The sequence below is a fragment of the Protopterus annectens genome, chromosome 9.part0 (genome assembly GCF_019279795.1).
Source record: "Protopterus annectens isolate FY-2018-M chromosome 9.part0, PAN1.0, whole genome shotgun sequence".
Classification (NCBI taxonomy): domain Eukaryota; kingdom Metazoa; phylum Chordata; order Ceratodontiformes; family Protopteridae; genus Protopterus; species Protopterus annectens.
The window spans coordinates 715,878,224-715,950,312 of record NC_056743.1 but is presented as its reverse complement, the minus strand read 5'-3'; positions in this window follow the sequence as shown (position 1 = coordinate 715,950,312).

Here is a 72,089-nt window from a genome sequence, read left to right as displayed (position 1 = left end):
GGATCAAAGCAATACCATAAAATAAACAGTTTCTCAGTAAGCTATCCCACAGATACATATCTTTGACGTATTCACAAACATATTGACCATTACATTCAGTCAACAGTACAGAGAATCTATTGCAACAAGTAGATGTAGGTGTGTATGAGTGTGTATATATATATATATATATATATATATATATATATATATATATATACACATATACACATCCATTTGTCTACATATACTCACACACACACACACACATATATATATATATATATATATATATATATATATATATATATATATATATATATATATATAGGCACATATACAATTCACCTTTCATAGTGAGAATATCAATTATACAAAGGATGTAAGGTGTACAGTAATGTAATAACATCACACAGTCTTGGGATAAATGCATTGAAGGTGTTCACAGCCCAGGTAGCTTTATCAGGCCTTACTAGCTTCAACATTGCAAACTGAATGAACCACCCACAGTGTTTAACCACCACATGTCATATACCAACACTGTATGCTGTCTTGTTTGTCACACACTAAAACCTACATTCAAATATGCGCATACTAACCTTCACCAACATATATATCCCCCCTTCACAAACAGTTGCAATATATCCCCTGCTCTATGCACATATACAGATGTGAATATATATGACACATATATATTTCTCTGTATGTGTGTGGCATACACACACATGGTCCACACTGTTGTAAGTCCCTGGACCTCACAGCTGAACTGTTGGGCCTTGCTGCAACACTAACAGGTGTCACATATGAACACAGACTAACATTGGGGGGGTATATATGGCAACAGATGCTAGATAAGCATACTAGACTGCTACAGCACTTGCCAATGCTAACCTCACTTTAATATGACTATCATGCATGTGTTGTTCTGTCACACCCATGTTTATATAATGTCAGCGCTAATCTTCCCAGCAGCCATTGGCCACACTACTGTACAGAACACAGATAACATGGATCAGATCTTTGACATTTAATGCTGAGCTACACATTTCACAGGTATGTCCCACTGCCCACAGGTGCACATAGCAGTAGTTAAGCAGAACATCTGTGCAGAAAGAAGTACTGCTGCCACATATAAATGTTTCACATTATGTAGACTATTCTTCAATAACATCTACTACATGCCAGTAAATACATATGCGTCACATACCATTCCTTTGTATAATTTGGTAATATTTCTTTTTCCTTTTCTCTCTCTCTCTGTCAGTCTCTGCAATAGAGTGATTGAGTTTGTCGGCACAGATTGCAGCCTGCTTTTGTAGGAATTGCACATGAGCATATGATGGCCTCTGCACCAATTAGTGCCCACCATTTGCTAATTGCATGCAGCCTGCTGTGTAGTAATCAAAGTAATCACTGTCATAACAACCCAGTAATATAAATTGCTGACTCATCTATGCATGGCCCTTTCAGCTTTCCAAGATGGAGATCATCCTTGTTTGGTGTGGACATCATTGTTTAAGACAGAAGGTTGGAATAGTTCTTATATCAGAAGCCAGGGGTGTAGCCAGAGATTTACATTTTGTACTCAGACCTAATGTTGCTGCTTCCAGTACCCACTTGTCAGTGTAAAAATGTACTCAACCCTCACAATGCTACCACAAGATACATGGAAAGATGTACTTTCTTTTCAACTGTTACAATTAACTGCCATACAAAGCTAGTTATAGAGATGTATTCCTTTGGCACAAGAATTGTTTGTGAACTGCTATACTGTGAATATTCATTTACACAGTTCTAAACATTTTGTACATTTTTAGTGTTGACATTAGCACAAGCTGCTCAGAAGAACTGGACTCATTACAGTACAGTGAGTATGCTTACCTACATCCTTTTAGACCCTGCACACACAGGTAAATTCTACATTTGGGTAGGGTTGCAGAAGTACAGAGAGCATAAGTAGTATTGTCTGCATTTTATCTAGCTGGACTTACCGGGTTGCTGTGTACATGTTACTTTATCAAGGAATGTAGTCTGTCTGCGTAACTCCCAACTGTGGACCTATCCACATGATAGCCAGAGAATAGCCTGTTATTTTTTGTCTGTGCACCACACAGGTCTTTTCACCAATAGAGCAATTGCATTCTTACAGTTGGTTGCTACCAGTACATGGCTACATCCATTTGTATTTCAGTGTTTTATTCTTACATAAAGGTATGTTTCCAATACTCCTTCCAAAGCTATTTGCACAGTGTGTAACAGCAGAAAGGCTAATGTGCCTCTGTGTTTCTGCCTCGCCCTCTGCCCTAAACAGATATGCCAGTGTTTGTCCTGCTGTGATACTGTGTGGGGTTGTAAGGTGATGTTGTAAACATTATTTCCTGCTAGAATGGCTGCTTCTCTTATCACAGTCATGTAATGTAATCCCACAATAACTGTTGGTCAACATCCACAGAACAAGTTGTGTGGTATGGTATTCTGAATTTTCCTTTACTTTCACTCATTCTGATGCATGATATAATTATTTAAGCACCAACTTAATGTATATCTACTGTGGCTTAGTGGTACATCATGTTGTGTAGTGTGTGCAAGGTCCAGAGTTCGAGACTTACAGAGGTGTTTAATTTTGTTCCTGAGCAGAACAAGGGCCCCTCAAATACAGACTGACTAAGACACTGTTAAGCAGTTGTGACTGGGTTTGCGCAATGCCTCGCATTGCTTAGCCAAGCGCAAACTCACGCAAACTCGCTCACTACTGCTTAATAGTGCTTATGCCTGCTCACCCCCCACGCTAATTTCTTTGAAAGAAAAGAAAAATGGGGAGATAGGAAAGTGGTGAAAAAGGGGCACAAAGAGGGAAAGACAATATGGAAAATAGCTTGGGATGTACAGAATGGGTGTAGGGAAAGTCCATAGCTACCCATTTCTTCAACAGCTGTGCATATGCAATAAATTTGTAGGTAGATATGAACCCTTCAACCCCTGAGAGAGGGGTGAGGACCGCAAAGTATGTTGTAATGCCAATTAAACAACATTTCATGTGTCCAGTGGACATGTGTGCAAAATGGGCAGCTATGTATGGGGCATAATTTTTTTTTGGGAACAGACTGCACTTTTTTTTTTTTTTCAGGTGAGAGTGGAATGTGGGGTAGGGAAAGTAGGTATATTTGGGGAGGTAGGTTGGGGAGGTAAACAGACAAGACAAACAAGAAGCATACAGGGGTGGTATATGACACATGTGGTGGTGAACACCTTTGATGGGGAGGGATGTTTGGAAATTGCAAGCCCATGAGCCCCCAGATGGAAACAGTGAGACTGAGGTCCCCACCCATGGGCAGTCACCACTGCACCTTCATGGCCCAGAGGGTGGCTGTGCTGGGGGCTGTGTAGGAGGGGCAGGCTGACCCGTGAGTTGTGCCACTCGGGCCTCAAGCTGGCGTAGAGGATTTGCAACAGAACGTTCAATCTCTCTATGCACCACAGCCCGGAACGTACGAAGGGTGATAGGTGCCTCTCCACCTACACTTGCATGGGGGCCAAGCCCCATCCCCTGCAGTGCTTCCACCTGAAGGTGGCACAGGGCTGATGAAGGAGGAGGTCCCAGGCTGGGCACCAGATCTGCTGGTGCCAGGTGCCATGGCCAGCTGAGGTGGGACAGGTGGGCCCGCTGGGACCGGCCTTCCCATACAAACTATGTTTTGGAGAGTTTAATAAAGATATGGGTTAGTAACAGTCAACAGCATTCACAATTAGTTATATCAGCATGCAGAAGTATTCCCATTAACCCAACACACCAGATTTTCAACAGTTGAAAAGCAAGCATAGCACATGCATATATAGAACAATAGTGGACATTAAAACAGCATGCAGGTTTAATTGATGGCAACAGGCCACCAATATTGTGGTATTTTAACAGGGCACATGCATAGAAATAAATGCAAATATTTATAAACCAATAGGACATATGTCCCAACAAATGTTTTGAGATTAGACATACCGATTGAAGTGTGGAATTGCATTTTTTATGCACATACAGTAGGGTGGAAAAAGCTCAATTAACAACGTATATATCCTTCTAGTTTTCACTACATTCCTATTAACTGCAGTTATATGTCCCATACATGTATTATTACACTACCCAATGTCCTTATATTGTGCAATTGGATTTTGCTAGATCATTATATACATGAGCTGTATCTTACATACAAACTGTCCAAGATGCAGATGTTACTGCAACATATTTTGAGAATTGCTCACACATACTACTGCTAAGATAGTACATTGACAGCTCTACTTTCATATAATTATCTAGATATGTTCGGGTGAAAGTATCAGTTATATGTTAACAGCTCCCTACATTTCTGGCAGCACACTGACATTTCTGGGGAACACAATACCAAGCTACTCATGTGCCAGATTAACCTGTACATGCTGGGCATGAACCAACAGTTGAGGGCTGTAAATATGCATAAAAGCTACTGGCACTCCCTTCATCCATGTTATATGGGCCTACCCAAGTGTGGGTTGACACTGCTTAATACAACACTACTATTTGTAGAATGCAACAGTACAACATATCAAAGAAAATGACACAGACGCACTCCAGGAATTATACATTTATTAAAGGATTATTACACCTTTATTTATTGGGTTAAAACACTTTTTGAAGGCTCTCTCATTTATTTTATATAACAGTACATGCAGAATAATTACTAACCTGCCTCATGCGTGAAGGTAATCAGCAGTAGCGTATGGTGAACCTGTGTTACTTCTCCTTAGCATAGCGCAGCTACGTGCAAATGTATTTAAATATGCTTAATGCTGGTAACATGTAGTTAGCAGTGCTTTATATTGCTTAAAATAAGGTACTCATGCCTCAGAATGCATAAAATTTCACCTTCATATATATAATTCATGCACTACTAAATTTAACATTTCAATGCTTTTTACAAAACTTAATCATAACAAAATGTCAGGAAATGTTTTTGTATACAGATTTCCCACAGAAAATGGAACGTGCAGTAGTGGGACTAGAACCGGGAATGACTCCTTTTTGTGTGAAAGCTCTAACTACTACGCTATTGCTATGTTGCTTAATTTGCATATTTTTTTCTTGTTATCCTCTTCTGGTGTCTTAGCTGCTGTAACTGTAGCTAAGCAATGGGCAAACCCGGCCAAACCCATGCAACTACGCGCAGCTATATTGGAAGATAAAAAAAAAAATATTTTTATTTTTTATTCTGTTAGTTGTTTAACATATGGGGGAGTGTAGTGCGAGCGAACTCGCTCATTTAAATGTGAAGTTGCGGCATTTCTTCATTGCAGGGGCGTGGATATTTGGACTGCTCGGCAGTCCGACGCGTCCCCTAAACTCGTCCACGATCCATGTAAGCTTTAGAGTTGAGGCAGCACACCCTCATTAACATGCATGGCGCGCTGCCATCATACTCTTACACTGGTGCTTCCATGCAAGACTAACCTAGTCTTACATGGAAGATTAGTAAATCCGGGGGAGTGTCTTTTTTCAAGTTTGTACAAAGTAGATTGAGCTGTTAATGCAAGATAGCATGTAATGATGACCTCTTTTAAACAGTGTCCAACACACAGGAATAGCTCCTTTATATCCTGCAATAATCAATTTAATGTTTTATTTGTTGTGCATGTAGTACAGTGATTATGCCCCAATAATGTTTAAATTGCATACTAGTTTATGGCTGTCCTAGTGTTTGACCAGACCTTAACAACACTTTGAAGGATGCTTAACAATTGTTGATCACCACATACATGCTGTTAACATTGAGACTGGCATTAAAAGCTAACAGCACCAGCTAGTAAATAGTGCAGCAGGACATAAAATGGCTTTGCTTCATCTCCAGTTTCTGTCTGCTGTTTTACACCCACTATTTTGATCCAAACTCTTCCATTTCAGAGGGAATACATAAGGACATCAACCACTTACTCTATGCTTTACTGCCACAAGGCATCACATTTTTTTTTTATTTTTATTTTTCTTTAACTATGAGTACATGGAGCAGACAAATCTCCATGCACTATAAAAGAACATCACTCTCAACATGAATTTTTGGGCATCCAATATCTCAAACACATAATAAGCTGGTTATGATCATAGACTCAATCATAATTCTCTATATTATGCTTAACTGTTTAATCCCACTCATTACAGTTTCTTCCTTCAAGTAGAGAATCTAGGACCATTGCCTGATTAAGTGACTTGCTCAGAATCATACAGTCAACAAATGAGGTTTGAGTGAATCAAACCCAGGACTACAGGATGACTCTAGGTAGCAACTTGTAGTCCTTAGCTCTACCTTAGCATAGTCTACCTTCCTTCCTACCCCCACTGAGGTACCTCAAGGATCCATACTTGGTCCAATGCTATTCAACATCTTTATTAATGACTTTCACAAAGCCTTACCAAACACCAAAGTTGTGCAATACGCAGACAATTTTACTTTAATCTGCTGTGCCTCTAACCTTCCAGAGCTCCAAACAGTGACACAAACTGCTTTCTCCACCACTGAAAATCAGATGCTCCAAAACTACCTCTCACTAAATGCCAACAAATCCAAAATACTTCTATTCTCTCCTGCTAAAGCATCCCCTATTGGTAAAAAACTCATTCCAAATCATTAGCCAAAACAACTCTACTATAGAGGTTGTTCACTTTGCAAAACTTCTTGGAGTTACCATAGATGAACACCTAAAATCCGATACTCACATCCAGCAAAACATTAAGAAAACCCATATAAAACTTGGTTTGCTATACAGAAACAATCACATCCTCGCTCCTTCCACCAGACTAACTCTTGCCAATACCTATCTACTCCCCTCACTATGTATGGGGCTCCTCTTCTAACAAACTTATCTGCCTCCCTTTCCTCCAAACTGGAAATCTGTTACAATAAAATTTCCAAATTTGCAACCAAAGCCAAATTCTCCTCCCACTATTGTCTTCCCCTGCATTTGTTAAATTGGCTTGAACTCTCCAACCACCTAGACTATCTCCAAATCATCACAGCCCACAGACTAATATTTCATCCTTCTAAGTGCCCTGCACTAACCAACATCCTTCAGCCTTATACCCCTCACAGAACTCTCAGATCTACTCACCAAAACCTAACCTCTGTCCGCAAACCCAACCACCATGCAGGTCAGCTTCTGCTATCATTCTCCTTAGCTAAAAAATGGAATTCTCTTCCTTCTTTAAGGAGTTGCAAAAACTTTGAAACCTTTAAAACACAGCTACATTCCTATCTTTACTCTAACAGGAAATGCAACTGCACTCTCCCCTTACCTAATAATCACTTCTAGCCTTTTAACACCTGACTACCTCTGTCTTCAAGCTAGCCTGTCACAAATGTAAATATTGTAAATAACAAAATTGTACAATGTATCCACAATCGTATGTCTGTTCCTCTTGCATGAAATTAAATTGTAAAGGCTTTTTCTTTTTTTTTCCACAATTGTACCTGTAACTAATGTATGTAAAGCAAACATTTTTGTAACTAAGCTTTGTAATGTGGAGCTTATCTCCCTGGGTCTCCACTGAAAATGGGCACCCTGAGCCCAGTGGACCTCCCCGGTCATCAAATTGAAAATAAATAAATAAATAAATAGCTTTGATGCTCTACACTAAACTGCAAAAAAATTAATGAAATGATGGTCTAAAAACTAACACCCAGATGGTTTGACTTCACTCAGCTATGTGCACCTAAAAACTCTTTCATGAAGAACCAGGTATATCTGGCTTTTATATAATTCAAATACATCAGGCCATTAATGTAAATGAGATGAGAAGATAAAGAAAGAATAATTATGGATCTTTTTTACTTCAGCTTGGAACGAAATAGAAAATTTTCAAAATATCTGGCTGCATATTATAGGTAAGACTGCAGTCCTACACCTGGGAATGTTTTCAGCCTTTGGCTACATGATATAGGTAAGACTGCAATCCTGTGTGCAAGAATGTTTTCAACCCCTGGCTACATATTATAGGCAATACTGCAATAATGTACATGCAGTGTTTTCAGAGATGAAAAATGTCATAATAACTAGAGGATATGGTATGTGCATTTATTGCTGCAGGGCAGCAAAGTCATACTACTAATATGTTGGTGCAAAGAAGATCAAGGCCTCCTTTGACATAAACTTTACAAAATGTCTTCACTTACAGTTAATTCATTGCTGTGACTAAATGACATTATGGAAGGAGTTATAGACTAGATAAAACATGAACTTATGCTGTGGCCTGTTGATTCCTTGGTAGAACTGCTCTATTCGGTATGTAAATGATCAGCACAACTCCAGCAAAACTAGGGCTCACACATGTATAGTGAGAGAAGTAAATGCAGGGTATCTCATAGAGGGTGATGTCATTGCAAGTGAAGCACCCATTTTTGTGGTGCAAATCATTTAGCAGGAGTTACTTCATCTGGCCTTATTGGAAAAATAATTGTTTTTCTTCTTAATTGTCTGCATCTGACAGACAGCCTGCCCCACTCTTAGGAATCAGCAGCTGACCTACAGTATATATAAATAAGCCTTCAGCTTTATTTTAATTCCTATTTAGATTATGTAGCCGCGGTGGTGCAGCAGTTAGCTTTGTCACCTCACAGCAAGATGCTCTCCAGTTCACTTCTCGGCTGGAGCGCCTTCTGTGTGGAGTCTGCATGTCCTCCACGTGGTCGAGTGAACTTTAAAGACATGCAAATAGGTGCAGGCTGGAGTGGGTGTGCCTTCTTTGAAGATCGGGCATTGGGCTGGCAATCCGACACTGTAAAAAAAAAATCCACTGTCAATCATAAGTGGACCGGTGATCTGCTATGAAAAAGCCAAAAGACATCAAAAGATAATTTGTTTTTCCTATTTGGATATAATTGACCACAGCATCTGTGTGTGCTGGCAGGTGCATGTGTGTATAAGAGGACGTATTCCTGTGAGTTCATGTGTGTGTGTCTATATGTATGTACATATATATATATATATATATATATATATATATATATATATATATATATATATATATATATATATATATATATATATATATATATATATATATATATATATATATATATATTCTATGTATACACACACACATATATATATATGTATATATATATAAAGAAAACCTGTCTGTAATTTTCCTGCAATCTATTCCAGTCATCTGCCCCTGACTTTTCCGTAACATAAGACAGTGTGTAAGAATGTCTTTCGGACAGCAATTGCTAAGTGCTTTATGGCTTTGAAAGCCAGCAAAACACTTCATACTTTTTCTTTTTTTCTGTAGCCTGTAGTTCATGGAGCAGATAAAGCTCCATGCATTACAAATAAGTAATCAGGTCTCTGATCATAACCTTGATTATGTATTCTTGACATGGATGCCAAAATTTACCTCTCAAGCTTTGCTCTCGAAGTGAACTCCTTAGCATTCATCTCTTGAACACATAATAAGCTGGTCATGATTGATGACCTGATCATAATCCTATATATTATCGATGGCTCCCTACTATGCTGTCACAGATGCAGGTTGTCGAATGAGTCTTTGTCGAACTGAAAAGCGCGAAAAGGCAAAATGATGAAGCAGCTTTTAAGTGAATTCTTTCTCTGGGAAAGAATTTGTTTGTCTGCTGTCACTACTTTGCCTTTTTGGCACTGTAGTGCGATCTCGGAGTTGGTATATTTAAGTAGGGGGGTGCCGCCCCAACATTATGTAATGTTTTATAGTTTTTTTTCTTGGAACAGCAATTTTTTCCCTTGGAAAAAAATCGCCGTTCTGAGGTTTAGATGTTGCAAGCTTTCACTTACATGGGGTACATTATGTGTCGTTCGCTCTTCTGAGCGTGCAATATCATAATATAGACCAATTATCTATGATTATAATAATTTGCTTCATGTGTACTACCATTTGGCTTGGTTCTTGTAAAAATCTGCAGACTGACCGAAAACTTTATTTTGCTTCTGATATGCCTGCCTTTCTATCTGTCATTATTTCTGCTTGTCTGTCTTTATGTCTCTAGTGGCGATTCTGTGTGAGTGAATTGTAAACTTGTGTGATGTTCAACATTATTTTCAGATTTCATTATCCTAGGAAATTCATATACAATCATAAACAGTAAATTCAGAGATTAACACAAGTCTAACACATTATATTGTTCATTTAATGTACTGTTTTTGGCTGTAACACAAAAGCATACTTAACAATGAATGTCTAATAAGACTTGCAGCTTAATCTTTCTATCCACTTAAGTGACTAAGCCTCAGACCTGGCATAGCAGTTATAGGACCTATATGTTAATCAGCCAGGTTTATATGCATTAGCTAGGAAACTCTGGTAATATGTAAATCCATACTGCAAAAATGAATGAGCAGTTACATGCCATGATGTTTATCTGTTTTAGCAGTAAGCCTGCTATAATGTATTATAATTTATTTTAGCTAGAGAGTGTAATGGCTATGTTCAAGATACCAACCTGTTAGGAAAATGTTCATATGTGCACATTTTTATTTTTGCTTATTTAAATAATGTTAATCAAGAGAAAAGGATAACCAAATGCTTGCTTGGTGTGGGAAGGTAAACTGAGCACAGAAACTAGAATAATAAATTATGCAGTTAGAAATAAAGACAGATAATGACAACCAACATATAAACAATGATAGTTACTCAAGCAGAGTAGGAATGAAAAACAGAAGGGTAATACAATTAAATGTCAACAGAAAAATCTAGATTTTGATGACTGCAACAGAGTATGGAGCAAGGCGTCCACTGAATAGCAAATAAATGAATAATGATAGGCCTTTCTCTGTACACAGTTCAGGCTTTAAAATTAAAGCATGCCACTTCTGTTTCCTTTTCATTACAGATTTACAAGAAGAATGTGTCTACCAGTTTTAAATGCTGTTTACTTCGTTTTAAAGCTGCACACGTATAATCATATGACTCTTAAGGCTCATTATTATAAAATGCATGCTCTTTTTTCACATAAGAAAATAGTACTGAACTCAGCTCTGTGCAGATGTCACTTGCCTAGGGTTTATTGTTTTATCTGATTTACAAGGGAAAATTAGTTTATTCTCTGTTTTGAGAGTCTGCTTTTCTTAAATGTTGACTTGCAGCTGTGATCAGACATTAACTCCCTTGGAAAAAAAATGAAATTAATTGTGCCATTTGGAGAATTATGTACTTATTGTTAAATGTGAATTAATCTTGTAAGGATGACAACACTGACTTCTGAACTAAGAATTGTGACAGGGTCTCATACAACAGATGACTGTATACTGAAAAAAGGGAAATGGGCATTCAACCTGCTAAACTTTGAAAGAATATTTGAAAATATCTGAAAAGTTTGACATAGTTGCTACATATGGCAACTAGAAATTTCAGTTTGAAATTACAGCTAATAACCAATTCTGAAGTGTTGAGAATCAAGTTTTAAGCATAAATGAGGTTTGGGAACAAACCAGTTTGTCCAGGACCTCTTCAATGTTTTAGGAGTTATGCTGAGATGACAAGAGGGGGGGTTAGGGTTGGCAGAAAGGGGATGGGGGGGTGGGAGAGTGATATTAAAGCCAGGATGAAAGGGAAGGAGTTGAGGTAGAGCAGTGGGAAGAGAAGGGTTAGTTTAATGAGGGAAAGTTGGGAAGAAGCGAGGTAGGTGTAGGGTGGGGCTTAGAGGTTTTTATGTGAGTGAAGCTGGGAAAGGGATCACATTTAGGTGTGATCCTTTCAAGTGCAAGTACTGAGATGACCAGTAGGTACTTCTGGAACAGGTAGGCTTCAGGTTAACAATGGTTTGTATGGTGGAGTAATTTAGTTGATTACATATTTTTTTTCTTGGGTGTTTTCTGCTTGTTATTGTGTTCTTAAAGTGTGTGGGAATACATGCTGGTATGGGGTTAATTGCAGGATAATACTAAGGGGAGCCGAATAGATTTTACTGGGATTGTAATAGCATGCTCTGCTTCAGATACAGTTCAGGACGTAAAGGGGAGCTTTCAGGCTTAACTGTCCAGTGACCTCCTAAAGTCTTTTCATCCAACTGTAGTGTTAGCTGTTCAGTTCTCTGAATTTATTCGGGCAGTTGTGGGTGGTTGATGTATAAGGGATTCATTTGGTGATGGTTCATAGGTTTTTGGTGCTGGCATGCTTGCTGTCACATTTACTTTGTACTGTGGCAGTTTCTTTTCTTTCGGCCTTTGTTGTGAGTTATGGTTATTAGCTCTTAGGCGCCTTGGATAATGCCTTTGGTCAAATGTGTATGCATGATGGTTTGTAGGGTCCATTACTTTGGCATGGTTGTGGCTTCAAAAATGTATGTGGCAGTACACACTAGTGATGGTGGAGAAGCGATGGTGGCGTCTTGCAACAGATGGTAGATACATGTTTTCATGGGCTACAGTATTGCTTCAAGTAATGGTTGGTGGCTATGTATGCACATTATAGCTTTAACAGCTGCAATGGGGTGGGGGAGGTTTTTTGCAAACTCATGATTTTTGCATTCAAATCATGATGGGGCAGTAAGACAATTATATATCTGGTTTACTATCAAAATTGTGAACGGCAAAGGAAATGCCGTTTGCAACTCTGGAGCAAAACAACGAAAACAAAATCACTACCACAGTACAATGTGGAATCAGCTGATTGAAGTATGGGGCAGTCTTTCTGACCCCTCACATACCATCCTCAGTTAAGGAAAAGATCTGGAAGGGGGAGTATGTTGATATCTTTGGATTACTTGATATGGGAGGGGTAGAGCACTTGTTGGAATCAGAAACTGCAAATGGCAAAGATCTTCTGGTGGCTTTAGTGACCTTGGGCAGAGAAGAGTAGGTAGGCTGTGACCAAGAACAAGGGAAAATCGGGTGTTAGGATTTGTGTATTACATGGCAGTTTGGTTAGTGAAAGATATCACCTTGGCCTTGACACTCTTGGCGTATTTTCTCCTGATCCATGAGGCTCAATGTCTATGGGTTAACACTCGGTTATGGTATGATCAGAGGTTTTGTAAGTAGAAAGCATCCTGACATATGGCTAGCCATTATGATCGATAGCTTTGATGCTGTTAGCAGAGGGGTAAGTTAGGAGGGAAAGCAGTGGGGGGGGGGTGTTGGGCCTTTAATGTGAGGCATTGCTCATGGGTGGCATGCAGGGTCTTGCACACTTCTTCAAAATTGTGCAAGAATACATCCAGCTGTGCAGTGTGGCCATCAGGAAGGTAAAGCTGTCAGTACAAGTTCAATTTCAACTGATTTGGGTGGTTTATCTTCTTCATTTCAGGGATTTCAGAGCTTGAATGGTAGGGGGAATTTTCATGTCCAGAGAGGGAGGTGTCCTTTCAGGGGACAAGGAGAAGAGCACAGGACATATTCTGCCAGTAAAGTGCAGGTATTGTAGCTTAGGCTCAAGCAATTTCCTGATTTGGCAGTTGTAGAGGGATTCATTAATGGATTTTCTCAGGGATTTTCTAGTAAATCAATGGTTGACGAGAATGGAGTAGTCTGTAAAAATGTGCATTCAATGTGGGGGAAGGAAGATATTTTGGAAGGTTTGGTGGAGAAGGAATGGTGGGTGGGTAGGTTATTGGGCCCTTTTGAGAGGACCCCTTTTGGCAGTTTTAAGGTCTTGCTATTAGGTCTGGTTCCTAAGAAGCTGGCCAGTGAGTTTCAGTTGATTCAACATTTGTCTTACTCTGAAGGGAACTCTGTTAATTATTTTATTTTGGTAGAGGATGCCAAGGCAAGTTATTTATCTTTGGATGATGTGATGCAGGTTATTCACGGGTTTATGGATCTGTGATTGGTGAAGGTGGATATTGAATCCACTTTTCAACCTCTGCCAGTAATGGAGGAAGATTGGCTGTTGTTAGGTATGGTGGCTGGAAACAAGTTTTATTTTGATAAGGCTATGCCGATGGGATACTCATTAGCCTGTGCTACTTTTGAGAAGTTTAGCATTGCACTCCATTGAATTTGGTAGCAGTCGGTGGGCACTCAGAGGGCAGTACATTACCTATAAGATTTCTTAATAGTAGGCAAGGGATTTGGTGGAGCTTTGCAAGGTGTGTGAGAGTTTTTGGGAATGTGTGAAGAACTGGGTGTTCCATTGGCTAGGCAGAAGCTGGAAGGCTTGGCTAAGGCATTGGATTTCTTGGACTTGCTTGTGGATGTGAAACATGACTGTTTTTTCTACTGGTTGAGAAGATAACACATTTGAAGGAAAAGATTGGATGGGTGAATTTCAAAGACAAGGTGCGGCTTAAGGATGTCGTGGATTTTTTAGGGCTTCTCAATTTTGCATGTTGGACAGTTTACCCAAGTCATACTTTTTTTATGTCCATGGCCTTTTTGTTAAAAGTGGGGGAAGCAGACATTATTGAGTAAGGATTGATAAGTTGGCACAGGTGGATTTAGCGTTTTGGTTGTCCTTCTTGGAGCAGTTTATTGGTGTCTCCTTCTGGGAGATGGATTGGGTTGGTCAAGGGGAATTGTAATTGTTTACAGACACAGCAGGGGGTATTGGAATGGGAGCCTTTTTTGGCAGTGAATAGTTTGTGGCTCATTGGCTGTCAGATTGGAAGGATGAGTGGAAGAAGGATACTTACTTTAATGAGTTAATACCAATTTGCATGGCATCTGTGGTTTGGCAGAAGAAGTTGAGGGGAAAGAGGGTTATTTTTCATTCAGACAATATTGCAGTGGTGCAAGTTTTACAGCAAAGTCTGAATAACTATTGTTAGTATTATGTAAGTTGGTTTCACAGAGCTTGTTGATTAATTTTTCTTTCACATATGTGCATGTAGCAAGTGATATCAATGGGATTGCTGACAGTTTGTCTCATTTTCAGTTTTCCAGGTTTCATCAGTTAACTCCAAAGGCAGTGGGTGAGTCAAGGGTGTTGCCAGATGGTGTGTGGCAAATGGGCTGAAGTATTCAGACAGTTGTGTAGCAGTCTTGGGCATTGTCTACCAGAGAGGTGTGTGGTAGGGCATTACATGATATTGATAAATTTGTTTTACAGTTGTCTGAGGAGGAGGGAGTTTGGTCAGAAGAACTATTATTGCAATACTTGTCTCGGGCTTGAGTGCAAGGTAAGGCAGTTTAGTCAGTCAAGGTGGACCTGGTCACAATCAGTATATTTGCACAGGTGGCAGGATTGCATGATTTCACTAAGTCCTGGAGAGTTGCTTGTATGTTGAAGGGATGGGGTAGAGTGGCTGGTGTGAATATGGATAAACAATAGTCGTTAACAAGACAGGTTTTGAAAGTATTGTTGCAGGGTTTACCTTTGGTGCAGGTGATTCAGGGGATCATACTTAGTGAATGACCTTGTGCTTATAGATGTATCATGGAGCATTTAGGGTGGCAGAGTTCTTAGGGTCACTAGTTTGGTTGGGTGTCGTGGTATTTTCTTTGGCAGTGCACATTTAGTTGCATAAATCTAAAATAGATCAATTAGGGAAGGGCATGCTTGGAAAGATAGGAATGATTGGATGTGTCCAGTGGGTTTGGCTAGGAGATTACGGTGGACCCATGCAGGGAGACCTCAAGACTTGTTTTTCTGGTTGAGAGGGGGTAAGGTGATAAAGAGTAATCAGTCTGTATATGTGATGAGGAGGGCTTCTCATTGTATGGGTTTTTCGGGAGAGAGTTTTTTCACTCATTCCTTTCACATAGGTAGGGTCCCAATTTTGTGAGAAAAGGCAGATCAGTGGGGTCATTAAGAGGGTGGGCCATTGGTCTTCAAATGTCTTTTTTGTCTATATTAGATAATTGGCTAAAGTGGTTAGATTTTTTTTTATTAGGAAAGGGTGGAGAGTCATATGGCATGGTATTTGAGGCCTCAGGTGAAGTCAGCTCAAGAAGGATGAGTTTGCATTTATACAGTCAGGGATGGGGATCCCTCGAGTACTGGTAGTACATTTTGCAGGTTATGATTTGGGAATAATTCAAAAGCAGCAATTGGTATGTAAGATAAGAGAGGATCTGGTTACTTTGAAGAGGTTATATCTGGGTATGTGCATTGTGTGGTCAGAAATAGCACCATGTTTATTTTGGTGGAATGCTGCTACTTGTATGGCTGCAAATCAGGCTTGGCAGTTTGTTAATTGTAGGCTGGTGAAGCAACTAGTTACTTTGGGTATTTAGAAGATAGAGCATAAGGACTTTGATGACAGGGACCCAGTTTGTTTCAGAGAAGATGGAGTGCACCTGAATGAATCTGGTTTAGATCTGTTTAATGTATACTTTGGTTTATTTTTGGAGGGTTTAGTGAGAGTCTTGTAGTAGATGAAGGGGAAACAGCCTGGGCCAGACTAGTGGGCAGAGAAGAGGGGCAGGCTTATCCCTCTTCTGTCACCCCTCTGGTGTTGGGTGTTTGATGCAAGGAGTTTGGGTGATGAAAGCGAGTGGTAGGATGCTGCTTTGATTAGTAAGAATAAGTGAGCAAGGAGTTTGGGTGATGAAAGCGAGTGGTAGGACGCTGCTTTGATTAATAAGAATAAGTGAGCTGTGGTGACAACACTGCTTATTCAGGCAGTGTGAGAAGGGATATGCTGCCCTAATGAGTAGATGCAAGGATGTTCATGTTGTGATTAATAATGTGAAATGATGCAATAAAGTTATGTTAATGGAAGTTTAATAAAACGTCAAATACCATTTTGGTGTGCTGTCTTTTATTGAAGGGGATCAGGACAAATGAGGTATGGGAGAAAACCAATTTGCCCAAGGATATCTTCAGTGTTTTAAGGGTTATGAAGAGGTGATGGGGGGGTTAGGGTTGGTAGAAAGGGGATTGGGATGGGGGAGGGATGTTAAAGTTAAGATGAAAGGGAAGGAGTTTAGGTAGAGTTGTGGGAAGAGAAGGGTTAATTTAATAAGGTAAAGTTGGAAGAAAGTGAAGTAGGTGTAGTGTGGGGTTAGAGGCTTTTATGTGAGTGTAGCTGGGAAAGGGATTACATTTAGGCGTGATCTTGCTACCTGACCTCCCTCCCTCCTTTTGAGGACATTTTGGATTGGTATGTTATTGTGATTGGTTGCTTAGGTGGAGAAGAGGAGCAGACTTGTCTTTGTTCTGTTCCCCCTCTGGTGTTGGTTGTTTGATGCAAGAAGTTTGGGGGATGAAAGTACATGGTAGGATGCTGCTTTTGTTAGTAAGAATAGCTGAGCAGTCATGACGACGCTGCTTATTTAGGCAGGGTGAGTGGGGATATGCTGCCCTGATGAATGGCTCTAAGGATGTTCATGCTGTGATTAACAAATTGAAATGATGCAACAAAGGTATGTTATTGCATGTTTCGGAAAAGGTCATCAAATGCCATTTTGGTGTGCTATGTTTTATTGAAGGGGATTGAGACAACTAAAATAACTTTGATTTTTTATATTAATTTGTAAATCTGTTGATTCTAAGAGTTTTGCCAGTTTAGAAACCAACTTATATACTATATATTGTGCTCTTTTATGTCTTCTGTAGCCTGCAAAAATAAAAATTTCAAAATTGTTCAAATCTTCTTAAAAAGATGAATGATTCCTTTCAGAGACAGTACATGTCATGTATGTATGTATGTATGTATGTATAAATACATGTATAATATATCTTTATCTTTTCTGAGAAGTCTGATTGCTCAGAGGTCTGAACTATCTGCACTTCTCCCACATTGTACAAACATGTTGACTGGTACAAAATTCAGAGTAAACTGAATAGGTGGACTGTACACATCCAGGAAAAGCTAACAGTGCACAAAAAGATGAAGCCAGCATGCAGTGTTTTCATGACTTGCAGATTATTTGAAGAGAGGAAACTTCAGGTAGATTGTGTTTGATTACAGAAGCACTTTCTTAATTTTGCTGCTTCAGTCATGATTGTAGATTTTTGTGTGATTTGCTGCGTTGTCTTGCTTAAATCGACTATTTAAATGTCATTATTTCCTCTGTTGCTGCGCTCTTTTTTGGATGATTTGCTGCCACCATACCTCTCAACCTCTTTGCACAAGAAGTCTAGACAAAGCCAAAAAATAATGGTGGGACAAAGATTTGTTAAAAACTAGAGATAATTTTCAAATGTCGTTCTTATTAACTTAGAATGTTGATAGAATAAGAGGTTATGCAATAGCATACATTTTCTGATGGATATGAAGTATGAAACTAAAATGGCTGTCATTATTTGGCGACTTCACACCTGGGTGATTTGCCAGAAAACCATAAATTGCATGAGGAACAAACCAAAAATATGAGGTAAAAATCTGAAAAGTTGAGAGCCAGAAAAGCACAAATGTTTATGAGGACCAAACCAAAAATATGATGCAAAAATCTGGGCAGTTGAGAGCTATACCTGCCACCATTCACCTTAGCCTCTATTGTTGATAAACATCTGGAAACAAGCCATACTCAGTTACTAAGACAAGTTGTCTGGTGATCTAAGGACTGTCTTCCTTTTATTTTTCACCGTCAGACCTGGTTATGAAATCCCATCTGGATCCCACTCATGCATTGTTTTATTATCTTTATGCTGTCTTCATGCCTACATCCTATGATCCTAAAAGCGCAGTCTGGATAACTGGATGGGAAATAGAAAATACATCCCTGGGATTCCACCCGTGTCCTGCTGGACAGGGGCATTGGGTGCTGATTTGTCTATGCATGGGGTAAACTCTTGGCTAGTTTTATAAGGGCCTCAGGGCCAATAGCTTAGTAACTTCCTATGATCCTGTCATCCTATACCACACTGCTTTTGTTGACATATTCACAGATTTGTGCACTCACACACAACTGCATGGTTTCTATTACATACTGCACCACACTTCTTTTGTTGACATAGTGGCAGATTTACTCACTCACACAGTCATCTGCATAGTTTCTGTTGCATGCCATACTGCATACACTTATTGAAGTTTTGTGAATGATTACACATTTGAGGCAGACACCTATAGTCTGCATATTTTTTTAACTTTTGGACTACATTTGGACATTAACAGCATGAATCCAGAGTAAAGAAGTTCATATTGTGCAGTTGGTCATTTTAAGTTATACTGGGTAGACTAAGGCTAGGTTGTACTGGCTACATTTTCATTGCTGGCAAACATATATGTACATAATAATCAATCAGCAATTTTATCTGGAATTTGCTATTCCGAAACACATACACACAACACAAGCACACCTAAAAAACATCAACCCACAAACATACACTTATAATCCTACAACTAACCCTACACTAAACTATACATACACTATCTGTCCACTTACCTTAACCCAAACCCTAACCCTAAGGTCCGTCACTATCGCACACTCACCTAACCCGTTCCCTAACCCTAACTCACTTAACCCGCCCCTAACCCTAGTTCATCTAACCCACGCCCTAACCCTAACTTACCTAACCCAGGCCCTAACCCTAACTCACCTAACCCACGCCCTAATCCTCACAACCACACAATCGCACACTTACCTGAACCCGACCCATAAATTTCCACCACAGCACTGAAAATAGCGAAGCCACAGAACCGGCCAACCAAATTCTTTCCCTAGGAAAGAATTCAGTGTTCTGCCGCTTTGCTATTTTTAGCGTTTGCTCAAAACGGGTCAATATTAGAACATTCGAAGTTTTAAAACTTTGATGTTCTGATATAGACCCATTTATACAATTATGAGCTTTTTAAAAATCACTTTATCTATATTTAACTCTAGTTAATATTATACTACATACAAATCAGGTATGACATCTTGGTGAACTACAGTCATACTTTTTTATAGTTGACGGATGGGGCAGGTGAATAGGGAATATTTAATCGGCAAAATCCTACACTATAACTACAACAACAGCATGTCATGCAGTAGTGAAATGACTTAATGCCAACTCTGGTGTGTTTTAGTGCTAGGTGCCTTCTTGAAGATATGGAACATTCCTCAGTGCTATGAAAACATTTAGACTTGTCTAAGGATAGTGTTATGTGATCTTGACCACTTCGGAGCTCTAGAAGTTTTAGTCTGTACAGTCAAAATCTCACAACATGATATAAGCTCAGCTTTACTCAGTTTAATACGATCTCTTGATTGTTAATTTGACAATGATTGACATTAATTGATATACAATGCTTTCTGTTCTTTTATTTCCATTTGCTAGAAATCATGGCCTATACCTGCTTACCCACTAATTATTTGTTAGCATGGCACTGTGACTCTTGCAGAAGCAACAACTACATATAATTTGATATGAATATGTCTTAGGATTTGCATGTTATTTTGTACTTTATCTTTTACCTTAGCTTTTATCTGCAAATTTATCTTAGTGTCTTTACTGTTCACAAAATGGTTAGTTAGTTGGTTGGTTGGTTAGCTAGTTCTTTGGGTAGTTAAAGTAGGCACAAGTGAGCTGCTCGGGGACAACCCAAGAGCACTTTCTAATTAATTAAATCACTCAGTAACAAGTTGGAAAATAAGTTTTGGAAATCAATCAAGTCATTTAATGCTATAGTTAAAGTTCACTGACTACTGTTTTAAAGCTATCATTTGGTGCCATAAGTCTGATTGCCAGATAAGTTGGCAAATGCTTAGTATATCATTTAGTATACCATTCCTTGGTCATAGTTACCTGATCATTAGACAGACAAGCAGAAAGAAACTGAATACCATTGTCTTGAATGGGAAATTCTTTAATCTGGAGCTTAGGCAAATAGGATACATTTTCTTCATGAGCAGTGATTTCATTTCATCTGTCTATGTTTGAAGAAGTTTAAATCTTACTTGAAGGGTAGTTAGAAGGAAAATCACTGAATCCTTCAATTGAGCAAGAGATAGATATTGGATGAGAGAATAGGCTTATGTGTTTTTTTTAAAGATGTGAATTTGCTAGACATCTTCATTTATATTTGGGTATCTTCCACTGCAAGAACATAAGTGCTTTTTGAATGCTACATAGCATCAGAAGGAAAACAACTAACAAATTAAAGAGGATACAGCAAAATTTGACTTTAGTTACCAATAAAAATAAAAACATTTTTACAGGAGACAAACTTGCTGTAAATGAGATGCAGCCCCAAACCCAGTCTCTTTCTAAGTATATTATTTTTTTAGATTGCATAACCTTAGTGGTAACAGTAAAGCTCCTTTGGCCCTAGCGTTATATACTTTTAAACACCTAAAGGCACAATGCATGACTGACATGGATTTCACTAAAAAATATATAGATTTCTGAGTCAGAAAAAATTTCAATTAAAGTCACATATCAATTTTCAAGTACACCTTGTAAAGGATGTTAATGATATAACATGTATGCACAGCTATGTGTTAAAAATTCTCATGTGGAGAACAAAATACTTCACCCATTAGTTTGTAAGATGTGACAATTTGAAATAATCTCACTCAGAAAACTTGAAATGAGTTTGCAAAAATATGAAAAATATGCTAATAGCTTTTGTCTGAATGGTTTGAACAGAATCATTTTATTCTGAATAATTCTGAAATGCAGACCCACAAATGATAAACTACTATTAATGAATCTGAACCCCCTCCAGACAGGTGCAGTGTTTATACAAGAATGAAAGCTTTGGCTTCATAATGAGAATGTTTAACACTGGGATATAAGGGACTTAAATATTATATCAGTAAGTGTTTGTTGTAGCATGAGGGACAAATTTTTTTTTTAATCGGTACTTATTTGCAGATGCAATCAACAATGGTACTTCCCTGATTTTTAAGAAGCCCTTAATGTTCTGGGGACTTCCTCTTCACACACTCTTTTACTAGTATAAACATGATTTAGGGTTGCATTGCTTGTGGTAAGGGGGCAAACGTAATGAAATGGGAGTTCAGTGAGTATAACTTCAGTAATGAGGTCCATACCTGGCACAACTTTTCCCTTTCAACATAAAGCAACTGCACTGCATAAATAGCTTCCCTGCTTTTTACAAGTACCTGGCACTGTACTACTGTCCTGTTCCTAAGAACAAGAACATTTTGCAGTAGTGCTGCTTTAACAAAGTTTGTAAATTTGAATCAGAAGTGTACAAGACTGCTTGGTAAGTGCCATTTTTGTTCTTGGTAATACCTTATATGCTTGCATGCAGGTTTATATTATAGTGACCATAGTAAGCAAAGCTCCTACACTCGGAAATATATTTCAGGCGCAGTGACAAACATTTTGCACAGTGAACCATCCAAACCATTTTGGAAGGGGAATGCGTATCATAAGGCTAATGGGTGTGAACTTCACACCACCCACTATGTCAGTCGTAGAAAGGGTATTGTGAAGCAGGATACCTTCAGTCATATGCTTGTATCAGCATTCTAGCACATACATTTTCTCTTTTTGTAGTGACCAGAGTTCTGAAGCATCTCATCCCACTAATCTCATCTTATCATCTATCAGAATTTTCTTATAGGGTGATATGAAATGTTTCAAAAACTTCAAAATGATTATATTATTACTGATTTCTTACAACAGACAATTGTTGATGTCGATTCTAGATCCATGTCCAGTTGTTTCTCTCCCAATATATAAAAATTAGCTTTCTGTTACTATCCTGTACAGAACTTGAGGCCCATACACATTCCTATTAAATAAAATTAAAAGTGTCTGGCTGCTCTTGAGTATAAGAATATTATATTATAATAGATTTTCCCTTTTAGTATAACACAGCTGAACAAGAATAAATAGCTTCCATGCATTTCCTACAAATCTGCACACATTGTCTAGTTCCCACCAGACTCAATAATTTACTTTATCAAGCAATTTACATTATTTGCTGTCAAGAAACAAATCAATTGTATGGCAACCATTTGAAATGTTGTGACCCACTAGAGCAACTCTGAAAATATGGAGACCGAATGGCTGAAAGATCGGATGTACATATACTAAGGCCAAGATGAGATTTCTCAAAATATTCCCTTTTCTTTGACGTATGGTGATCTCAGTGTTAGTATACATAAGTTTAGGGTGGTGTGGGAAGCTTCGCCCCCCACATGCCCCCACCACACAAAATAAAGTTTAAAGGACAGGAATCATTTTCAACATTCGGTGTTCTGTATTTTCAATCCTTTTTTTTGGCTTGTCATCACTTGGCATTTCGAGTGCTGACATCCTAGTAAGGAGCAAAAGTAATTATAGTGAATCATGAACTGTGAGTAACATCCCTCCTCATGTTTCACATTCATTTTGCCTGCAAGCGATACAATATTATTATTGCCTTTAATGTCAATCATAAGCAATCTTACCTTTGATCACCATGACTCCACAGGGTTAAGAAGGGCATTCTGTATCACTCATCTCATAAGTAAGGGCATTGCCTCCAGACAAAAAGAAATTATAACCTCCCTGTACTCTTTCCTCATCAGGCCAGTAATTGAGTACAATGCTCCTTTTGGTATGTACCTTTCCAGGCACCTGCAGCAATTGGAGAAACCACAACGGTTCCTCACAAGGAAAATTCAAGGTCTTCAGCATCTGTCCTATGTGGATCATCTGAAATCACTGTCACTTTATTATGTTTCATATAGACTACACAGAAGCAATCTCTGCCTTGCATACAAGGCAGTCTCTGAACCTGCTTTACTGGAAATGCTGCATATCAGCAAGTCAAATGGTACATGAGTTACTCACTCTAAAGACCTTAACCTGATATGTTACATTAATAGAACCTGCTGGAGGGACAGATTTGTCTCCCAGAGGTTACCACACCTTTGGAACAGACTCCCACTTCATGTCAAACAGAGCACCTCATTGGCCCTCTTCAAACACAATCTGAATGATTGAATGGGTATCCGTAAATTCACCCAGGGGGTTCCACCTGCATCCCTCTTGGACATAGGCATTAGGTGCTAATCTTGGAAATAAGGGTAGAACATGGCTAGGTTTGTAAGGGCCCTAGGGCCATTAGCCTAGTAACTTCCTATCATAAGTGGCAGTTGAAATGATATGCAATGCTAAAGTGGAAATAGCCACTCATAAAGCATAAATAAATTAGTGTATTACTGTTTCTTTTGAGTTGACTGTAGTCCCTCAGCAGTCCTAATGACCCTTTAAGGACTCATTTTGTTTTACTTGCAATGAAATTGTATTTTTTTTCTATATGCTTTCTGCCTCCTTTTAGTAGACCATATGCCTTTATTCTATGAGTTTTGCCCATTCATTTTGTAGCTATTCTCTTAGGCAAGAACAAATTAGAGGGAGTTACCATTCAACCATGTTTAAAGTTTGCTTTATCCTGACAGTCTGTACACCATTATCCTTCGTAGTAAACTATCGCCCATTGACTGCCATGACAGACCCATGACATAAGTAATTTCAACTGTCATGCCAAGAACCACTGAACATCTCCTACAGCCTGAAGGCCAGCCAAATGGCTTAAACTTTCCCCACTGTTTTTAAATCCTCTGGCCCATCTGTGGGCCCTTGAGAAAGACCTCATTAATACAGACAGCCAGGCATTTCCTGTTTAAGTCCTAACCCCTCCTCAGTGCCAGGTGTAAACACCTACATCAATGCAGAGGTGTCCTGTGCTTTCACCATGCACTTGCATGCTTCCACACATATACTGCAAACAGCTACCAGCAGTGGTTTGGCAGTTCTAATCACATGATCCCAGTCAGGTTGCTTTCAGTGCAGTCCAAGCTTCTGTGAGTAGGGTGATCATCAGATAACTGCAGGGATATTTTCCTACCCTAGGGTAGAGAGCCAGTGCCACTCCTTATTTGCATTACCCCACCCCCCACCCTGTCTTCCAGGATCTGAACCTGTACTTGAACTTGGGTCATGTGGCTTACAGTCAATCCCCCTTCCATTCAGCCAGAGCAACTCGGATACACTACTAATCCTGGGTTACAAATCCCTGAATGTGAGAATTCTGAAACCATATATAACAACATCATCGAAAACAACTTTATTAATGAACATTTGTCTCACACTTGTCATGTACTTTTTGCTAATTATGCTTTTACCTTTGAGAGGCAAGGATAAAAAACCCTATCTTTTTGAAAATCTGGAATCAGAATTCCATCCTATAGATTCAAAACATTATTTAGTATGATTACATAGGTTCATAGGTGTTTACTAGGCTAATGACCACAAGGGCCTTTTTAAGCCTAGTCGTGCATCCCAAATTTCTGACATGTTCTGATACCCTTGATAAATGTAAGCACAGACTTGGGAGATGAACCATTTACAGGTTAACCATGTCCATTAGAGACATAGGTGCCCAACCAGGGATGACTTTCTGTTTTCCCATCCAATTGTCCAAGATGCGCTACATTTCCTGGTTTAGCCACACAACTGCTTATTTTAGACAGATAACTGCATTGTAATGAATATGAGTGCTGTAACACCATGCCTACACAAGCAACACTTTATTAAAGGAATATATATATTTTCAAAAACATTTCTTGCTCATGTCACATGCATTGCAGGCCATAGGATTAATTCAATATAAGAATGATTTAATAATAATAACTTAATATATTGGTTGTGAGTGCAGGACTGCTGCTCTTTGTTCCCTTTGCCCTTAATACCCCCTTGTCTGACAGCTGGTACAGAAGGTTAAGGCTGTGATCTGTATTCTTATGCTACATGTTTTTATTCCCTCAGCCCTCTTTGCCTACTGTGTGACTTTAAGCAAATCACCTTACCAGATATTATTCCTGGGTCACCACTGATAAGGGACTGTGTCCAGTGGGCCTACCTGCTTAACAAAAGGGTAATATTATTATTATTATTATTTTTGCCAAGTATATGAAGACTAACATTCAAGAAAAATGCACTGAATTAAGTAGCATGGAGGTTCAATGGTGAAAAGAATCTGCTTTATAGCTCCACAGTCTATAACTGAGTCTTAACCTGTAGCCAGTTTCTGTAAGCAGTCTGTTTTATCTACCTGTGTATGAATAAGCTTCATCCCACCTTTTGGAACCATGCAGATTTGATGTTTGCTATAAACACGTCATGTATTTTTCATGTAACCTTTCACTTTTGTCTGGATATGACAAAAACATTTGCGAAGTACTATTTCTATTACATGGCTAAAAATAAAGAAATTCAGCTAAAATTATATTGCATTGTCAAAAACAAAAAGTAAATCAATAAAAATTCGACACTGAAGGGGCACATACTGTATGCCATGACAAAACTGTGATTTAATGAGTAGGGGTGCAGCAGTATTTTTCCTGCAGTGGTGCTGCATATTACCAGTGTACAAACAAAAAGTAAGTATTTTTCCTGCAGTGGTGCTGCATATTACCAGTGTACAAACAAAAAGTAAGCCTCAACAAGGAATGACAAAAATGAGCAACATGCTACAGGTGTTCTTCATTAGATCACAGTTGCAGTAGCCGTAACTATAATGGATGTATCATGCCAAGGTTATCAGACGTCTGGCCAGTCTGTAAAGCTTCAGGCTCAGTCCTTGCTTACTTTATGTCCACTGTTACCATGAGAATATGTGTTGGTATAGGAGGGACATACAAGCACAGCAAAATTCTGAATGTTATAAACATGTGCATGCTGATACATACTTCTTGTCAGAGGCATTGTCATCTGTGACTAGTTTCAGCTACAGCTTTGTGTAAACAAGTATACCCTTTGGCAAACTTTCCTTTGTCTCTGTAAGGGTTGCATCTAATAATTATTGAGTGTCGGAAAGGATGAATAATGTTTGTAGACAAATCTCTTTCAAGAACACTCATACTACTTGTGTCTTTTTTCATAACATCATTTCCTGTCAAATGTGTCTTTCCTTTACTCATAAAACAGTATGTAGTTACTTAGATTCTTTTCTTGAAAACAAGATCTTCGGAGACATAACACATGTGGCTATAGTGTCAGAGTCCTCTTCATCTGTCATGTCCCCTCAGCAGAAAAAGAAAAATAAGCTACCTAAAGAGGATAGTGAAACATCCCCGAGGTCTATTTGCACAGGGCTTAATTAAAGCCATTGAGTCTCTTCAGCCTTCTCTTCCAACCTCTACTCCTAGAAAAAAGAAAGAGAACTACTCCTTTCTCTGAAGAGGTGTCTCTGTCTGACATGGATAATAAGAAATTAGGCTACATCTCACAGATATCTTCCCCTACTCCTTGTGAGTCTGAATTTGAGTTTATGCATTCCATAGATTCTACTCATGAAGAAATCTCTTTTTGGGATACAGTCTCTAAGAAGAACTGCTTCTTTAAGTGGGAGGATAGGATGTATAAGTCTCAATAAAGGTATCATGAGCTCCATAGCGTGGACTCCCCAAAGGCTGTAGCCATTCCACCTGTCTTTGTGTCTTGGAGGACAACCTTAATGCAGTCTCTATCTTACTGGATTCTCAACTCACTGCTCCAAGAAAGCGAACAGATGTTACAGCTTGCCTGAGACACACACATTCCTTTACAGTAACCCTGTTGCAGATCCTGCTATAATGTCTTTGGTTGGGGACAGACGTCCAAATCTTACTCCTCTGCAAATCCTACCCAATGATAAGAACACTGATGCCTGTGGTAGGTTTGACAAAAAGGTTTATGCATCATCTTCTTTGGCTTTCAGGCCAATTAATAACCCAACCTATGTCGAAATAGGTGTAATCCATTTTGGCAATATGCATCGGTTCCTATCAAGCCTTCCAAATTCAGGGCCTAAATCTAATTGAATGATTAATTCTGCTCCCAAGTCATTAGGCAATCTAAGTGTGTTTAAGATGCAGTTAATGTTATTTCCAGGGTGACTGCTGCTGGAACAGTTTTGTGCAGAAATGTCTGGGTACGACTGCAGAACTTTCCTGAAGATGTGAAGGCTCAGCTTTTAAATGCCCAACTTGATAAAGATTTTCTGTTTGGAATTTCTTCATCTGATGTCTTTATGTAATTGAAAGAGAAGGATAAGATGCAAGGGGTCAAGTAACTGTTTTTGTTCCCCTAAATGGTAAAAACCATATGGTTGGCAATGCACTGAACTGAAAAAATGACATAAATCCACACAACACCTGTCAACAACGCAAACAACATTTTTGCAGGGAGCCCCTGCACCTAACACCCTCTGCTAATTATTTGTACAAACTCTGAGATTGCACTACAGTGGATAAAAGGGCAAATTTCATGATCTCTTTTATACTACGATCTCAGTCAAAAAGGTTTGACAAACAAAATTGTCAGCCATATGGTTTTGACAATATGAGTTTTGATAATTTGGTCCTTCAACCAATTGACATAGATCCTGTGATGAAGGGAGATACTGCCAGCACAGCTATCTTGAATTTTGTAAATAACTGTATGTTATTTGTGAATATCAACATGAGTTATATAAGATGCTTATGTTACAATGGTATTAGAACCGTATGTCAGGTGTATATTGAACTGGTTCGTACAGACGTGTGTTGAAAATATATTTTATACAGTATTTGTGTTTGAAATGCATCTGCAGTGTGCCTTGCTTGAAGAGAACAGCCTATTGTAACTGTCTAAATGTATATATTTTAGCAGTGGAAAATGGAATACAGGAGGTTAACTTCAGTCCAGCAAATTTTAGGAAAATAGCTGAAATTAAATTACTTTATAGGCTACACAATAAAATATGGTTTCTTTCCATTTTTACGACAGCTAGAGACATAGAGTTCATGCTGAAAAGCTTTCTGTATTGTCCTCGGAGTGAATTAATTACTACCTCTGAAAGTATGAGGGAGTGCAATTGTTTTATGACTTTCAGCATCTGTGAAAGATCTGAGGCATATGTATTTTCACAGGTAGATGTTAAATACTGCCAGCTTCCACCAGTGGGGGTTTCACCTAGGAACTAGAGTCAGATGACAAGAAATTATTTCATTCTGCAAGCTATCCCAGCAGTAATATTTAAGATATTAATTTGAGAAGTCTCTTAGTGAGACAGGGAATTCAGTATTCTGTCTTGGGCCTAACAACACCTAGAAGATCCATTCACCACATATGCCTTAGTCTATAAGTACATTTGTAGGGTATAGTGATTCTCTTAGATTCAGTCAGGAATATAGTGAAGCTTAGTTTAGATATTTTTCTTTATTTATTTGAGACTGTCCTGCAATGTTGTTTCAAATATTTCCTGTGGATTTGAACTTTGATGTCACAATACATTTCGTATGGTATTGTTCTTTTTATTATTTTTTATTAAATATATTTAAAACTTTCATTGTGGCTGATCTGTGTAGAGATATTTAAGTTTTGAGAGTACTTGCCTATTTATTTGGTGACACTGTGTGGGCCACTCCTAATAGCCTTGCTCTTGGTCAAACTTGGTCAAACTACCATTTGTATTAATAATAATAAGATTGGACACCCTTTGTTAAGGGCCTTAAAGTAGCTGATAAGGAGTTGACTGGTGGCAGTGGTGACTAAATTATAGTTTGGGCAGGAGGGGGCATAGTTAGTAAATGTGTGCCAGCTTCTCCCGTGTGTATGTGTGTGTGTGTGTGTGTGTGTGTGTGTGTGTGTGTGTGTGTGTGTGTGTGTGTGTGTGTAAATCAATCCTGAAAGGGTGCATGCATCAGCTACTTAGGTAGGGACACAAAGCATTGGTTGGACAGAGAGGATGCTGGTAGGTCTTGGCTTTGTCATTCAGCTGAAATCTCAACTCTATAGCTGTGCCAGTTGGAAGTCTTATTGGGGATCTGCAGAAAGAGGGAGAATGCTGTGTGTGCATATGTACCTGTTTATCCTCCCAGTGTATGCCTTCCACTGTTGCCAGTGGTGAGAAGTGAGGCTCCTTGACTACGGGTCTAGTGGTGGGTCATCACAAACCCATTTAAATCTACCCAGCAAAAGTTTTCTAAGCAACAATATCAGAAAACATGACAGGGTGACACATAAAGGACTTTTTATCAAAAGGAAAAACATTGACTATCTGTGTCTTTTTGTTCATACCTCTTCTCTCCACCCAGCCTTCTTCCCAAAATTGTAAGCAATCTTTTCAATATTGTCTTCATCTCTGGAAACAGATAGCCTTGGGTGCTTGAGTCCTTAAAATAATTCAGCATTGTTAGAAACATCAGTCCTTCTATTTAAGCCTTGGATCCCTCTTCCTTCAAAGAACCAAATTCATCTTTTCTAAAAAAATCTTTCATACCTGTTGCCTCAGGGGGAAATAGATCCAGTTCCCACTTCTTAACAAGGGAAAGGAATCTTTTCAAGAATGTTCCTGGTTCCCAGAAAAAAGGTACATGGAGACCCATTTTAGAACTTCCAGAACTAAATACCTTTCTCCTTGTTCTGAAATTCAAAATGCTGACTTTAGAAACCATTTTTCTATAGTCATCAAAGGCCTTTCTACTCACTCTAAATTTCAAATATGTAGACCTATGCATTCTTATTAACAAGGCCAGAGGCATTTCATAAGATTATTTGTCTTGCCATTGCACTTTCAGTTTACATCTTTACCCTTTGGTTTCCATCAACCCTAGAGTCTTTACCAAGTTCCCTTCCCAAGTCATAGCCTTCTGAAGACTTCAGAATATTCACATGTATTCCTACTTGGATAATTGCTTCATTACGGCTTTTTCCAGCCAATACAGACTATTGCTCCCCTTTACCATACATCTACTCAGCAAATTGGGCTTCCAGCTAAACTCAGAAAAGTCATGCTAAGCCCCAGTACACAGAATCTAGGTTGTCTTCCCAAGAGAAATGTCTTCTTACCAACACCATTTCCTGAAACTGTCTCATCAAAACATGCCTGCATCAAGGAATTTTTGAGGATTCTTGGTTTTATGACTTCATACATTCTTATGTTTCCATTTGACAGGTTACATGTGAGGAAACTTCAGTGATTCTTTGAATTCATTTGGACCCAGCATCTTCATCCTCTAAACTTCTCAATCTCAATTTTCAATTTCATCAAGAAAAGAGCTCAAGTTTTAGGCCAACCAAGTCCTAGTAAATCCAGGTCTCCTTCTCTTACCTCATTCCTTCTCAGTCAGTCGCCACAGATGTCTCAGACTTTGCATGGGGTGAAGATTCTCAAGGTATGAAGGTCCAGGGCATGTGGGAGCCTCTTTTTAAATGCAAACATATAAATATCATGGAAATGATGTCCATAATAAAAGCTCTGAAACCTATAAATCAGTTGTAAACATCTGGGCTACTGTTAGTGATAACAGACAACATCACAAGGATGCAGTATATAAACAGGGTATGTGGAGAGGGCAGGCAAAATCCTATCCCCTTTGCAGACTATCTGTGGTTGTCTGGGGACTGGTAAGTTAGCTCAATCTAACCCAAGAAGCAACATACATTCAGTCAGAGCAGAATCCAGTAGTAGGCTCCCTGAACAGATCCAGGGTAGACCCTTGTGAGTAGGTGTTGCAATCAGCGGTCTTCTAGGAGATTGTCTACTTGTGGGAAACTCCCCAAGTAGATCTCATTTTTTCCTATCTCAACAGACAACTAAATAGTTCTATTCCAGGCCACCTTCTAAAAATGTCTGGACGAAAGTACATTCTCTTTCCTGTGGACTAGGAATGTTCCTTTATTCTTCCCCCACCCTCTGATGTCCAAAATCCTACTAAAGATTAGAAATAACTTACCAGACATGCTTTTGATGACTCCCTTTTCACCTAGACAACATTGGTCCTTACTGCTCATGCATATGGTCAGGGGCAGTTTCCAAAAACTACCTCAGAGAGTGGACTTGCTCACACAGGACATGGGATTTCTCATCCACCCCTACATTCAGAATCATCATCTAATTGTATGGATCTTAGTGCCTTTGATACCATTTAGATACCATTCCTTCCTGAGGACATGTAACAGATATTAAAGGAGTCATGAGAACATGCTAGTAGGAAATCATATTTTGCCAAATGAAAAGATTTTCTAGTTGGTCTCATAACAAAGAACAAGAATTATCCCAAGCAGGGTCTCATCTAGTTCTTCAGCACCTTTGTGAATTGTTTAGTTTAGGCCTTGCATGTACTTCCATAAAGGTATATATGTTGGCAATTTCTGTGTGCCTTCTTTTGGAGCCCCACTTTCTTCTTTATTCCAAGTCAAACATTTTTGAAAGGGATATTACATAGCAGACCACCTAGAAAACAGTGGCACTTCCAAGTGTCACTAAATTCTGTGATGTAGAAGATAACTCAGTCTCCCACTGAACCTGCAGACAGTTATTTTTGAAATTTTCTGCTTTGAAGACTGCTTTACTTGTTCTAACTCCTGTTAGACTAGTGTCTGAGTTACAGACCCTCAGGTCTACTCAAAACTTTTTGATCTTCCACAAAGACAGAGTGAGTCTTAGAACCAACCCTTCCTTTATGTCCAGAGTTCTTTCTGAATCTCATTAAACCAGACCATTGATCATTCTGATTTCTATCCTGAACTCCAAAACAGAGGAGAAAGAATTTTCATACTTTAGATGTCTGCAGACAGTTAAGATGTTTGCCTGGACAAGACTAAAGATTTTACAAAATGTAACCATCTTTTGGAGCCCTTTGATGGTAAGAAAAAAGGTCAACAGTATCTAAGCAAACCATTTCTAGATAGCTGTCTCAGACTGTTCAGTGTTGTTACTGAAACGGTGGTAAAAGATCCTCTCAGATCTACTGACACTGTAACCACTTCAGAGACCTTCTGGAAAGGGGTGGAGTGTAAATCTGTTCTTGAAGCAGATATCTGGTCCTCAGTTTACCAGAGCTAGGGCAGGATTTGCTAGATGGATTCTCCTGGGGTTCTTAGACCCTGATCACTGTTATAGTACTAGCAACCCCCTCCATACCCCAATGTTTCCTGCACTACTCCTGTTTGGCATGGGGTGTCCTCCTTTTTACTTTTGCACTTTTGAAATGACATGACTTATTTACTATGGAGCTTTAGGCTTCAGCTTCCCTATAAGGAAAGGAAACCTCTGAATTTTGTATTCCCCTGTTTTACCATTTTATATATATATATATATATATATATATATATATATATATATATATATATATATATATATATATATATATATGTATATAGATAGATAGATAGATAGATAGCAGAGAGGTGTATAGGCAAAATAATGGCAATATTTAAATAAGATAACTGTTTATGCTTTCACAGTGTAACCCACTGCTTCTTCAGACGTATAGCATTAATCTCAAGAACTGCCATTTAAATACATTTACTCAGTACCTAATCAAGAAAATCACCCTTAAAGGCATACACAAGAACATATACAAGAAAGTGCTCTAGCAGTGAAAATAATATTTAAACATATAAGCACATTATATAATTGTAAATGTACTGAAACCTTATAAAAATACTTTTATAAAAAATACTTATATTTTAGATTTGAAATGCTACATGAGAGCAGTCATGTTAAAAGTTATGTATGGTAATCATGATTTGAATAGTTTTTGTAATTTACGTAAGCCAAGTACTTATGTACCCCTTAACCATCCAGTTCTCAATGTCTATGAAACATTATGTACTGAAGCTCTATACCAAGCTTTTTATAATAGTTCACCTGATAGTGGTAGTAATATTAAGAAGAAAAGTTAGACTTTCTTTAATTTAATTTATAATGAGAGGATAGCTCTGAAGACACTACAGGAAGATGATACTATATGTATAAGTCCGGCCAATAAGGGCAGATCTATAGTAATCATGGACAGAGACTTCTATATCAGTAAAATGAAGAATATGTTAGATGATGACAACTCATATAAGAAATTTGCTTATAATGATGCACATACAATAGTGAGAAGGGTAAGAACCACTTTAGAAGAGAGCTTAGCAATTAGAGCTTTAGAATTTGATATATACCAATATTTTGTAGTAGAGGACCCAGTAATACCTATGATGCAAGGAATCCCCAAGGTCCATAAAAATCCTTTAGATCCTCCGATGAGACCCATCATCTCAGGAAAAGGATGGTGTACTGAACCTATATTCATATATCTCAAAAAAGTTTTGAGACCATTGGTTGATCAAAATCAGCTTATTTTAAGAGATTCTAAACAGTTTATAATGGACTTGCACCACTTTTATAACACAGATGTGGGGCCTGGGGGTGTTATAATGGTCAAACTACACGTCCAATCTTTATTTACAGTAATCCCGAACCACCAAGGCATAGCTATGTTACAGAAATATTTAGAAAAACATCCAGGCTTCAACAAAGGCAAGAGGGAAATTATAGAATTAATGATGGAAATAGTCTTAGTAAATAATGCTTTCATGTTTGATAATCAGTTATATCTCCAAGAAGATGGTGTAGCCATAGGCACTTCGTGTGCCAGTCGATACGCAAATATAGTTTTGGCTGTGTGGGAGCAGGAATTTATTATTGACGGACTATTCAAAGCATATGTGAAGTTTTACAGGCATGTTGTGGATGACCTTTTTTTCATATGGGTAGGCTCACAGAAGCAGCTGCTACAATGTTTTGAATATTTTAATCATTCATCCACTTTTTTGAAATTTATGATGAAGTACTCCCCTACTAGTATAGACTTTTTTAGATGTAAAAAGAAATATTGTATGTGAAAGAAGGATAACCACTGAGATTTTTAGGAAAGAATGCTATAGAAACACTTATTTACATAGAACTAGCATGCACCCACAGCATATTTTTGATAACGTAGTGAGAGGCCAAGGAATGAGGCTATCCAGGCTATGTGTTGAACAACAAGGTTTTCATAAGGAGATATTGCAGTTAAAGCATAGGTTTATACAAAGAGGTTATAAAAAGGATAACGTAAATATAATACTAAACCAAGTTAAGGACTGTAGATCGACAACAAGGAGACCTTATTTTTCAGATAGGGCAGAGGAAAATAGGAGTGTAGTAGGCCAGAATAAGTCTAGGCGGAAAAACACATGATATAGGATGCCTGTCAGATATGCTAATAATGTGCAAACTGCCATGGAGATTTATAAGAAATTTTGTCCAATATTGGCAGCAGATCCTGAAATTAGGAAAGTAGTAGGTACACAACCATCTTTCATGTACAAAAATATGACCAATATTTATTTATTTATTTTACATTTGTTGACCAGGATAGTCCATCTGGGTGTAAGCCCATTTTCAGTGGAGGCCCGGGGAGAAAAGCTTCAATAAAACAAGAACAACATTGACAGGTACAGTGTCAGTTTTACATAGAATTTAACAGAAATATCTAGAGACAATAAAGAAAGTACAATATACAATAGGCACTTTAGTGAAAAGGAGAAAGTTATTACAATATAGTAAATCTCTCTCTCTCTCTCTCTCTCTATATATATATATATATATATATATATATATATTTTTTTTTTTTTTTTTTTTTTTTTTTGAGGGCAGGGATCCATCTTTAGTTGATAATTTGAGTATACTTGAATACGTGTACATATGTATACCCTTACAAAAGAAAAGAAATTATCAAATTATACTCTTATTGTAGGTAGCTGATAGGTGGTGTTAACAAGTGGGAGTGGGGTACACATGAAGACTATAAAATTTAGGGGATGAAATTTGATGTGGGCTTACGTGATATTAGCTTGGCTTCATGCAGGAGCAGAGCCAGTTGTTAGTAAGGTAGTCTTTGAGCAGAGTTTTGAATTGGTATAGGTTGGTAGCATTTAGGATGTGTTGAGGGATTGAGTTCCAAAGTTTAGAAATGTGGTGGGAGTAGAGGGCATCCCCGGCTTTGTTATTGCTTTTGGATACTTGGAGGAGTGTTTTGTGTGAGGATTGGAGTTGCTGAGTGTTGGCATATGGTTGAAGTAATTGTTGTAGGGCTGGGGTTCTGTTTGGCTGGTATATTAGTTGGTGAGTAAAGACAAGTTGGGTATAGGTTAATTGTTGTGGGAATTCTAGCCAATTTATTTGTTGTAGGGCAGAGCAGTGGTGGGACCTATAGGGGGAGATAGTGGTGAACTTGGCTATTTTATTGTAGGCTGATTCAAGTTTGGTAAGGTCTAGCATAGAGAACAGTAGATAAGAGATGAGTCCTTGCGATGCTTAGTCTAGAATGGCTAGTGAGGAAAGGATTCATTCGGTAAAGAGAGCCTAGTTTGATGTGTGTATTTTTAATGGTTTGAGAGAGGTGTAGGTCGAATTTTAATTTGTTATCAATTGTGACACCTAGTAATTTGGTATGTGAGCTGGTGTTTATGATTGTGTTGCTGGAGGAGTGGATTTGAAAAGTGGCTGAGGGATTAGGTGTTTTAGTAGGGAGAAAGAGCATGAGTTTGGTCTTGTTTGGGTTCAGTAAGAGGTTAGTGTTAGTTAGCCAGGATTCTATTTCTAGGAAGGGTTGTTGTGTTATAGCCTGCAGTTGTGTTAGAGAGGGGATGGAGCATATCAGGGTAGAGTCATCTGCATATTGGATGACAGAAACGAGAGATGTAGATTTATGGAATTGATTTGTGAAGATGGTAAAAAGTAGGGGGCCTAATATGGAGTCTTGTAGAACTCCTATGTTAACAGGGAGCAAAGGTGAAAGCTCCTGTTGCCATCTAACAGCCTGCTGGCATTTGGTTAGATAGCTGTGGAACCAAGCTAGGTAAGAATGACTGAGATGTAATGTGGCCAGTTCTGACAGCAGTTTTTGGTGTGAAACTGTGTCGAATGCCTTTGTGAAATCTATAAAGATGGATGAGACATATTTGTTCTGATTTCTGTGTTCATTTATTGTGTTAGTAAAACTGAGGAGGGCGGTTGTGGTGCTGTGGTGGGGATGATAACCATGTTGTATGTTTGATAGGAGGTTATTGGAGATAAGGTAGTTTAGAAGCTGGGAGTGAATACATTTTTTTAGTATTTTGGAGATAGGTGAAAGAATGGCAATGTGCCTGTAATTAGTAAGCTTGATAGAGTTGCCACTTTTATGCAGTGGGGTGATATAGGAGACTTTCCAGATTAGTGGGACATGGTTCTCAGAGATAGAGCGGTTGATGAAGATAGAAATGGGGTAGGCTATGACTTCGGAGGCAGCTTTGAGGAATTCTAATGGGAGGTTGTCAGTAGCTAGGCTGGTGGGCTTGAGCTTACTGGGACTTTTTTATGGTATGGGTTAGGACAGGGTTAAAGGAGAAGGAGTTTACACCCTTGCTGGCTACAGTGATTGTAGTACTGATGTTTTGGTCATAGTCAATAAGTGAGTGAATTGTGTTTATGAAAAGGGAATTGAATTGTGTTGCGATGTTATCATTTGATAGGAGTGTGGTAGGACTGGGGGTGGATGTACTACCACGTTGCAGGAGTTTGTTTATAGTGGCCCAGACTTTTTGGGGGTTGTTTTTGTTTCTTTGCTGTGCAGTGATGTAGTAGGCTTTTTTGTCAGTTTATCAGTATCAATATCTTATCAGTATCAAGAGCAATATCAAAAGGTTATTATGTTACCCTAAGACTGTAGTTAATAAAAGTATAAGGTTAGTCCATGTAACAACTGTAATTATTGTCAGTATATAGATATTTCAGGAAAATTCTACCATCCTGATTTAAGGAAAACCTTTTGGTTTCATGCAGAAGGTACCTGCGATACTGAACATCTGCTTTATTTAACATACCGTGAAATCTGCATGGCATTCTATGTATGTAAAACGGATAGGAAGTTTAAGTTTAGGATCAGGGAGCATTTATATGATATTCAGAAACAGATTATGACAAATGCATTAGCCAAACATGTAATGACTAGTTCAGCATCCTATAGTTTTAAGTTTTTTATAGTAGAAAAAGCTAAAGTTAGTAATAGGTTAGGACATATTAAAAATAAAATGGAAATAAAGGAGACCAAGTGGACTGTAAAATTAAGGGCTGATGCAAGTAAGGTACTTAATGATAAAGTCCCTATTAAACCTTTATTACCAGCTAGATCACTTAAAAATTAATCTTTATATAAAAATTTTACGCATACATTTATTATAATAATTTTTATTTATTTATATTATATATTTTTTACAAGTATTTTTATATATGTATTTTTAAAAGGTTTCAGTACATATACAGTTATAAAAATGTTTATGTTTTATATATTTAAATATTATTTTCACTGCCAGAGCACCTTCTTGTATATGTTCTTGTATATGTCTTTAAGGGTGATATTCTTGATTAGGTACTAAATGAGTAATTGTATTTAAATGGCAGTTCTTGGGATTAATGTTATACATCTGAAGAAGTAGTGGGTTACACTGTGAAAGCGCTTATGTTTTGTTCCTTGTTCTTAATAAACAGTTATCTTATTTAAATATTGCCATTGTTTTGCCTATACACCTCTCTGCTTTCTGAAAGTATTCCTTGTTCCTGGGTGTTATTGGGCATTTACCAAGAAAGTACAGGTGCTCTGTTTAATATATATATATATATATATATATATATATATATATATATATATATATGGGATCTGGACACATGCTCAACTCGCATATGTCCAAATCACAAAACATTGAACACACATACACAAAAGCGCTTAACATCGACAAGCGCTTCTGTGTATGTGTGCCTGTTTCGTAGATCAGACTACAGTGCGGGTAAGGGAAAATTCCCTTTTCCCTACTGTAGTGTGATCTTGGAGTGAGAATAATAAAGTAGGGGGGTGTGGGGGGTGCAGGGTGACAAAGCCTCCCTGCAGAAACGTAGATTTTTTTTTGAACTACACATACATGGAAGCACTTTTCGATGTTAAGTGCTTTCGTGTATGTGTGTTCGATGTTTTGTGATTCGGACATATGGACATATGCTATTCGAGCATGTGTCCTAGACCCATATATATATTCTTATATTAGGAGTGAATCTATGATGTACAAGGAAGGTGCCTGTAGTTTTACAGACTGGCTGGACATCTTATATCCTTGGCAAGATACGTCCCATATAGCTTTCTGTTGCAACATTGATCTATTAAAACATGTAATTATGTTAACTAACACAGCTGTGCTTTTCCAAGCAAACTGAATAATGACATCACAACAGTATATCATACAAGAAAACTGCTTTAATGGAAAATAACCGTGCTATAGTATAGCAATCCTCATGGGTAGTACCAGTTATTACAATACTATAGGGGGTATCATGGGAATATAACATGTCCTACATCTGTGGAACAAATTCCCTGTGTACAGCACTGAAAGCTCATAACAGAAGGGAGCAGTTTTACAGTAAATTGAATCCAGCAACATTTGGAGTAGGAAATATTTATTTTTATTTTTTTTTCAATTATTTAGAGATTAGTATCAACTACTGCTTTTGTTTCCTTTTGTAAGCCCATGAAAAATGATCATCCGACAGCGCATACTTTACTTTAGAATTAAATCAAGAAAATTAAATTAAGAAGACAATGTTTTTTCAGTGGCATATGTAAAATAGCAAACACTGAATGATCTATTTTGAAGTGACTTACAGTGAGTAATACAGTTGGGTATCTGTAAAACTATACACTTTGTTTATGTCATCGTATAACATAGTGATGGTAAATGACACCTAGCCCGAGAAAGTGCACAACTTTCTCGCAACTAAACTATGTGTATCTTTTTCTTTCCCCTCCTTTGCTCCGCTATGTCAGCTATTTATCATAGGCTGTTCTGAGTACCTCTGCTGTCTTATATGTCAATACATTTTAGTAGCTCAGTTCAGGACGTCACCTTCTTTGAAAAAAGCACTTCCTTTTGTCAGAAGTAAAATTTCCACCTTCAAGTTGACAACCTTGTTCCTTGCTCTGTCCTGTCTTAATGCTACCCATATCACATGATTACAGGGTAAGTCCATGTAGTTTATACACCTACTTCTTTCTCACCACAAAGTACACATAAATACATTCACACTTTCTGTATATCCCATCCCTTATCCTGTCAGCCTCAGTGATCCTGTTCCAATCATGAATTTTCACTTTGATTCTTATCTGTCAGCATAGTCCCAAGAAAAGCATATCCTACTTCAGATGGGACATTACCACTGACCCAAACTGTAGAAGAATTCTATTTTCCTCCATTAAAACTACCCATCTCACCCTGCAACTCTCTTCTTATTGACTTTCACTACAGCCTACTCAAAGTGTAAAATAATTGTATTTAATGGCAGCCATTACTTTATAAATCTTTCTCCTCCTTATTTTTCCTTTTTTTTTCTGTTTATCTGTGGTTTACCCTCAAACTCTACCACCCACTCCTGAAATGCATATATAACTTTGTACATTTTCTAAATTTAATACAAGCTACTGTATACCAACCTTAATTTTATCAATTTCAAATGAAGACTAGCTGATCCTGTTCTGCAACTCAGTAATAACATTTAAATCAAATAAAGCTATTTATCTATCTATCTATCTATCTATCTATCTATCTATCTATCTATCTATCTATCTAATGTAAGACTTAAATTCAGTTACACTTGCTTTTCCAGTATCTATTTAGTCCACAAGCTTTCACACAATTATCAGGGTTGGGGAATATGTCCTTTCCCTGACATTGCCTGATCTAAATAAGAGTTAATATATATAACTAGCAGGGGGAATTGAGCTTTTACTTCATTTATTACTTTTAGATTTACATGCGCCAAGGCTGACGGTGCATGTATAGTAATGTGTCAACATCTGCAATGTCAATATTTTGTGGTTAGCTTTCTGATCTTTGGGCACTTTGTCCAAAGTCAGCACACTCATGTGCATTTATATATCTGTATATTTATCTGCCAATCTATACAGATACATAGAGAGATAGATATGTATATGGATCTAGTTCAGTTGATTAACCATACCCATGATCAAACAACAAAACTTTGAGATCACCACAGCAAATGTCCAGAATATCAACATCCACACCAAAGCAAAAAAACATGTTTAGCCCAAATCCTGTCATAATTACATATACCAGCCTTAGACTGCAAAACAGAGAGGAAAGGGCAAATCTCTACTTCTACTGTTGCTTGATCTCCTTCATAGATTTGGTAGGATTTTCTGGGTGCTCACTGTTGTGATCTTGATGTTTTGTTGGTTCAGCCATTTGTATGTTCAATCAACTGAATGGGAATCGTATCCATCTATATATGTATGTATATATATATAGATATATATAAATATGGGTTAACTTCTATATCCCGAAAGTCCAAAATCATGAAGACGATAATCTCGAGACAAGAATCGCGAAAACAGGAAACACCAAACTGCTGAAGTTTAACCAGGACAAGTAAACACTCACCCAAAACAACACTCACTGCACCATCTAAAAAACACCTAGGTGAGGGGCTATGCCCTCCACACCCCATGTGGGGGGGATATGCCCTCCACACCCCATGTGGGGGGGCTTTGCCCCCCACACCCCCTTAACTATATATACCAACTCCGGGACCATACTACAGTGAAGAAAGGGCACGATTCCCCATGTTGGGCAAGTCTTTACTTGCCCTGGTTACACTTAGGTGGTTCGGTGTTTCTTGTTTTGTGATTCTCATCTCGGGATTGTCGTCTTCGTGATTCTGGGCATTTGCGATATAGAACGGGACATATATATATATATATATATATATATATATATATATATATATATATATATATATATATATAAAACATATATATACACTTAGGTGGTTCGGTGTTTCTTGTTTCGTGATTCTCATCTCGGGATTTTCGTCTTCGTGATTCTGGGCATTTGCGATATAGAAGGGGATATATATATATATATATATATATATATATATATATATATATATATATATATTTACACACACACACACGCGCGCGCACACAGTGTAGACATACATGTGTGTTTGTGTGTGTGTCTGTATGTATGTATGTGTATATACACATATATATATATATATGTATAATTCTGAATGTAGAATGTTAAAATCAAAATACCTACTCCCCTACATGGGTAGAGAGCTGGACTTGCTTTTCCCTTTAGGACCCATGTTAGCACTTGTTTCTAAGTTTTATTAACAGGTGAGTGATATTGTTTCTTGACCAGCTGTGTTCTGGTGCAGTGTATATATGGAGTACATGTATTCTATTTGCATTGTACATGTATGCTATTTGTAAGTATTTTGAGTTCACCATTGTAAAGTTTCAACATTTCTGACATTTTAAGATTTTCATTTGTTATTATGACTTTCAGTATATAACTTGGCATGTATCCCATGTATCTATCTATCTATCTATCTATCTATCTATCTATCTATCTATCTATCTATCTATATCTTCCTCAGTAGGTTGACACACCACAATGTCAACAGCAAGAAAGTCAACCACAAAAAGGTCCACATCTGAAATGTCTGCACTAAGCTATTCATGCCCGAATAAAATCCTGCGAGCATGCAACGAAAAAAAAAATAATAACATTGTTTTTTGCAGGTGGGCAAGCCTCCCCTACCCCCTGCTAATTATATATAATGACTCTGAGATTGCATAATCCCCAAGAAAATGGAATATTCAGTCATTTGGGGATTGTTGATCTACTACAGCTGTTGACCTTTTGTAGTTGACTTTCTTGCTGCTGTCAACATTGTGGTGTATCAACCTAGTGAGGTTTTACTTTTTACTGTAGATATATATATATATATATATGTATATATATATATATATATATATATATATATATATATATATATATACATGTATATCAATGAGTGTGTGTCTGGGTGTGTGTGTGTGTATATATATATATATATATATATATCACTTTAAAAGAGTGATCACCATTGAGTTTGACTGAAACACAAAACATTGGACAAACTTATTGGCAATTGCCATTAATCACCACTAAAGTATTGCAAAAACTAATTGCAAATATAATCAATAGGTTACATTTGCAATTATAAAAACTAAAACAATAAACAGCTTTTTATGTGGGGGTCTTTTATAATGAACTTTGACTGTTACGTAATTCAACAAACTGTAACAGCAAAAGGAAATAATACCACATAGTAAAATGTGTCTATACACACTGAGCAGAGTGGAGGAGGGACGTTGACTACAACTTTGAGCTGAGATATTTAAGTATCCTGTTTTTTTGGATTATTTATACTGATTATTATTTCTAGCAATTTATATATAGCACTTTTTATTGCCTGCTGCATAGTTTTTAGTGTATGTTATTGCTATTAACTAATCTGCACGGGTAACTGATTTGTTTGCAGTTAAAAGCATTCTGTAGAGTCTCTTTGCTCCTTTATCTATTTAAAAACTTTAATTTTGTGGCTTTCTGTAGTGCTTAATGCAAATAGCTTTAGTATTGGTCCCCACCCTCCCTGTGCGTGTCTTGTTGTTATATTTGGTGACTTTGCAGTTGCCCGCCCCTACTGTAAATCTGAACTGGGACACTCCTCCCAGTCTAGTGTCATTAGCTCATTCTACCTAATACAGAGAGAACATCTGAGAAGGCCTTCTGTTTCTCCTTTTTCCCTTTCAAAAAAAAAATGCCTGAATCTTCTTGTGTTCTGACTGTGCTTTTCAAACATTTTGGAAATATAGAGTATATATTAGAGCATTTATTATAACTGTAATTGCCTTAATATTGCTACAACTCAACTGCAATAGGTTGCACTGCATCTAAATTGTTGTGTGTTTTAGCTGCTTTTCTGTATGTATAGACTTTTCTGTATATGTAGACTAGCTACTTATTCTGCTGTATTACTGCCTCTTAAATCATTTTTCAGTTGTGCACTTACCTTGCTTCATTTAAAAAGTTTTAAATTGCTAATGTTGTAGAGTTTTAATTGCATTTACTGTTTAGGAATACACACTCAAGTGTGTTAGCCTTTTCTGTGTTTATTTACTCTATTATTGCATTGTTTAGCCTGTTTCAACAAAAAAATACTATCTTGTTTGCTCGTTTCCCACCTTTCCTAGCCAGTATAGTCCAGATCCCAGGCTTTGCTTGTCTCAGGACTTTATTTTCTGTGCTCAGAGCTATCCAGACCTTGCTGTGGTAGAGGGAAGTCCTACTGTTTACCAGTGGGAGTGGTGAGCATTGTACTGCCTATCTAACACTAGAGGAGTGGTTTCCAGCTCTGAAACTGTAATTTTATTAGCCTTTTTGGGCTGGTTTCTATCCCTTTCAACTTTCTGGGTTAAAAACGCGTGTGTTTGCACATTTTTTGAGAGGCTACATTTAAACTATTCCAGGTGCCAGAAAGTCTGTTCTTCAAATTTTCCCTTAGAACTAGCTGGTTTCTCAGCAGTAGCACTAAAATCTGAACCCCTGTGACTAGCACATGCTCTAGAACCTGCTGGAAAGCACTAGGAAGCCCGAAACTGAAACAAGCACTCAACTCTCCTTGTCAATAAGGAGAAATTAATCATAGGCACTAAACAGCCTATAATTGCAAAGTACCTTGCAAAGGTAAGGGAAAATAGCTCTTAAACTTTACAAAAAAAGCACCTAAACAGGCATGTCCAAGGGTCAGCTTCCGGTGATTTCTCCTGTCCACCTGGTGAATCTGGGCATACTGAGGCAATGCGGCAACTGCCTCATGTACACAGACAATCCTCTCCTAGCACCCAACACTACAACCTGTGAGAGATGCACTTACATAGCCAAACTGGAAGCAAAGCTCTCTCTGGCCAAGATTGTGCTAGCCAGCCAAGAGGAGAAGGTTAACACCTGCACTACACCTCAAGCAACTCATAGCCCTTCAAAACCCACACCATCAATGCCCACACATAGCAACACTAAACCCACATATGTGGAGGCACTTAACATTAACCTGCCCAAGCAACAAGGACCTCCGAAGCTGAAGCGCAAACAAACACCAGTCACAACCAAAGTGACACATAGCTCACAACACCAGTGTGCCACCCAACAACAGCCCCTAAGGCAAGACAATGTACCCATCACTTTAGTCATAGGTGACTCTATAGTCAGTAACACACTGATGTCCCACTCATCAGGCTGAACAATGAGAAAATTACAGTCAGCTGCCTGTTGGGTGCCAGGATCTGCCACATAATGCATGCACTCAAGTCACTCCACAAGTACAAATACAACTCTGTCATTGTCCATGCTGGAGTGAATGACTTGAGACGTACCTCCCTGGACTACACGAACAGAGACATGGAAGAGCTCTTGGATCATGTGGCCCAGGCAGGTATGACCCTAGCCCTGAGTAGCATCCTGCCTTCGCCCAGAATGATACCACAGTATAAGGGCAAAATGATTGACTTCAACAATTGGCTAAGCTTATGGTGTCATTCAAAGGGGATCCAGTATTTGTCTGACTGGGAAGACATGATCGACAAACCACGATGCTTTGCCAGAGATGGTCTGCACCTGTCACCCCTGGGATTCAGGTTACTGGCTAAAGCTCTTGCCACCTATAAAGTGCCTTTTTTAGGCAAGGTTCAAAGGATAAAACCACCACTGTAACAGATACAAGCATGCAAAATCTGAAGGTAATGCTACTCAGTGCTAGAAGTCTAAACCTCAAAATGCACTCTCTCAAGGCACTCCTAAAAATGGAGAACATCGATATCTGTGCAGTAACTGAGACCTGGTTCAAGGCTCCAGAGAGCACCTCTGCAATACCAGGCTACAACTCTTACCACACTTTCCGGCCACAAACCAAGACTGAAACATTAAAGGTGGAGGAGTGTCCATATTCACACCTCCAGGCTGGTTGCCCAACACAATGCATCTGAAATTTTCCAGGTGCAACTAACACTAGGTTAAATTGCAATCCAAACTGTAGCTTGATACAGGTCCCCCACCATGGCCCAAGATTCTCACTACACCTTTCTAAACATACTGGAAAATATTAAAATACAACCAAACACCCTAATACTGGGTGATTTCAGCTACCCTGCCATTAACTGGGAAAACGACTTGGGTACCAACTCCTTTTCTCAACGGTTCTTGGAATTCATAAATTCCAATGCCCTGGATCAACTAATCCATTGTCCCACCAGGTTCTCCAGTATCCTAGACCTGGTCATTACCAATATGGGGGATAGATGCTCCACACCAGTGGTCACCCCCTCATTTGTCAGGTCTGACCATAAGCAAATCACCCTTGACATCCACATCCCACCTCCAACCCCAGTAAGGAAACCTCCTTAAAAAACTTCTCCAAAGTCATCTTCATGCTACTGAAGTCAGAAGTGACAAACTTCATGACACCCATGCAGACGGGATCTGAAAGTTCGACTGCAGAATCCTACACTAAGGCACTGTATGAGCACATCCACTCGTGCATGAATCGTGCCATCCCAAATAGAACCAAGATGCTCTTCTCCAAAAAAAGGAAGCCAATCTGGTGGTCCCCTGCTATAAACAAACTATACAACAGAAGGAAGAAATTGTTGCAGAAAACAGGAAAATCCCAGGATGCAAAAAACTCCCTCACCAGCCTCAGTAAGAAGCTGAAATCCCTCATAAAATCCTTAAAAGCTAGTTACGAAAATAAAATTGCCAAAGATTCCAAAGACAACCACAAGGCATCCTATACTTATGTCAAGAATCTAAATGGCAATGTTCAGATCTGCTCTGAGCTACAACAGAATGACATTAAATATACTGATCCCAAGGATATTGCCAATAACTTGGCAGATCGATTTAGTGCCAACTTCACCCCCCTCTCACACCCTAAAGGGCCTATCTCAATACCAAAAAAGTGCCAAATTCCAGTAATCATGGCCACACAGGTAAAAACTGCACTCTCCAAAGCTAGGAATACAGCATCCACGGGACCAGATGACATCCCAGGCTGTGTACTACATGAACTACAAAATGAACTGGCACCTCACTTAAGTGTCATGTTTAATCATAGCCTCACCTCAGGCTTTGTGCCCACTGAGTGGTGCACAGCTACAGTTATCCCACTCCACAAGAGGGGATCTGCCTTGGATCCCAGGAACTACCATCCCATCAGTCTGACAAGCCTGATCTGCAAGGCCATGGAACACATTATCATGGAACTTATAAACAAAAACATTGGCAACCTTCAAACACTGGACCCCACCCAGTTTGGGTTTGTGAAGGGCCGATCTTGTCTCCTGAATCTGATTGACTTCTTTGAGTCAGTCTCCAGAGCTGTGGACGAGGGTAAGGCAGTCCACACAGCCTATCTGGACCTCGTCAAGGCCTTCAACACCATCCCCCACTCTGGAATCATAGATAAACTTACTAAGCCGGGCATAAATCCCTACATCACTCGATGGGTTGCCACCTGGCTTACTGACAGAACCCAGACTGTAAAAGTAGCCAACTCCAAATCCAGCTCCAGACAAGTGACAAGTGGAGTACCTCAGGGTTCAATCCTGGGACCACTCTTGTTTGGCATCTACTTCTCTGAAGTACAGGCCAACACTAAGGGACTCTGACTAACAAAGTTTGCAGATGATTGCAAACTGGGAGCCATTATTGAATCCCCAAATGATGTGGATATTCTACAAAAGAGCCTTACAGAAACAGATGCCTGGTGCCAGAGCCATGGACTCAAGCATAATGCCAAGAAATGTATAGTTATTTCCTTTGTACTCATGAATTACCACATAGGTGGCAGGACACTAAACATCGAAAGTGTGATGAGAGACTTAGGGACACAGGTGGCCAGTGGTCTCACTTTTAATAACCACATCGCCACAACAGTCAAGAAATCCTTCTATGTGGCACACCTCATCACTAAGGGCTTTTCATCCAGAAAAAAGGAGGTCTTTGTCCCACTGTACTCATCCCTCATTAGACCCATTATAGAGTATAATGCCCCATTTGGTATGTACCTCACAAGACATCTGCAACAGCTGGAAAGGCCACAGAAATACCTCACTAAAAGAATCACAGGCCTAAAGCAGATACCATATGCTGACCGTCTAAAACAATCCAGCTATACTCTGTGGCATATCGTCTAATCAGAGGCGATCTCTGCTTAACATACAAGGCCATGTCAAACCCTGAGTTGTTGGACATGCTCCACTTAAAGAAATCCCAATCCCTCAGAGCCACACACTCCAGGGATCTAAACCTTGTCATCACAATGAACAAAACATGCTGGAGGGATAGGTTCCTGACCCAGAGACTCCCCATACTCTGGAATAGACTGCCCATATATGTCAAGCAGAGTGCCTCATTGGCCCTCTTCAAAAGGAACCTTGATGATTGGATGGGAGATAGGAAATTCACCCTGGGGATCATGTCACTCACCCTGCTAGACAGGGGTCCAGAGAAGTAAATATTGTGGGAAGAAATATCCAGGGAATTGTTATAGCTAGGTGTGCATAGGCCCTAGGGCCGATAGCCTAGTACCAACCTATGAACCTATGTGTGCAGTGATAACTCATATAGCCCTCGCATACACACAACTCTCTCTCTCTCCCTCTTTCTCTCTTTATATGTGTGTGTGTGTGTGTGTGTGTATATATATATATATATATATATATATATATATATATATATATATTTATGAGACAGAGGTGTGTGTGTGTGTGTGTGTGTCTGTATTATATTACATAAAGTAAAAAGATTTCTCTGCAAGCTATGCAGTACCTCAAACTTTACCCGTTTCTTAATAAAAATTGTTTCCTCGTCACATGACTTGTTTCCTACTTGTCTATCAGTTTTTATCCTTTTGACTAGCTTGAATTCCATCCCTAAGTCTGCTGAGTGGCACAGTAATAAAGACCTTTATATTTCATGTCTGTAGAGCCACTTGGGTATTCCCTATTGATTTCAGCTGTAAATAAAATAATGAATCAATCCTGTCTGGGCAGCCCTTCATTGCGGTTCATATAGCTTACCATTAACTTCTGGAAATTCAACAGGCTGCCTCTCAAAATTATTTCAGCCATTTCCTTTTGAGCGAAAAGAAACTGAAACTGTCTTATCTAAATGTGTTTGATGCTAACTTGGATTGTCCCTTATGCAGTTGTGCAATAGCTGCTCTCAAAGTATGCAGGAATAATTGCAGCAGTCAGGGAAAATACTGAGTTCTATGTAAGCCCCTTAACGGGCTTCTAACAGAAGTATACATAAACAATGTGCCACCATATCTGGTCCCCGTGCATTGTTACTCTTCAGTAACCTGAACATATAAAACCTCTTTGTTTATCACTTTTATTCCAACAGTTCAGCTCTTCTTAAACCTTACTGTGGTTATACTTCATACCAATACCTACCTTCTCATTATTTTGTGAGAAAAGAGCTGAATAATATGTTTGGTATATCAGTATCGTCCCTGACTTCTCCAAGTTCTTTTAAGCCTACTTCAAACAGCAGATTTCCAGTTTAGACATTTTGTATCACCCAGTGTAGTTATAGAAATGATAAACATTTTGTGAGCATCACCAATCCCTACCAGCCGACTGCCTCTCTTACTCTTGTCTTTGCTTTCACATAGCTAATCTGATTTTTTTTTCTCTTGTGACATGACACAGCTCTCAGTCCAGCATTCAGAATGCCAGGCTGTGTATTACCTGTTTAGACTTATTAGGCAAGTGTAACAGTGATGACTCCCTATGCACAGATTAATTTATTACATGCAAGCTGGGCCTGAGTAGCACAATAAATTAGAGCTTGTATCAAACAGCAAGCAGTTATAATATTCACCACGTTATTTGATGGATAATCACATTCCTCATAGGTTCACAGGTTCAACAGTCAAATTTACTGTTTATAATAATGGAGCAGATAAGATGATTTAAACTCCTAAATGTCAAGATCTGTTTTGTGGACACACTTTGATCAACAAAACAGATGGCAGTAGATGTATGAGATCAATAATCGTAAGGATTGGGGACTATGCCCCATCCCTGGGGATTATGCAATCTCAGAATTAGTGTATATAATTAGCATGGGATGTAGGGTTGCGGGGGGGGGGGGGCTTGCACCTATGCATACAAAAACAATGTTTTTAGATTTTTTTGTAGTTTTTGTTGCATGTTGAATGAGTATTCTTCATGCATGCATAGTGACCTGCCGATGTTTTATTTGTTGATATTAGTGACATTGATATTTGGTTATTTACAGTAAAGTAAGTATACCTATATATCTCTACATATTGGTACCTGACATTGTGTTGAATGGCAGTTTGTGCAACTGTGTTTTTGGCTTTGTAAGTTTTTTGAGACATTTGAATTTTGTTTTATTTAAACTGAAGGAGTTTGAATGTTAACGGTGAGGTAAGTGGGACTTACTGACTTAGGACTATGTGCAAGTGTTTATTGGTTAAGGTTAGGGTAGGAGTTAGGTAAGGGAATAGATTTTGTCATCTATGTGTGTGAGTGTTTGCTCATTAGGTTTAATGGAAAGGGATATATTTAGTTGTGTGATTGTGTGCCTGCTAGCGTCTATGAGTTAGAGTTAGAGTATGGACTAGGTTTAATGCTGTTTGTTTCGGTGCACATAAATATTTTGGAGTGTGTGAATGATTTTGTCAATTGGAAGCCTCTTCAGTAGTGTGGAGGCCTATGTTTTCAAGTGAGTTATGCACAAGTATATCCAGTTAGGGTCAGAGCAGAGGTTAGGTTACGGTATAGATGTACTGCTGTGGGCATGTATGATATGTTTCCATGTCTGATTGTCTTGTGTAATGCTACTGCTAGTGACAAGGATATTTATAAAATAATGTTAAGAGTTTGGATTAGTACATGAGAAAGGTGAAGTGGAGCCCCTTGTCTTGCTTACTCATGTGTACTAATCCCCTAACAGCATCACTGTTCAAACAAATTTGGTCTGATGTGTTGTTAGAGATACAATTTAGAGATCTGAAAAGGAAATTGTTTCATTTCCCTTTTTCATTGCTTTAGTTTTGTAGTTTTTGTTGCTCACATTAGTTTATGAATGCCTTTTTGTGATTGTGCATTTCAGTATTGTGTCATTTTATCATATACATATACAATTTAAGGGCACTTTATTAAACTTCAGAAACATCAAAAACACTTACATTGACATAATCAGATTGCTTCACAAATGCAGAAGCAGTACTTGAATTACAGTCATCAAGTCTCAGAGACTGAGTCAATGAAAACCAACACAATGGACCTCAGAGATGGGCTTTAACATGGATTCAGAAGGGGGAGCAATCCTGCATAGCAGTCAGTGAGCTAGTTTTCAATGCAGCTGGCTTGACAATCAGAGCCTCGATCAAAATGGCTGTATTGGAGCTTATGTGACCTATATCTATCTATAGCAAGATAGAGATAGAGATAGAGTTAAAATATCAGGAGCACTTAACGGTAATTATTATTAGCTTATTCCATAATCTTGGAATCAGTGGTGTAAAGAAAGTATGTGCCACTATCTCTTGTCCTGAGCCCAATGCTTTAGTTAGATAAAAAGACTCTCAGGTGAGTCACTAGTAGGATGAAATATAAAGGGAGAGGGGTTAGAAATAGAAAACAAGGACGAGAGATGTAATAGCAAATAGCGTGAGCAAAACACAAAAAACAAAACAAAGAAACAATGAAAGGTATTCCTAGCTATTCGCAAACTGGTCAAACATTTCTGTAACAGCCAAAACACTATACAACCTAGCAAAACTATATATGGAAAAGGAAGAACAGCACTGTAGAAATGGAGAAAATTAGAAAGAAAACATATGCAAACAATAATTTGGAGATCTGGAAAAAAATGAAACCATCAACAACCCACTCTGACCCTTGGACCATAACCATAGACCAACATTTCAGAAAATGGACATTATATCTTCCATGAAATGATGGAAACTACCTTGAATTGGCCCGTTCAGACAAACCAGTCTGTGCCTGGTATGTATCTTCTCAAAAAGTGTTTTATTCTATGAGTAAGGTGCTGCATAACCCCCATATCTATTATTTATTTATTGCATTTGTTAACCAGGAAACTCCATTGGGCCTGAATGAGCCAATTTTCAGTGGAGGCCTGGGGAGAAAAGCTCCACAAAATTACATACAAAGAAAAATATCAGGTAGATATTATTACAGATAGCAAAAAATCAAGCAGTACTATTACATTGAATGAATCTGATAATAAAACAACAGTGAAAAGGTTACAGTCATGAACATATGATGACATGGACAAGAATGATGCCACAATACAGAGATAAGATGATCAGCTTTAACAATTGGCTTAAACTCTGGTGTCATTCAAAGGGGATCCAATGTCTGTCTGCCTGGGATGACATGCTGGACAAGCCACGCTGCTTAAGGGCGGCTTGCACCTGTCACCCTGGGATTCCGGATATAGGCAAAGGCTCTTGCCACCCGCATAGTGCCTTTTTAAGGCAAGGGAGAAATTCTAAACGAACCACCCTAGAACACAAAAAAGGAAAAAACTAAGGGTAATGCTGCTCAATGCCAGAAGTCTAAATCTCAAAATGCACGCACTCGAGGCCCTTCTCAGTATGGAGAACATCGATGTCTGTGCAGTGACAGAAACCTGGTTCAAGGCTCCTGAGAGCACCCCAGCACTATCAGGTTTTACCTCTTATCATGCGTTCCGGCCCCAAAATCCGGACAATACCAAGAAAGGAGGGGGTATCCATATTCATCAAAGACACCCACACCTCAAGACTGGTGGCAACGCACGATGCATCGGAGACCATCCAGGTGCAATTAACCATAGGCAAGACTGCTCTGCAAATTGTAGCATGTTACAGGCCACCCTCACAAACTCAGGAACCTCACATGGCCTTCCTGAAAACACTAGAGGGATAAATGTATCACCAAACACCATCATACTAGGTGACTTCAATTACCCTAATATAGACTGGGAACACTACTCAAGCCCAAACACCCTAGCCCAAAAGTTCCTGGAATTCATAAACTCAAATGCCATGGAACAACTAGTCACCATCCCCACAAGAGGAGAAAACATACTTGATCTCATCATCACGAACATGGGAGCACAATGTTCAACACCGAAGTATACCCCTCACTGGTGAGATCAGATCACAAACTAATCTCGCTGGAGGTCCTCATCCCACCCCCACCTGAAATAAAAAAGACCACAGTAAAGAACTTCTCGAAAGCCGACTTCACACTTCTAAAGACTAGTGTGGTCTCCTTTAAGGCCGCGAGCCGACGGAAAACAGTACTCAAGCCGCTGAATCACTTACAAATGCCTTCTACCAGCACCTGCAGGACTGCATGGATAAGGCAATCCCAAGCAAAACAAAGACTCTTTGTACCAAAGGCAAGCGTCCACTCTGGTGGACCCCAGCCATAAACAAACTCTACAACAAAAGGAGGAAGCTACTACAAGATAGAGCAAAATCCTTAAAAGGTAAGACACCCTTGATCACTATAAGTAAAAAACTAAGAGCTCTCATAAAATCATCCAAAGCAAATTTTGAGAGAAAAATAGCTAAAGACTCAAAAGACAATCATAAGGCCTTCTTTAGCTATGTTAGAAACCTGGGAGGAAACGCCCAGATATGCTCAGAACTAGTTCAAAATGATGTGAAGATTCCTGATCCTACAGACATTGCCAACATACTGGCTGACAGGTTCAGTGCAAACTTCTCCCCTCCCCCCCAAAAGGAGAGATATCTATACCAAGCGATTGCAGCCCCCCAAACATCTCCAACGCCCAAGTGAGAACTGCTCTCTCCAAAGCAAAAAACACAGCATCCATGGGACCTGATGGTGTCCCCGGCTGTGTGCTCCACCAACTCAACGAGGAATTAAACCCACAGCTAGGACAGCTGTTTAATCATAGTCTTACCTCTGGATACGTACCCAGGGAGTGGCACTGCAACTGTGGTCCCACTTCACAAAGGCGGTGCCTCCACCGACCCTGGAAATTACCGGCCCATTAGCTTGACAAGCCTTATCTGCAAAGCCATGGAGAGGATCATAATGGACCTCATAAATAAAGACATAGGGAATTTGCAGACTTTGGATCCATCCCAGTTTGGCTTTGTCAAAGGCAGATCATGCCTTCTAAACTTGGTTGACTTTTTGAAACAGTCACCAAAGCCATTGATGAGGAAAGGCAGTCCATACAGCCTACCTCGATCTGGCGAAGGCCTTTGATACAATACCCCACTCGGGTATCATTGAAAAACTCATCAGCTTAAATGTTAACCCATACATCACAAGATGGGTTGCAAACTGGCTGAGTGACAGAACCCACAGGGTCAGAGTTGCTGGCGCCATGTCAGACTCAAAGCCTGTCACAAGTGGTGTACCACAGGGCTCAGTCCTGGGCCCACTCTTGTTTGGCATCTACTTTTCCGAAGTACAAGCAAACACAGGAGGGTTATGGCTGACAAAGTTTGCAGATGACTGCAAACTGGCCATAGTAGAAAACACATCTGACACAGATATCCTTCAGAAGGGTCTCACAGAAACGGATAACTGGTGCCAGAGCCATGGCCTAAAGTTAAATGCCAAAAATGCATAGTCATACCCTTCGGGAAAAACAAGGTTACCCCTAGCTACCAAATAGGTGGCAATCCACTGAGTACAGAAGAAGTTATCAGGGACCTGGGGACCCAGGTTGATAGTAGTCTGTCATTCGACACCCATGTAGCTAAAGTAGTTAGGAAGACCTTCTACATTGCCCACCTTATCATGAAAGGATTCTCATCTAGATCAAGGGAGGTCATAGTCTCCCTATACTCATCACTCATCAGACCAATGATTGAGTACAATGCCCCATTCGGAATGTATCTGACCCGACACTTGCAGCAGCTGGAGAGGCCACAAAAGTTCCTCACCAAAAGGATAAAGGGTCTCAAACATCTGTCCTATGCTGCCCGACTGAAAGAACTCCAGCTCTATTCAGTCGCCACCGCTGCTCAGAGGTGACCTTTGCCTAACATACAAGGCCATGTCAAACCCAGATTTGATGAATATGCTTCACCTCAAAAATCTAGATCCGTCAGAGCCACAAGGGCGGGAGACTTAAACCTCGACACGGCTATTAATAGGACATGCTGGAGGGATAGATTCATCACCCAAAGACTCCCTATGCTGTGGAATAAAATCCCGGTATATGTGAGGCAGAGCACCTCGCTGGCCTTGTTCAAGAGAAATCTTGACCAATGGATGGGAGATCGCAGATATACCCCAGGGATTACCTCAGTGTCACTGCTCAACAGAGGCACAGCAAAATAATGGGTATAGTTCCCCATACTAAAGGGGTGGCGTAAGCCACAAAACTATGGGCTAGGCTTGTAAATGCCCTCGGGCAGATAGCCTAGTATGAACCTATGAACCTATGAACCTATATAGAAGTAATAACTGTCATATAGAAGTAATAAATGTCTTATATTCAGGTGACATGAGTGAAATATGTCCACAAGATACATAGTGTGTATTAAAATAACACATACATATGCTATATCTGCAGGTTCATGGCTGTGAGGAGTTAAGTATAGTGTAAGAATAGTAGGAGACAGAAGGAAGGTAAGGACAGGTAAGAGTGACAGGGAAACAGGAAGCAGACAAAGTGAAGGAAAGGAAGTGACAGAGGTAAATACCAGGGAGGGAAATCAGGAGTTGGGATTATGTGCTGGGGAACAGGAGCATAACCAGTGCGAGGAGAGATATAGTTTGAGGGATCTTTTTAAAAGAGGACAGGTTGCTGATAGTTCTAAGTAAAGGGGGAGCTTATTCCATGCCTTAGAGACAGGGAAGGAATACAGTATTCGACCGGCTGAGAGTTTAGGTTTCTCTGTGGATAGCAACATTTTATTCTCGGACCTAAGGTGTAGGTTAGGATGGTACATGGTCAGTATCGAGGAGAGGAAAGGCCAGGTGTCTGAGTGGCAGATGAACTTATAGGCTGTAGTTAATTGTAAAAATGTGAGATAGTGTGGGGATTCTAGCCAGTTTACTTGATGTAGAGAGGAACAGTGATGGGTAGAATGTTTTGCATTGGTAGCAAATTTAGTGACTTTGTTGTAGCATGAGTCTAGTTTTATTCTTAAGGAGGACTGTAGATTGGTGAGCATGGGAGTGCCATATAGAAGTGATGGAAGCAGGAAGGATGAGGCCAAAGCCTTTTTTGCGGAGAGACTAAGAAAGTAATTGTGCCTATATAGGGCACCTAGTTTTTGATGTTTTTTTTTTTATGTTACTGTAGATGTGGAGGTCGAAAGTTAATTTTTCATCAATGATGACGCTTAGTAATTTGGCACTGGAGACAACTTCACTGATGGTGTTATCTTGGGAATGGATGGAGAATAGAGATTTGTCAGCAGGGATGGATTTTGTGGGGGTGAATATTAAAAGTTTTGTTTTACTGGGGTTGAGAGATGATTTTGGGACATCCATGATTCGGTGGAAGTAAAAGCTTCTTGGGTGAGGCGCTGTAATGTGGGGACAGATTTAGCAGAGCAGATGATAGTAAAGTTATCTGCATACTGGATGACAGTGGTGTTGATGAGAGAGGAATGAAAGTTATTGACAAATATGCTGTATAAGAGGGGTCTCACTATTGACCCTTGGGGGACACCTGTATTTGATACACCTGAATATCGATACATTTCTAGAGAGAAAACTGGTAACTTTGCATGAAGAATTGTAGGCAAAAAAAAAAAAAAAGATTAATTTCCCTCTTTCCTACCTGAGTTGTAATATATATCCTTTCTAGATGGATTTGCAGTGTGTAAGGTTTTTGACAGCAAGGTTATTCCACGAAAGCATTGAAATCCATCCCATTGGGCTCTAGTAATGCTAAGAGACTAAAAAACAATTTTCCAGGCTGGACTTTGCCTGTTAAATCATAAAGTAAGGAATAAATACAACACAGCTTCCTTTTACATTCCTGAAACACATCCCAGCTTGCACCATACTTGTATAACAAAATCTTCCTCTTCTTCTTTTGGCATTTTCCCAATTAGGGGTCTCCACAGCAGATCACAAACCTGCTCATGATTGGCAGTGGAGTTTTACAGTGCCGAGGTACCAGCCCAGTGCCCAGCCTTCTACAGAAGGCACACGCATGCACACACTCTCAACTAGGGCCAATTTGGAGTGTCCAATCCACCTACAGCATGTCTTTAGGATGTGGGAGGAAACCAGAGCACTCAGAGGAAACCCATGTGATCACAGGGAGGACATGCAGACTCCCCAAAGAAGGCACCCCAGCCGAGAATTGAACCAGAGAACCTCTTGCTGTGTGGAGGCAACGCTAACCACTGCACCACCGTGGCCACCCAATACTTGTATAACAAAATAATCTGCAATAAAGGTGGTACAAAAGTAAAATACAGCTGAAGATAAGAATATAAATCAAGGGAAGTAAAAAAGACACAGAGGGAACCAGATGTCCAACTTTCTGAGCCTTATGGTACACTATGCTTCACCCTACTGATTTATGGAAGTGAGTACCAGAAGAAAGGCAAATAAATTACCCCTAAAGACTGAGGTAAACTATAAATCCTGTTTAGTTCTGGAATTGCCCCTTTACCACATTATTCAATAAATACTGTTTTAAAGTAACATGATGCCCAAACATTAAAAAGCAGTGGCTTTCTGCAGCCTGCCCTTCCAATCCTACACAATGACATTGACGCTAAGTACAGAAAGGGATGTTATTGAAAACATGATCTCACTGTGTGTCATTATGTCACCAAAGCCTGTGCATTCGTCAAAATTCAGATGTGGATCAGCACTCTGTAAGGCAGTCATCAGGGCACGCAGGCCTGGTCTTTGTTGATAGGATAACATCATCTGCGAATGCAAAAACAAGGGGAATGAGCATGCCATTTCCAAATGCAAAAGGACATCATGTAAACCACATTTCAAAAGACAAACTACTGCATTTGTCACCAAAGAAAAAAGTAAGGCTGCTGAGGGGACTGCCATGTTTTACTTTTCACCACATGGCTAAGCTGATCAATGGCTGAAGTGTATGGGCACTAAAAACAGAAATGCTAGTTTCTGAAAATGTATGCCAAAGCTGTACTTAAAAGGCTGTGTTTCTGGCTTCAGCCCCTTATTGTAATGTGACTTTAAAAATCCCTCCATACCCTCTTTGATCACTGTTGTCTGTTGTGGAACCTATTTATGTATTTTCCCACTCATTGTTTTCCATATATCCATATGTCTAAATGCAGATATCCATATGTCTAAGTGCAGAGATCCATATGTCTAAGTGCTCACCCAGCACGAGTAAACCTTCCTTACTACAAATTGCCTCCTGCTCATTTTTTCAGAGCTCCCGTCTGCTTGACTCCCTTGCTGTACTCTGAGGGGGTCCTGAGTTAATTCTGTTCCATCCTTGGCACATAAGAGATTTATTTTATTGTTTTGAACTTCAGTAGAGTGCTGATGCTTTCTTTTTGCTTTATTTGTTGATTTATTTGCTTTAAAAATCATTCTATAGGTCCCTAATACTTGAAATTGCCTCATCAAGGTAATTTAAGAAGTTCTCTTGTAACATTACACTCGCAAGCAATCTTTCTTCATATTTTTACATCAGAAAGTTGGCAGTGCCCTGTACAGACACAGATACCCAGAAAGTAAATCTTATTTTTAAAACAACCTTAGAACTGAAACATGTAGCTTAGTGTGCCTAAAACAAAGCCATTGCTTAGAGACAAACTTAGAATACCAAGTTTGCACATTAAAGAGTACTTTTATCAAATCTTAGCACAATCGAACCTAGTCTAGTGCCAAGGAAAACTCTGGATGACCCAGTAAACAAACCTACAGTAGCCCACCCAAATACAGGTCCAGACCACAATGATATGCAGTTTTACAAATATCTCTGTAGCCAGCGTGATAAATATGGGCATCCTGAGACAATTAGCCATTGCTTCATGTTCATAGGTTCAAAGGTAGGTACTAGGCTATCAGCCCAAGGGCCTGCGTAAGCCTAGCCAACAAGGTTCCCTGGCTTACACCACCCGAGAAAGTTATTTTCCTGTGCCACTGTCGAGCAGAGACACAGAAGTGATCCCCGGGGAGTATTTCCTATTTCCCATCCACTCATTAAGATTTTTCTTGAAGAGTGCTAATGAAAAACTTTGCTTGACATAGATGAGTAGCCTGTTCCAGAGTATGGGAAGTCTCTGGGACAGGAATCTATCCTTCCAGCATGTCCTGTTTATTGTGGTGACAAGGTTTAGGTCCCTAGAGCATATAGCTTGGAGGGATTGGGATTTATTTAGGTGTAGCATGTCCAACAGCTCTGGGTTTGACATAGCTTTATATGTTAGGCAGAGATCACCTTGGAGTAGGCGATATGCTACAGAGTAAAGCTGGATTTTTTTGAGGTGGTCAGTGTAGGGCATTTGTTTGAAGCCAGTAATCCTCTTTGTGAGATACTTCTGTGGTCTTTCCAGCTGCTGCAGATGTCTTGTGAGGTACATTCCTAAAGGTGCATTGTACTCTATAATGGGTCTAACGAGTGTTGAGTAGAGGGGAACAATGACCTCTTTTTTCCTCGATGAGAACCCTTTTATGATGAGGTGTGCCATGTAGAAGGACTTCCTGACTACTGTGGTGATGTGACTATCAAAGGAGAGACTACTGTCCACCTGGGTCCCAAGGTCTCTTATCACACATTCGGTGTTATGTAGATTGCTGCCCATGTGGTAGTTCATGGGTACAGAGTTTTTACCAAAGGGGATGACACTGCACTTTTTGGCATTGAGCTTGAGGCCATGGCTCTGACACCAGACATTGGTCTCAGTGAGGCTCTTCTGTAGGATGTCCACATCATTTGGGGACTTGACTATGGCTCCTAGTTTGCAGTCATCTGCGAACTTTGTTATCCAGAGGCCTTCTGTGTTAGCCTGTACTTCAGAGAAGTAGATACCAAACAGGAGAGGTCCCAGGACAGAACCCTGTGGTACTCCACTTGTCACTGCTTTGAGGTCAGATTTGGAGTCTGCAACTTTTACAGTGTGGGTTCTGTCAGTGAGCCAGTTGGCAACCCATCTTGTGACATAGGGATTTATACCTAGTTTGGTAAGTTTAGCTATAATTCCAGAATGGGGGATGGTGTCGAAAGCCTTGGCGAGATCAAGATAGGCTGTGTGAACCACCTTACCCTCATCTACGGCTTTGGTGACTGCCTCAAAGAAGTCAATCAAGTTCAGGAGGAATGATCTGCATTTCACAAACCCAAACTGGGTGGGATCCAGAGTTTGGAGGTTACCAATGTCTTTGTTTATGAGTTCCATGATGATATGTTCCATGGCCTTGCAGACCAGGCTCGTCAGGCTAATAGGTCGATAGTTCCCGGGATCAGTGGTGGCTCCCCCTTTGCGGAGTGGGATAACTGTTGCTTTGCGCCATTCAGTGGGCACAAAGCCTGATGCGAGGCTATTATTGAACATGGTGCTTAAATGGGGAGCCAGTTCGTTCTGATGTTTGTGTAAAATGCAGCCTTGGATGTTGTCCGGTCCCATGGATGCTGTGTTTTTGTTTTTAGAGAGTGCAGCTTTTACCTGCGTGGTTGTGATTACAGGGACTCTGCATTCTTCCTGTTTAGATATGGGCCCTTTAGGGGGTGAGGGGGGTGTAAAGTTAGCACTGAACCTATCTGCCAGGATATTGGCAATATCAGTTGGTTCTGTAATTTTCATGCCATTGCGCTGTAACTCAGAGAAGATCTGGGTGATGCCATCGAGATTCTTGACATAGCTATAGAATGATTTGTGGTTGTCCTTAGAATTAGTGGTGATTTTGTTTTTGTAGCTAACTTTGGAGGATTTTATAAAGGATCTCAGCTTCTTACTGAGGCTGACCAGGGAACTCCTCCACTCATGGGATTTTACTCTCTTTTGCAAAAGTTTCTTCCTTCTGTTGTACAGTTTGTTTATGGCAGGGGACTACCAGATTGGCTTCCTTTTTTTGGAGGATAGCGTCTTGGTTCTGTTTGGGATAGCACAATTCATGCACTCATGTAAGGGCTTATAGGGTGCATTTGTGTAGGATTCAGCAGTTGTAACTGTATTGTCCATCTGCATGGGTGTCGTGAAGTTCACCATTTCTGTCTTAAAAAGCATGAAGTTAGCTTTGGAGAAATATTTTACCATGGTTTCCTTAATGGGGTGTGGGGGCAGGATGTGGATATCAAGGGTGATTAGCTTATGGTCAGATCAGACCAATGAGGAGTTGACTTCAGGTGTGGAACACAGGTCACTCATGTTGGTAATGACTAGGTCTAGGATATTGTTGCCCCTGGTGGGGGTGTGGATAAGTTGATCCAGGGCATTGGAGTTTATGAATTCCAGAAAGTGTTGAGCTAAGGAGTTGGTACATGAGTATTTTTCCCAGTTAATGGTGGGGCAGTTGAAGTTGCCCATTATTAGGGTGTTTGGTTGAACCCTAATATTTTCCAGTACATCAAGAAAAGAGGAGTGGGAATCCTGGGGCATGGTGGGGGATGTGTAGCAAGCTACAATTTGGATTGCAGTTTTGCCCAGAGTTAGTTGCACTTGGATAACCTCGGATGCATTATGATGAGCAACTAGCCTGGAGGTGTGGATATCCTTAATGAATATGGACACACCACCGCCTTTGGTGTTTCAGTCCAGGTTACATGGCCGAAAAGTGTGGTATGAGTTATAGCCTGGTTTACAGACAACCATTTAATCCTTAAAGAAAAAACACAGTATGCAAGAGATGCATGTGCACAATTTTATTGCTGGAATACAAACAAGGTTGTCAAGAGCACACACAGTACATCCACCCTCCATCAACACACAGTGTCCACAACACACATAGACCAACTTATTCTGAGGTACTAAAATGCAATCTTACCAAACCTCAAAGACCTCCTAAGTCTATAAACAGCAAGGGCTATCCTCAGCAATCTCCAAAGCACTCACCAAAAGCAACACCATACACCACACATATGCCTACAGCCAGTAGAACCCAGAAGCAAAGCCCATAAGGCAAGCAAACACATTACCCAGGGCACTTGTCATAAGGGACTCCATTGCATGACACAAAGATGGCCACTCATCACACTGAACAAGGAGAAGATAACAGTTAGTTGCTTATCTAGAGCCAGAATCCACAAAGTTATGCACTTACACTAGTCACGTACTACACCACACATACCAGTAAAATTCTATTATAGTCCATGTTGGCAGTAATGAGCTGAGAAGTGCTTCCATGGAATATATGAAGATAGACATTGTTGACCTGTCTGAATATATGTCTCAGTTAACTATGTGCCTTACACTGAGCAGCATTCTACTGTCACCGAGGATGATACCACATTACAAACAAAAGATAATTGCCTTCAATAATTGGCTTAGTTTCTAGTATCTTTCTGGGTAACTTAATATTTGTCTGCATGGAAGGACATGGTTAACAAATGGCTTTGGTTTGCAATGGAGGGTCTGCATCTGTTCCCCTAGGCTTCCTTCCTAATATTGGCTAAATATTTAACCACTTGAAAAAAGATGAGCCAGCACGTACGGTTCACTCGAACACAACTTTATTTTAAAGCAGGTTCCTCTAAGTATATATAGGAACCCAAAATTGTAAAGCATACCGGTTTCGGCCATATCATGGCCTTTGTCAATACTATAAGTTCTATACAAGTCAGAAAACCCGACCCCTAGTGAGCAACCAATATATAGTACACATTTAAAGTGATATATATCCTTATACAATGCATAAAACATGAAACAATATATTGGAGAAAGACAACATTTCTACCCCCATAATTGTCATGATTCATCATAATAAACATGTAGAATACATATATTATCATAAATATCCTCAAAATTGTTGTAGGGACAAGGGAATGTACCACGACCAAATTTTTGTGGGCCTTGAAAAATTAATCAAAAAAATTTTTTAAATTCCCATATGGAAAATAGGTGGATAATCCAATTGGGTGGCTTATTCAGACCTGGGTTAAACATGTTAGAATAGACTTTTTATAATTCATGGATACATACTATGATTCATGGAATGTTGGTTTATGTACCATTTATGGCCTTTGGTTCAAGGGATATTTCAAATTTAATAAGAACATGGAATATGTATATACAATTTCCATGTTTTATTGAGTTGATTTATTGACATCATAAATTTTGTGTATATATTATATACTATTTGGAGAGCCTGAACCAATATTGTGACAGTAGTGGGAATGAATATTTATGGTTAATATAAATTGTGCAGGTTTATTACCATATAAACATATGGGAATTTAAAAAATTTTTTTGATTAATTTTTCAAGGCCCACATAAATTTGGTCATGGTACATTCCCTTGTCCCTACAACAATTTTGAGGATATTTATGATAATATATGTATTCTACATGTTTATTATGATGAATCATGACAATTATTGGGGTAGAAATGTTGTCTTTCTCCAATATATTGTTTCATGTTTTATGTATTGTATAAGGATATATATCACTTTAAATGTGTACTATATATTGGTTGCTCACTAGGGGTCGGGTTTTCTGACTTGTATAGAACTTATAGTATTGACAAAGGCCATGATATGGCCGAAACCTGTATGCTTTACAATTTTGGGTTCCTATATATACTTAGAGGAACCTGCTTTAAAATAAAGTTGTGTTCGAGTGAACCGTACGTGCTGGCTCATCTTTTTTCAAATTGTTGATTGGTTGGAGTCGTGCACGTTGTCCGGCGTGCGCGTATCCTGGTTCGGAGTTGTTTAAATATTTAACCACCCCTTAGAGCATTTTTTAGACAATGCCAAATTGACAAATCTGCTGACATTACAAATAAAACCCAAAGAAACCTAAAGGTGTTACTGCTCAATGCTAGCAGCCTAAACAAGAAACTGCATACCCTACAAGCTGTCCCCATTCTGAAGAATATAGACATATGTACTGTTTTACAGAGGCATAGTTTAAATCTGCAGAAAGAACCCCACTCCAGACTGAGTTCACAGCAACCTATGTGGAATTGTTCTCAGTGACGAGTGCAACCACGTAAATGGCTGTATAGAGGCTGCTGTACCTACTAGAAGTAAGACCTAAACAAACTCTAAAAACAAACCACACTTGTGGAATCCTAATCTTACTATGGTATATAACAAAAGGCAACAATCCATGGCTAAAATCAGGTATATGTTGCTACAGCCTCAAGATCTGGAGGGTAAAGTTATGGCTTAGTTTTAGAAATATGGTGTACACCTTTCTGATATGAGGATGTTTATTTTCAGCCTACAGTTCACTCTTATTTTACAGAAATTGGGGCAAAAAAGAAAAGACTGAAAGAAGCAGTTGAAAAGTGATAAAAGCCACTTTTTGAGAATGAAGTAAAGGGAGAGGGTTTGCCTAAAATGGGACAGGCTACATTTCATTGTAATGGTGGAATACAGTCTTATGGGTGTAAAGCAGTTTAGCACCACCACAACAATCTTGGGGCTATTGCCAGGAAGAACATTTACTGGAACATTACGGGGTGGGAGTGTGACGTAATGATTAAGGTGCTTACCTTAGAAACACAAGGTGCAGGGTTTGATTCTCACAGAGGGTAATTGGCTAGGCTAAAAATGGTCCATGAGGGCAGTTAGCCTAGTAATAATCTATGAATCTATGGATGTTAAGGTGTCCTTATCAATAAGATGGGACAGAACAGTCTGGCTTTCACAGATGCCAGAAATGGTGTGAGGAAAGTACTGTAAATATTTTGGGATGTGGGGATTCACCAGGAAGACAGTGACCTTCCCTTACCGGAAGGATAGTTGATGGGACATCCCAGTAGGACATATAGTTCAAGGAAGCCTTGATTCCCCAAGGGTATCAGCACAGCTGAGCCTATGAAAACTTGCATCTTTAGTCTTAATTGACAGATTTTTCCAAACTGATAGGTTAGGAGTAACTTGTGGAGTGCCAAATTCATATAAATTATTAGGCTGCAGTCTGAATAACTTAGTCTTGGTGCAGCACATAGCTGGGAAGGAGTGAAGGGGCAGCTGCTGTTGGTGAAAACTGTTAGGGGTATGATTGACAAATTCCAAACAGTCTTCACAGAGTGATATGGTACTTCAAATTTTACCACAGATGTAATACGGCTATTACATTTGAGATCAGTACCGGAATGCTGTAGTGCTGTCTGAGTGTGTTTTCATAAAATGTAGCAACTGCTTGCTACGAATGATACTGGCAGTTTGCTATAGTTTAAAAGGAGGGAAGAGCTATTTCATTTATTTATTTACATATTTGTTTATTTATTGGTCCTTAACTTAAAGTTGAGGGATGTGGCAATTCAGAGGACAGCACCAGAGAGAAAAACAGCTAGCTGCACCTCTCCTTGGTTACAGAAATGCAATGCATATATTGTGTATATAAAATTACTGCATGGAAACAAAAAATGTGAAGAAAAGGAAATTAATAGAGAAATATATTTATTGAGTTCTAATGAGTGAATAAAGGAACAGTTTGTTTCGGATGTATGATGCAAATTTTGTATAAAGAACATCCTGTTATATAGTACTTGTCAAAACCCAAGACTGCGTGGTTATTTCATGGAATGGGAAGACAAGAACAATGTATCTGTCACTTTTTTTCTACTATTAATATATTTTTCATATAAGCTTCCCCACTGTGGTGTTAGTTTCCCCAGTATTATGTTCTAGGTATAGACTTTCAAAATAGCACTGGATCAAACATCACTTTATAGACTAGTCACAGGTCACCTCGAATGTGAAAGTAATAAAACATATTCACATTTGTTGACTCCTTTCTAAATTTATGAGTCCAAGTTTTTTGACCTTATAATTTCACTAGTAAGGAATCATACTTTTCCAAGTGACTTGTTTGAAGGGAACAAAATGCAGTGCAGAATTCAGCACTGGATGTGATTGTTGTGATTGTGTCAATTCACCTGAAAGCGACTGCTGGGACTTTTGAATACTGCCTTGGTAGTGTGAGCTATAGCATTGCAGGCCTTTGTCTTCACAGCACTCAGGTAGTATAAAAATGCCAAGACCTCAGAAATAATGGAGATTAATACTAATCTCAGAGAGTAAATTTTAAAAGTAAATTTTAAGTGAAAGAGTATATCTGTAAAAATTCTTAATCTGCCCCAGAGGTCGTGCATCCTCATAGCAAGTTACATAAAATAAATGATACAGTGTATAACTTCTGTACACAGTTGGTGTGTTTGGAGGGTCTTATGTCCCACATTGCTCAGGGATTTACATTGTATGTTTTTGTACTTTTACAAGAATGGTCCTTTGTTGAAAAGAAACGTAGTGAAAGATGCCGTAACACATCATTTATGCTTTATTTGCTAAAAAGAAAAACAAGGACATTGAGTAATCGGTGATTACTCACATCAGCTGTGAAAAATATTTTCAGATCTATTCATTAATCTCAATAACAGACTTATCTCTTTACCAAACAAGTAATAATTGAAATAAACTGTACATTTATTTCTTATAGCCTACTCTGTTGTAACACTGACTCAGTGTTCTTTGCAGATGTGACATGAATCAGAAAACACACAACTATTCTATACAACATATGATCAGAATAACAGAACAGTTTTAAGTAAACCATATATATCAAAGCAATAGGCTGAGGTAGCAGACTAGCTGCATTGCCATGTGTTTATACTGACGATGACTCTTTATTTCTTATCACTAGAAACACACCACTGAGTAGAAACGCATTATTTCGAGCAGGCAAAATTAACCAGAAGATTGCAACCACAACCTTAACATAAACTTTGAATCTAAGTATAAGGAGAATTCTGTCATAAAAGTTGACTTTTTAACCATAATACTAAATGCAAACATAACTGCTCTGATTCCTGGTCCAAAAAACTGTATGAGAAAAAAATGCAAATCTTTGGGAACACTTCCTATAGAGACTCCCCCACCATTCATATAATCAAAGTAGAGATTGTCATATTTCAGAGAAAGAATAAATTTCACACATTGCATCAATCTTACAGCAAAATGGCTTTCATCCAGAAGATCCCTTGAGCAATATTTGTACAGCTGTATTCAGAGAACTAGCCATTCAGTCAGTTTTTATAGACTGACTGCCTCACTATGTGAGTGCGTGTGTGTGTGTGTGTGTGTGTGTGTGTGTGTGTGTGTGTGTGTGTGTGTGTGTGTGTGTGTGTGTGTGTGTGTGTGTGTAGGTTTGTAGGTTTGAGTTCAATTTTCTGTGTCCGTACATGCTGTGTGGATTTGCATATGCATATGTGTATGACTGGAAAACATGTGCATACGTGTGTGTTGCTTGCTACCTCCATTTATATAGGGGGATAAAGCCCTGAGTATATCCAGGAAGACCCAGTTTTAAATAATGGCCAGGCACTGAAAGAGCTGACAAGGGGAGGGAGAGAACTGACAAGGCAATGCTTGCTGGTGTCTGTTGGGGGTGAGTTTATGGCCTGTGTGTTTGGAGTACCCTTCCCATGTTAAAATTCCTGATGGAGATCAGAGACCAGGAAAAAGTGCTTACTTTAGTGGAACAAGATCTTCTAAGGGATTAGGTCACTCACAGACATGCACAACATTCCCTCACTAAGGCCCATTGTATGCCAGACCCTGAGATAGATACTGTTCATGCGCAGTAAGAACTGTCAGGATTTAGCAAAGAACAGTATGGATGACAGCAACAGCCTGTCACTCAAACCTCACTCCATAAGGCTCTCACCTTAAAAAGGAATGAGCCAGCGAAGTGGGCAGAAATAGGTTTTCTTTGGTGGTCTCAAGAGGAGCCAGAAGCAAAAAATAAAAATCAAAACAGAAAAGAAATCTCTGTCTGTATCTATATCTAGGTGTGTGTGTGTGTGTGTGTGTGTGTGTGTGTGTGTGTGTGTGTGTGTGTGTGTGTGTGTGTGTGTGTGCATCTATCTATATGTATAGACATATGTATACATACACTAATGTATGACAGCTTATTGAATAGATATGACTGAGACAATAGTAGTTCAGTTGAAACAACTAAATATGTACATTAATTTATTATCTAGCACAACCTGTCAAATAAGTAATAAAACTATATGCATCCAGATACAATTACAAACCCATAGTAATAAGACACCATGCACATTTACAACAGATCAATGTAAATGAAGGCCGATGGGCAAAATAGAGATACAACTTTTTTAAACACAACAATGCAATACTAGGTATTAAAACAATACAATGGCAACCCACAGAAAGCACTTGTAATTGTGATCAGTGAATAATATGAAATAGCCATGGCAGGTGATATGGAAAACAAATCAGACATTCCAGATTCCAAATGTGTGCACAAATGACTGATAGGTGGAATCCAAACATAATTATGAACAGTTAGTGCCAAATCTTCAAAGTATTCCAAACTTTTTTTTAACTAAAATTGTCTGCAATCTAAGTCTTGTCACACAGCGTTACAGTGCAACATTAATAACAATATATTTTTAGAAAATGAAGAAATGGTAAGTTCCCATGTGCTTAATACATTTTAAAGGCATCCTCATGCTTATTATACTAGCAACATTTAGAGCTGCAGGTCTTTTCTGGAATAATAGCAAACATGGGTCCCTATTAATTTGACGAAACTTTAGTTTGTCGAACTACAAAAGATCGACAGGTAAAGATTCAAACGTCCAAACTGCGAATGATCAGCTAAGCAAATTTTTCCCATTGAAAGAATTTGCTTGGCCATTACACAAAACAAAAACCTTTCAGCCCAAATTATGTGGGGGGGCTTCACCCCTGACCCCCCCCCATGTGGGAGGACTTGGCTACCCCACACCCTCTATATGGGGGGCTGTGCCCCCACAAACCCCCTAACTAAATATACTAACTCCAAGATTGCTCCTCATCGGGGAAAGGGCAAATTCCCGTTAACGGCCAAGCAAATTCTTTCCCTGAGAAAAAAATTTGCTTATCTGGCCATTCGCAATTTGGATCTTTCAGTCTTTAGCTGTCAATCTTTTGTAGTTCGACAAGCTAAAGTTTCGTCAAATTAATAGGAACCCGCAAACATTACTACATGAAAATCTGCAACTAGTCAGCCCAAAAACAGTGGCATTGATGGTGGCAAGGCTTAACAATAGTGTGACTGCACGACATACTGTAGTCATTCCTTATAACTAAACTTCAGAGCATTGATGAACATAGTAGAGTGAAAGTGTTTTTATAATATTTCCTATATATAATAAACTTAAATACACTTTCTGCATAAATGATATTCAAAATATCTAGCTATAAGCATAGAATCAAATTGAAAAGCAACTTTCAATTCCACATATGCCTAGCAATATTTCAGTAATACTTAGAAAAAATGCAATTATTTTCTTCAACACCAATTGAAAATACGATGGTGAACAATATAATATGGAGAATCCCTGTGTTTGAACCTTCTTCCATATAATTTGTGAGAAATGCTAGCAGCACAACTTTGGTTCTATACAGGGAGAATTCCTAAACAAACTTCTCAAACTGGTGGGCTATAAATCATATGACATAAACTACACAGAAGGAGAGTAGCCAACATTTTCACAGAATTAAAAGTTTCATTTTATAATATTGACATGGTAAAACTTGTACACCAGCAGACAGTGTATAACTGCTGCCAGATATTTCACTTACACACAAAAGTATCATCCACCAACCAAATACTTCCACTACACAAATCCAACAAATTCTGATTTGTCATGTTGAAAACAACTCTGTAATTAATGGCAGAGTTTGATCAATGCACATATCCCCAGCTCTTCACACTCTGTACCATAATAACCAGTTCTTATAATAGGGTTTACACAGGCACACACACAGTAATATGCCATATCCATTGTCTGTTTACTCTTTGCACCATTTTTTTTTCTAGAATACTAATGCACCACTATCTCAGTAGAAACCAACATTACAGGAGGATTATGGGATTTCTCTGCCTTAGATTAGCATCTGCCAACAATACATATCTGCCCTTCTGCAAAGTCCTCCAGATGTATATGTGCTGTGTATTGCAGTAATTTATCACCGTTACACACAGACATTATTACCTTCTGATGCATATTTTTATTTATTAACTTGGACCCACATGCCCAATAACTTACCATCCATATCCCATTCATCAGTATATAAATAATCTTTGATATTCAACATATCCCTCGAATGCTGAGATTTCACAGTACTATATATAGTTCCAGTCACTCAAGGAGCAACCATTTAACGTATTCAGGGAATCCGTTGTATCAGTGTACACTTACACATTGTTTCCTTATTTTGCACTAGTCTTCCATGGACATCACCAAACAGGTTCTTACTCTTTCAACCACCAACTTCTACCCGCATTACAGCTGATCAAATGAATGCTCCAGTAATAAGATTTATGTCTAGTTATACAATGAGAGCAGTTGATCCAATGAACATTCAATCACCTTTAATGTAACTCAAATTCTGTTTATGTACATATGTTCGTTCGTCTGTGTGCATGTGGGGGGATATGTGAAATTACACAAATAAGCATTTCTTTTTTTTTTTTTTTAAATCTTTTTATTAATTGTTTTGAAATTATTACAAATCCAACATATACCAAAAACAAACATATCAATCTGACAAACATAAAAGAAATAACCTCATACAATACATCAAGTAACTATCTACAAATCTCATCTAAACCCTGACCCTAAAAAATTCAAAACAGTTTCCATTATTTGCATTCTTTATATTATTACAGTAAAATATGGTCAAATAGTTGGTTCCAAAAATCCTTCATTTTCGGCTGCTGGTTCCTTATATACAAAAAATATTTATGTGCACAAAGTTGTTTTCTAGCTATCTGCTTGAAGCCTTCCCAAGATAATTCCCTCCTATTTTTCCACTTTAAAGCGATGTAGTATTTGATCAGCATGAAAAGAGAAATGAGGATCCGTATTTGGTCTTTGTTTAACCCTGGAGGGGGGATATGTAGAAGAGTAAATTTCCATGATAAGGTTGTTTTTTCGTACCCCATTTTTTTCTAGGTTGACCCTTAGCGCACACCAAAGCTTATATGAGCATTTACAGCTCCAAAATATGTGTATAAGGTCAGCAGTCTGAGGGGGGAATATTCACAGTATGCTGGTATATTGCGGAACATTTTGTTTAAAACTGCAGGTGTAAAGTAGGCATTGTTTAATATCATAAATTGTGTATATTTTAATTTTTGGAGAGGGATGTATTTATAATACTTTTTAATACCTTGAGCAATGCAATTATTAGTAATCTGAGGGTCTTGCTTCGTCCAGTAGTTAGAACATATACATTCTTTGTTGTATTTAATTGCTATAACAAATTTATAGACATTTGAGATCATTTTTTCTTTCATAGGTTCATAAGTTCATAGGTTCATACTAGGCTATCTGCCCAAGGGCATTTATAAGCCTAGCCCATAGTTATTTGGCTTTCGCCACCCCTTTAGTTTGAATAAAACTATGCCTATTATTTTGCTGTGCCTCTGTCAAGCAGTGACACTGAAGTAATCCCTGGGGTATATCTGCGATCCCCCATCCATTGGTCAAGATTCCTCTTGAACAAGGCCAGCTAGGTGCTCTGCCTCACATGTACCGGGATTTTGTTCCACAGCATAGGGAGTCTCTGGGTGATGAATCTGTCCCTCCAGCATGTTCTATTAATAACCGTGTCAAGGTTTAAGTCTCCCGCCCTTGTGGTTCTGAGGGATCTAGATTTTTTGAGGTGAAGCATATTCATCAAATCAGGGTTTGACATGGCCTTATATGTCAGGCACAGGTCACCTCTGAGCAAGCGGTATGAGACTGAATAGAGCTGGAGTTCTTTCAGTCGGGCAGCATAAGACATATTTTTGAGACCCTTTATCCTTTTGGTGAGGAACTTTTGGGGCCTTTCCAGCTGCTGCAGGTGTCTGGTCAGATACATTCCGAATGGGGCATTGTACTCAATCATAGGTCTAATGAGTGATGAGTACAGGGGGGCGATGACCTCCCTTGATCTAGATGTGAATCCCTTCATGATCAGGTGGGCAATGTAGAAGGTTTTCCTAACTACTTTAGCAACATGAGTGTCAAACGATGCCAAACTTTCCGGCGAAACAAGTCCCTCAGGGCTATGCAAGTGGAGATATTTGATGCGGAAAGTGAATGATCTTCCCATAATTTACCACAAAGCTCCTTTATTTGTCTTAAAGTAATTGTATATTTTGCCTGGAGGTTTAATTTTTCCCTCATAGTGGTTACCGAATCTTGTTTGAATGGTAAAAAGTCAGCAATGGACATATCCCTCAATGGTGGATATTGATCCAAGTTAATCATCTTGTTATTCAGCCTGAGATTGGGATTAAGATGAATGGGTTGAAGTGTCATAAAGGCAGGTGTTAAGACAAATAAGCATTTCTGTTTCTGTGTATGTGTGTTTGAGGTTTGTTCTTTAAAGAACTGAATCAA